Source organism: Miscanthus floridulus, chromosome 7 (genome assembly GCF_019320115.1).
Source record: "Miscanthus floridulus cultivar M001 chromosome 7, ASM1932011v1, whole genome shotgun sequence".
In the NCBI taxonomy this organism is placed as follows: domain Eukaryota; kingdom Viridiplantae; phylum Streptophyta; class Magnoliopsida; order Poales; family Poaceae; genus Miscanthus; species Miscanthus floridulus.
Genome location: NC_089586.1, coordinates 29,610,100 through 29,682,188, shown reverse-complemented (window position 1 = coordinate 29,682,188; position 72,089 = coordinate 29,610,100). Strand labels below are relative to the sequence as shown.

At 43.0% G+C, this 72,089-nt stretch overlaps 2 protein-coding genes across 6 annotated transcripts; one reads left to right on the top strand and one right to left on the bottom strand.

Annotated features, from left to right (window-relative positions):
• The first annotated feature begins 53,353 nt into the window (after positions 1-53,353).
• LOC136466788 (uncharacterized) lies at positions 53,354-58,372 on the top strand. 2 transcript variants are annotated; one of them, XM_066465292.1, is made up of 7 exons: positions 53,354-53,950; positions 55,053-55,504; positions 55,926-56,010; positions 56,086-56,255; positions 56,770-57,083; positions 57,731-57,895; positions 58,005-58,372. In XM_066465292.1, exons 2-6 carry the CDS (start codon positions 55,129-55,131, stop codon positions 57,884-57,886), a joined length of 1,101 nt encoding a protein of 366 aa, XP_066321389.1. In that variant the 5' UTR covers positions 53,354-53,950; positions 55,053-55,128; the 3' UTR covers positions 57,887-57,895; positions 58,005-58,372. The 2 variants fall into 2 exon arrangements, with proteins under 2 accessions (XP_066321389.1, XP_066321388.1); XM_066465291.1 differs by having other exon boundaries at positions 57,731-58,372.
• A 46-nt stretch (positions 58,373-58,418) lies between these two features.
• LOC136466787 (transcription factor TGAL9-like) lies at positions 58,419-67,252 on the bottom strand. 4 transcript variants are annotated; one of them, XM_066465287.1, is made up of 10 exons: positions 66,893-67,252; positions 65,933-66,036; positions 64,842-64,891; positions 64,239-64,382; positions 63,992-64,141; positions 63,693-63,770; positions 63,065-63,122; positions 62,586-62,890; positions 58,765-59,013; positions 58,419-58,655 (listed from the first exon to the last, which is right to left on the bottom strand). In XM_066465287.1, exons 1-10 carry the CDS (start codon positions 66,991-66,993, stop codon positions 58,437-58,439), a joined length of 1,458 nt encoding a protein of 485 aa, XP_066321384.1. In that variant the 5' UTR covers positions 66,994-67,252; the 3' UTR covers positions 58,419-58,436. The 4 variants fall into 4 exon arrangements, with proteins under 4 accessions (XP_066321384.1, XP_066321385.1, XP_066321387.1 ...); XM_066465288.1 differs by having other exon boundaries at positions 65,933-66,041; positions 66,893-67,015; XM_066465290.1 differs by lacking the exon at positions 64,842-64,891 and having other exon boundaries at positions 65,933-66,033.
• Between the last annotated feature and the right edge of the window lie 4,837 nt (positions 67,253-72,089).

Genomic DNA, 72,089 nt, shown 5'->3' with positions numbered 1-72,089 from the left:
CTGATATGATGCAAAATCAGTTCGGCTTGAAGCCAAGAATCAATTCCTATTCATACAAGTCTCCTTATCTAGAATGGTATAACAGAGTGGCGTTGCCTCCAAGGGTGAAGCCTCCAACAGATTTGACCAAGTTTTCTGGTCAAGATGATACTAGTACCATAGAGCACGTCAGTCGATACTTAATGCAGCTTGGAGAAGCTGCTTCAGATGAAGCTTGGAGAATTCGATATTTTCCTTTGTCTCTTATAGGACCAGCTTTCACATGGTTCACGTCTCTACCAGCTCATTCCATTGGTACGTGGGCAGAACTAGAGCAGAAGTTTCATTCATATTTCTATACGGGTACTAATGAGAAGAAGTTGGTTGATCTCATGAGTCTGAGGATGAGAACAAATGAGACACCATTGGAGTATCTTCGCAGATTTAGGGAGACCAAGAATATGTGTTATTCTCTAAATTTACCAGATGATCAACTTACCTGGAATAGCTATAGCAGGAATGTTGCCGAATATCAGGGAGAAGTTGTTCGGTTTAGAGTTTGATGATCTTGGCCAACTTGCACAGCGTTTAGCAGCTATGAGTAATCAAGCCCAAGGATTTAGGAGAGATAATCGCTTTCAGAAGAACAATGCCACTAATGAGGTGTATCAAGGCTTTTTGGATGAAGCGACTGAGTATATTGATGAAGATGAGATAGCTGCAGCTGAGTTAAATTGGGCAAAGGAACCCACCCAAGTTAGTCAACGCTGGTTGAAACAACAAAAGGGAACCTATGATTTTGATGTTACTAAAGCAGACAGACTTTTTGCATTGTTGATAAAGGAAGGACGCATCAAGTTGCCAGAAGGACATCCTATGTTACGTCCTGAAGGAGTGAAAGACAAAAAGTATTGTGGCTTTCATAACACTAATTCTCACTCTATCAATGATTGCCGAGTGTTCAGAATACGAATCCAGAAAGCTATCCAAGAGGGACACTTGAGGTTTGATGGCAAGATGAAAATTGATGATCAGCCTTTTCCACAAAATATGATTTCTTTCTCTGTGAATATGGTCTCTGCCAATGATCTCAAAGGTAAAGGCAAGGTGAAAGTGTTGACTTCTGATAGAGCAAAGGAGAGTGGTGCTGTTGACCCAGATCGGCAAGTCACCAGTAAAGAGTTGCAGCAACGAGTTCGGTTTCAGAGTAGCCGAACCGAGAAAAGTCAAACTTCCAAACCCAGAGTTACATCACGTATTTTGCTAAACAAGTGGCAGAGGGAACAAGAGAAGGAATACTGTAAGAAACAATGGTTTATGGAAGAATGCCGGAGGTATGAGGAAGAAGTATACCTGAAGGAGCAAGAAGAATACATGACAGAACAGGAGCAGTCTCATTGGGGTTGTTCGTTCTTTAGGCATTGTTGGAATGAAGGTTTGAGGTTGCCTGCAAGAAATAATTGTCCGGAGTGTAGTGCTCAGTACTCCGAGTATAGGCAATCTCGAGTCAACCGCCATTCCCGTCTATGAAAGACTTGGAACTGAAGGTTCCTGAAGATGATCGGCGCTTAAAAATAGGTGACTTTGAGAATCAGCAAAGGAAAAGAGTTGCAGGTTCATGTTGGATTCAGTGATAGAGTGCATGATGAAGAAGCTGACTTCTATAAATACGTATGGCAAAAAGGACAGTGGTGTCCTCCAGGCCTGAGGAAAAGTCAGAAAAGAAGAGTGCAACGGTTGAGGAATAGGGAGTTGGAACTGGAAGTTACCGAAACAAAGCAAATATGGCGTCCTAAAAAGAAGCCTGATGGATGTGGTCCTTCGGCTAATGCTTGCATGGCTTTCTTCCTCCCATCAGAGTTTATAGCTCCCGAAAGCCAAGATGTCCAAGAAGAGGTGTACTCTGATTTTGATGAAAGTGAATGTCAGGATTTGATGGCTCAGCTTGTATTAACACAGCAAGCTGTTTTTGACAAACCAATCAAGAATCGTCACTTGAGACCACTCTATTTAGAAGGATATGTCAATGGCAAGCCTTTGACCAAGATGTTTGTTGATGGAGGGGCTGCTATCAATATCATGCCTTATACTACCTTCAGGAAACTTGGGATGACTAATGAAGAATTGTTGAAAACTGACATGGTGCTTAGGGATTTTGCTGGCAATCCTTCTGATACCCGAGGTGCTATCCATGTTCGAGTTGACTATTGGGTCAAAAACTCTGATTACCACCTTTTTTGTCATTGATGGCAAGGGGGCATATAGTCTACTCTTGGGCAGAGATTGGATCCATGCTAATTGTTGCATTCCTTCAACTATGCATCAAATTCTCATTCAATGGATTGGAGATGATGTTGAAGTTGTACATGCTGATAATTCGGTGAGTGTTGCTGCCACAGAATCTACCTATTGGGAGTATGAGGGCATCGATTGTTTCTCTGGAAAAGTGTGGAAAGAAGGTCCTGTAAATGTTTTCAGCGAAGGCCAACAGCCGATCCAAGCAGTCGGCTCTCATAGCAATTTTTAATGGGAAATCCCGTCGATGGCAACAAAGGAAAGTTGGGACGTGGTTTTATGTCGGCTGATAAATTGGAAGAAATTAATGTTGGTGATGGATCTAAGCCGAGGCCGATGTATATTAGTGCAAAGTTAGACCTAGAATATAAATCAAAGTTGATAGATTTGTTGAAAGAGTTTAAAGATTGTTTTGCTTGGGATTACACGGAAATGCCTGGATTGGATCGTTCCATTGTTGAGCATCGATTACCCATTAAACCTGGATTTCGTCCTTATAAACAACCTCCAAGGAAGATATACAAAGAGGAAGTATTGGCCGATGTGAAGAGGGAGGTTGAAAGGTTAATAGAAGCAAACTTCATTCGGCCATGCAAGTATGCAGAGTGGATTTCAAATATAGTACCGGTATACAAGAAAAATGGAAAAATGAGAGTTTGCATAGATTTCAGAAATCTTAATAAGGCTACTCCCATGGATGGTTACCCAATGCCAGTTGCCGATTTGCTGGTAGATGCAGCAGCAGGTTATGAAGTCATTAGTTTTATGGATGGTAATGCTGGCTATAACCAAATTTTTATGGCAATAGAAGATATTTCGAAAACAGCTTTCAGATGTCCTGGTCATATTGGTTTGTTCGAATGGATAGTCATGACGTTTGGGTTAAAGAATGCTGGTGCAACTTATCAAAGAGCTATGAATTATATTTTTCACGAGCTGATCGGCAAGATTGTAGAAATCTACATCGATGATGTAGTAGTCAAATCTAGAGATCATGAAAGACATTTAGCCTGATTTAAGAAAGACTCTAGGAGTGCACAAGAAAGCATGGCTTGAAGATGAATCCAAACAAATGTGCCTTTGGAGTTTCGGCTGGTGAATTTTTGGGATTTTTAGTTCATAAAGGAGGAATTGAAGTTGGGAAAAAGAGCATGGAAGCAATAGACAAAGTTGTGCCGCCAACTAATCTCACGGAATTACAATCATTGTTAGGCAAAATCAACTTTGTAAGAAGATTCATATTCAATCTATCAGAGAGAGTTTTACCCTTTTCTCCTTTATTGAAGCTCAAGAAGGATCAAAAATTTGTATGGGGTGACATACAACAAAAGGCTTTCGATGAGATCAAGCAATATATGAAGGCACCACCTGTGTTGGTACCTCCACAACTTGACAAGCCTTTTAAGTTGTATGTGGCGGCCGATAGCCTAACGATAGGATCGGCCCTTATGCAAGAGTTTGAAGGAAAAGAAAGAGTCATAGCTTATCTTAGCCGAAAGCTGTTAGACCCGGAAACAAGGTATTCGGCTGTAGAAAAACTTTGCTTATGTGTATATTACTCATGTACCAAATCTCGGCACTATTTGTTGAATTCCGAATGCGTGGTGGTTTCTAGTTTTGATGTAATCAAACATATGCTATCAATGCCGATTTTGAATGGAAGAATTGGAAAATGGATTTTAGCGTTGTCGGAATTTAATTTAAGATATGAATCGGCAAAGGCGGTAAAGGGTCGAATTATTGCCGATTTTATTACCCAACATCGGGATCTTTCTGTTGAGGCGATAAGCATTGTGCCTTGGGCCTTGTTCTTCGATGGATCATCTTGTAGCAAAGGTGGTGGTGCTGGTATTCTTTTGATTTCCCCACAAGGAAAAGCTTTTGAGTATGCAGTTCCTATTGAATTTCATGTTACTAACAACCAGGCAGAGTATGAAGCATTGCTTAGAGGGCTTCAGCTTCTTATAGAAGTAAAGGCCGTTGCTGTTGAAATCTTTGGGGATTCTGAGTTGGTGATTAATCAACTGAATGATCAGTATGAATGCAAGAACAATGTGTTAAGAGATATTATGAAGAGTGCAGAGAACTTTTGAAGAATTTTCTAATGGTGACCTTGCATCATATCCCTAGAGAGTACAATGAAGAAGCAAATAAGTTAGCTCAAGCTGCTTCTGGATATCGAGAAAGTCGGGAAGTTTTTGCTATGGATGAAGATGTTTTAAATACTGATCCAGTAGATGGTGATTGGAGATGCGAAGTTACCAATTATCTGAAAAATCCATCTCAAAAGGTTTCCCGAAAACTCAGGTACAAAGCTCTCAAATTTGTGTTTCTTGATGATCAGTTATATTACAAGTCCATCGATGGAGTATTGCTCAAATGTTTAAGTCAAGAAGAGGCTAAGAAAGTGATGTATGAAGGTTCACGAGGGATTGTGTGGTGCACATCAGTCAGCTTATCGGATGAAGTGGATAATTAGGAGAACTGGTTATTTTTGGCCAACTATGTTGGAAGATTGTTTTGAATATTACAAAGGGTGTCACAATTGTCAAAAATTCGGCAATATTCAAAAAGTTCCAGCGTCCTGCTATGAATCCTATAATCAAGCCTTGGCCGTTCAGAGGATGGGGTATAGATTTAATTGGTCAGATCAATCCTCCTTCTAATAAGGGACACAAGTTTGTACTCTTGGCCACGGATTATTTCACCAAGTGGGTTGAAGCTATCCCGTTAAAGAAGGTAACATCAGAGAATATGATCAGTTTTGTTAAGGAACATATAATTCATAGATTCGGGATTCCTCAAACTGTAACAACTGATCAAGGAACTTAGTTTACTTCTTCAGAATTCTGTGATTTTGCCAAGGATATGGGGATTAAGTTGTATAATTCTTCTCCTTATTATGCACAAGCTAATGGACAGGTGGAAGCATCAAATAAGATTATGATTAAAATCATTCAGAAAAAGATTGATGAAAAACCAAGGAGATGGCACTTGGTTCTTAGTGAAGCACTGTGGGCTTACCGAATGGCTTGTCATGGATCCACTCAAACGTCTCCCTATGAACTGGTTTATGGGCATCATGCCGTACTACCATGGGAATTACGGTCAGATTCAAGGCGAGTTGTGTTACAGAAAGAATTGGCAGAAGAAGACTATAAGAATCTGATAATGGATGAATTGGAAGATTTACATTTGATTCGTCTCAAGGCATTAGAAAATATTGAGAAAAATAAAATGCGCGTTGCCAAGTATTATAACAAAAGGGTTAGGCTGAAGCAATTCGCAGAAGGAGATTTGGTTTGGAAAACTATATTGCCAGTTGGGACAAAGGATAGAGCGTTCGGCAAATGGTCTCCAAATTGGGAAGGTCCTTTCCGAATTGTAGAATGTGTGCCTGGCAATGCATACATATTAAAGACTTTATTTGGAGAAGAGTTTACCAGAGCTATTAATGGAAGATTTCTTAAGAAATACTACCCCAGTGTTGAGGTCGGTTCATGAATGTAGATCGGAAAAACCGACAGAGAGAAAATCGCCTTTGGCCTAAAAATCGGATACAAGACTGAGAACAGCCGATATTGTTCATATCGCCTTTAGCCTAAAAATCAGATACAAGATTGAGAATAGCCGATATCGTTCATATCGCCTTTAGCGCAAAATAGCCGATGCAGTTTGCATCGCCTCTAGCACAAGAATGTTTATTCAAAACTGGGTTGTTTTCAGCATTTTTCTGACAGTCGCAAGTGGAATTTTACCGAAAAGAATCAAAGAAGTAAATATTATTCCAAAGGACGAGATTATTTATAAAAGTCCATCCTAATACAAACTACTCCTCAAATAACTTGTTGAGGACAGACTGGGGGTTTGTGATTTCAGCAAGGGCAGTGGCATGATCATCGTAGGCCTCCAGACGTTCATCAATGTCGTCGATCTCGTCCGGGCGTCCTCCAACGAAGCCAACTGGCTGGGAAGAGTAGTCCTCGTTGGTTTGGGAGGTCATTGCCGCCAGCCTGAGAGAAGCGCCGAGGTGCACACCTTAGATGACGGCCTGATCAATGCGGCCATCCACAGCATCAAGGCGTGCTTCGGATGTCTCCCCCTGGGCATTCACCTTGTCGGCAATCTTGTTCGCCGCCGCCTTCAAGCGGTCATTCTCTGCGGAAAGAGCTGGGCAGAAAAGAAGAAATGGGTCGGCAAGCAAAGGAAGCAAGGATGATAAAACTAAATGAAGATATGAGCATGCCATTCTTGCCACCAAGAAACGAAGAAGGGATGAGCAACATCTATTAGCCCAAATGGAGATGGTTCGTATATTAGCAATTCCCATCCTAATTCAAAGACCTTCTTGGCTTCCATTCCTTCTGTTATTACTTCCCTTGACTTTATGATTGTTGAGAAGAGGAATTGTGGAGGCAGTTGGCCACATCCTAATTGTCTGGCCACCATGTTTGGATAATAGAATTCATAGGTGGATTGTACTAATCTCCCATGATGAAATTCGGCTGGCAAAGTGCAAGGTTTGATAAAGGAGTTGAAAATCTCCGTGGATTCTTGGCCTAAACAACCAATTTCATAGCTAAACTTGCAGGGCAAAGTCAGATTTTCATTTTCTCTGTAAGGAAACCAGAGCACATTGCCGAATCCTTTGAAAAATAGCTTGAAGAAATGACCAATGTCTATATCAATGCTTATAGATGATGCTGCTTCCCCATAAGTCTGACAAGCCTTAACCTTTGCTGTGCTGCCTTCAGCATAGTTAACTGAGGGAAAACTTAGGTTGAAGAGGCTCACAGGGGTTATCTGATGCATATATAGCTGGAGCCACATTTGAATCAGCCACCAGGGACCATTCACACAAGAAATTTCTCCACCTTGGCGCATTTGAAGGGTGATCTGATGCATCATATGATAAGCAGACCCTAAGAGATATTTGCCTAGTGGGATCTGAGTGCCTGCAGCTAAGTCTTCGGCCATTACCATGTGATTCAGGGTTGGTTCATTGGATTTTCCACAGAAGATGAATCTGCATAGCCACATATTCATGAAGGCTTTCAACTCTTTGTCAGAGACGGCGCCAGATGCATTCATGTAGTTCTGAATATGTTTGACCCATCCACATCCAGAGCTGACGGCTCTTTGATTACTTTTGCTCTTGTACTTGTAGGGATATACTGGCAATGACACATTCAAGCCAGTCATCATGAATACGTCAGCTAGAGTGATCGTCATAATACCATGACCAAAGATAAAGGCATTGATAGCGTCAGACCAAAAATGAGAAGCTGCTATCAGAAGGGAATCATTCCTGGGTGTCTCTGCTAAAGATAACTCCAGACAATGACTGATGTCCTGACTTTCCCAGTGGCTGCTGCTTTTCTCCAGCATTCTCCTGTACCAGTTACGCCATCCGGTGATTGGGGGAAATGGCCAATTCTTGAACGTGTTTGGCCATCGGTTTGGCGAGGTAATCCCAGACTTGAAAGGAATTCTTTGGGTTTCCTTCTTAATAATTTCAGAAGGGTCAGGATTTCCCATTGGGCCGAGGAAATAGGAGTCGGGGTTGGCAGCATAAGGGATCAAAATCTGGCTCTTGTATTCCTTTAGAAGATGATTGAAATTAGAGGGGAGTAAATCAAAAGAGGAACGGGAGGATAAGATGAAAGTTGCCGAATATAAGTAAAGTTTACCTCTGGGATTTCATCCTAGGTCGCCATTGAAGATTTGAAGGAGCTCCGAGGTTGCGCTGAAAGCTTGAATTTTTGGGTAGCGGCTGCGGTTTTGAACGGTGATGACCTAGGAGGATGAAAGAGCTTGTGGTCAATTTCAGAATAAAACAATTTTTATCCCGAAATTGAGGGGGCATGTGTTAACACTGGATTTTGGTCGATTCTGGAAGATGACAGGTAGACCCACATGCAGGAAGAAGGGTGTTCGGCAAACAAAACAAGCGGTCGGCTAAATGCTTGTGCGGTCGGTTACTCTAGAAGGCGGTAACTCCATTCGGGAAAACAAAAGATGACAGGCAAGACCGATCGGAAAGATGAGAGTTGTAATAATAAAGGAATTTATAAGTTTAGGGTAAGGAATCGTAAGTTTCCAGGTTTGTTTAGAAGTTCCTTTGTAAATCGTAGTCCTCTAGGACTCACATTTTGTCTAGGGTATAAATATTGACCCTCGACCATTGTAAAAGGGGTTCACAACCAAATCAATACAACCGGCCCCGTGCCAATTTCGAGTCCTCTTGTCATGTCGTCGAGTTCTTCGAGAGGAATCATCGATCCGTCGACCTCCATAAGTTCCGACAACCTTGTTATCATGTTTAGTATCATGCGGTGGATTTAGACGTGATGCAAGTAGTCTTGTTTGTTTCAATGGTCGTGCGGCGGATCTTTGCTTGACAATCAAGAAGTCTTTGCTTATGCTTTGTGTATGAGTAGATACCGTGCGGCAGGCGTTTACTCAATATGCTTAGTGAAAGCAAGATAGTTATCGGCTCTTTTAGATATGGCAAATCTAAATAGATTCATTAAGTTATCCAGTGTTGCATGTTACGGAACATTTTATATATATATTTGTAAAACACTTCTGCCCAATCTAGATTGATATTGTTCGGCCTTCTCTCTCATGTGGTTTTATTCGTGTTTCAACGATCATTGCTTTTTTCATAATATCTTTGCAACTAGATAGTGTGCTCATAATGGCCGAATTATTTTAATCTAGGTTGTCACATGTCACGGGTTCATGCATATTAATCATGTTTAAGCTTTAACAAAATCAGGTGTCGTGCGGCAGATGCAGGTTTTGGATTAGTTTAATCATTTTTATTTGCACGTTCCTTCTTCATGGACCCCAATTCGGCTGGACTGCCGAGTTTGGTTATGCGTTAACTCATAATTAATTTTACTTGTTCAAATATGTCTTCCCATGCATGTGTATTCGGCGTTCAGATTTCCACGTGCATTCATCTTACAATTAGCCGAAACGGTTTATGAACTCATTGGCAGACAGCTCTCTATAGCTGTATGTCGTTGTAAGTGGCTTCAGGGCCGTATATGTGGAACTGTCTGGTATTACCCGACATGTTCCGGTTTGACATTTAATTGTTTTATCCCTTGTTAGTTTTCAGGTCAAACTGACTGGCACGCTTTCGGATAATGAAACACCCGGGAATCCAATTGAAGCTACGCTTTTCGGCTTGCTGTGTGTGAGGCACAGTGCGTCACATTTTGTGTCAACACACTCCTCACTAGAATAGTGACCAATGTGCCAAATCTTGAAGGTAAGCATCTCAAGAACTTGTGGGAGAAGTCCTTGTCCTTCACCTCTTCTTCAAGTGCTTTGAGATCATTGACAAGCACTTGAAGCCTATGAAACATCTCTGGCACACTCTCATCCTCCTTCATCTTAAAGCTTGTAAACTTCTCTTTGAGAATGTATGCCTTTGCACCCTTCATGGCTTGAGTGCCCTCAAATAATTCCTCCAATTTCTTCCATGCCTCATGAGCTCTCTCAATGTTCTTGATTTGCTCAAATGTTCTCTCATCCAAAGCATCATGGATGGCACTAAGAGCAATGTCATTATTTTCGAGTACCATTTCTTTGGCGGTGATGGGAGCCTCTTCATCATCAATCTCAATCTTGATCTCCACCACCTTCCAAACCTTCCTATTGATTGACTTGATATAGGTTGTCATCTTAGCCTTCCAATAGGGATAGTTTGAGCCATCAAATTGGGATGGCCTTTTGGTATTGTAGATTTGAGCCATTTTTACACTGAAGGTTGTTAAGCCTCAAATCATGATGACCTCGGCTCTGATACCACTTGAAAGGTCCTAATGGCTAGAGGGTGGTGAATAGCCTATTAAAATTTTCTACAACAACACTTTAACAAACCGGTTAGACAATTATGAGGCGAAGCAAGTGTTGAGCAAGCCTACTAAAAATGCAAGCCACCTACTACAATTCTAGTTTCTATTATTTCTAACCAAACAATGTCTATGGCACTACACTAAGTTAGTGTGCTCTCAAAGGCTAACTAAAGAGCCACACTAACCAAACTAACAAGCTCTCATAACTAGCTACACTAAAGAGCTTGATAACTAGTTTGAAGTAATGTAAAGGAGAGAGCAAGATAGTTATACCATCATGTCGAGGAGTGAACCAATCAATCACAAGAATAAAAAACAATGAAGACCAATCACCTCAGAGTCAAATGATGACACAATGATTTTTTACCGAGGTTCACTTGCTTGGAGGTTCACGCATTAATTGGCATCACATGCCAAACCCTCAATAGGGTGCAGCACAACCAACACAAGATGAGGATCACACAAGCCATGAGTAATTCACTAGAGTACCTTTTGGCTCTCCGCCGGGGAAAGGTCAAGAACCCCTCACAATCACCACGATCGGAGCTGAAGACAATCACCAACCTCCGCTCGATGATCCTCGCTGCTCCAAGCTGTCTAGGTGGTGGCAACCACCAAGACTAACAAGCGAATCCCATAGCGAAACATGAACACCAAGTGCCTCTAGATGCAAACACTCAAGCAATGCATTTGGATTCACTCCCAATCTCACAAAAGATGTTGAATCAATGATGGAGATGAGTAGGAGGGCTTTGGCAAAGCTCACAAGATTGTTATGTCAATGTAAATGGCCAAGAGGGTGAGCTTGAGCCGGCCAAATGGTATTTATAGACACCCCCAATCAATAGAGCCATTGGCTCAATTATTGGGCTGACTGCGCATCGACCGGATGTGTAGCTTATGTGCACCGTCCCTGACCACCACGTGTCCAATTCAAACTATATTAGCCATTGCTGCCACACATTCACCTATGACCGAACGCTTTGTAAGAAATGATCGGACATAGAGCCACAGCGTAGAGCCACAGTGTCTGGTCGAGTCCAGAGAGTTCCTAGGGCCGACCGGACGTGCTGTTAGAAAATGATCAGACACTGAGCCTCAACGTCTGGTCGAGTCCTATAAGTACCTAGGCCCAACCGAACGCGTTCGATCACTCTAGACCGGACGCTCCCAATGTCCGATCAGCTGTTACACTAAACATTGACTTCGTTGATTCACACCGGACATGTCCGATGTGGCGACCCGACGTGTCCAGTCGCTTTCCTCAATTCAGTATCGAGCCACATAATGGATGCATCTAGTAGCCATGCCAGACACGTCTGGTCACTCTGTGACCAGTGTGACTAACTCCTTTCATCTCTATCTTCTTTACCCTTGCTCAAATGTGTCAACCACCAAGTGTATCACCTTGTGCACATGTGTTAGCATATTTTCACAAACATTTTCAAGGGTGTTAGCACTCCATTATATCCTAAATGCATATGCAATGAGTTAGAGCATCTAGTGGCACTTTGATAACCGCATTTCAATATGAGTTTCACCCCTCTTAATAGTACGGCTATCGAACCTAAATGTGATCACACTCGCTAAGTGTCTTGATCACTGAAACAAAATGGCTCCTACCATTTATATCTTTGCCTTGAGCCTTTTGTTTTTCTTTCTTCTTTTCCAAGTCCAAGCACTTGATCATCACCATGGCAACACCATCATCATGTCATGATCTTCATTTGCTTCACCACTTGGAGTAGTGCCACCTATCTCATAATCACTTTGATAAACTATGTTAGCACTTAGGGTTTCATCAATTCACCAAAACCAAACTAGAGCTTTCAAGGATCAAATATCTTGGATGAATTGATAAGAAGTGACATGATACATTTGGCGTTAACTCATATTTATTGGATGAAATCAAGTCTCATGCTCAAGATGGCTATGCTTAAAGGGAAAATCAAAATTGACATGTTGACACTCTCTCTTGGTGAATTTTGAGAACTATGGCATTCGATTCCAAGGATTTCAACTCAAGCGGTTCAACTTCTATTTTCATTTAATCTTGAGTACATAGGTATGTCATACTATTAAGAGGGATGCATCATGTTGATAGATAATTATTCATAAGTGCTCAAGCCAACCCATGTGAGGATTGAGTGAAAGAGAGAGCCAAGTGCTAACTCGCTGTGTTGCAGGTCCAAATACCAGACATGTCTAGTATGATACTAGATGTGTCCGGTATTGGCCTGACTACAGCAGCCTTCTTCGTGTTCTCGGTTTAGTTCATCAGGAGTTCCGACTATTGTTGGGAGTTCCAGGGGTCAGGAGTTCCAGCAATCATAGGGAGTTCCGACGCCTCACACGTGCCACTAACTTAGTGACCATTGGTGATGTGCAGGCTGATATTGATACTGGACATGTCCAGTATTCCAATGGCTATAAAATGACTAGTTTTTGAGTGGGGTCTATAAATACTCCAAAGCCTCCACCTTTGAAGGTTGCTGATTCTGCTGACACTCCCACACATTTTTTAGCCTTGAGAACACTCTCCAACCATCTCTTAGTGATTGATTGATTCAAACTTGCAAAATCCATCTTGTGGGTTAAGTGAGATTCAAATTTAGAGCAAGCCACCCTTAAGCACTTGTGTATATTTGTCGATCTTGTGATTTGTATTTGTTACTCTTGGACTCTTCGGTCCTAGATGGCTATGCATCGCCAGAGAGGACCCAACAACTTGTGGTGTGCCTCAGGAAGTTTGTACCAGTTCAATTCTGCCTCCGCAAGGGAAGGAATCAACTAGTGGAAGGAGGAAAAGGAGTTAGAAAAGACTCCGACTAGAGTGGTTTCGTGGTCCTCTAGAGCTAACCTTTGTTGGGTCACTCGCATCCCCCTCAATAGAGAGTAGGATGATGTGGCCTTGAATACCACACTTTTCTTCTTGTCATCCTTCTTCTCATCGTTCTTCTCCTTCTTTTCTTCCTTCTCATCATCATCTCTATATGTATCATCGATCATTATATCTCCCAACACTTGGTTTGGTGTCATGGTGTACAAACCACTCTGTTAACACTGGATTTTGGTCGATTCTGGAAGATGACAGGTAGACCCACATGCAGGAAGAAGGGTGTTCGGCAAACAAAACAAGCGGTCGGCTAAATGCTTGTGCGGTCGGTTACTCTAGAAGGCGGTAACTCCATTCGGGAAAACAAAAGATGGCAGGCAAGACCGATCGGAAAGATGAGAGTTGTAATAATAAAGGAATTTATAAGTTTAGGGTAAGGAATCGTAAGTTTCCAGGTTTGTTTAGAAGTTCCTTTGTAAATCGTAGTCCTCTAGGACTCACATTTTGTCTAGGGTATAAATATTGACCCTCGACCATTGTAAAAGGGGTTCACAACCAAATCAATACAACCGGCCCCGTGCCAACTTTCGAGTCCTCTTGTCGTGTCGTCGAGTTCTTCGAGAGGAATCATCGATCCGTTGACCTCCGTAAGTTCCGACAACCTTGTTATCATGTTTAGTATCATGCGGTGGATTTAGACGTGATGCAAGTAGTCTTGTTTGTTTCAATGGTCGTGCGGTGGATCTTTGCTTGACAATCAAGAAGTCTTTGCTTATGCTTTGTGTATGAGTAGATACCGTGCGGCAGGCATTTACTCAATATGCTTAGTGAAAGCAAGATAGTTATCGGCTCTTTTAGATATGGCAAATCTAAATAGATTCATTAAGTTATCCAGTGTTGCATGTTACGGAACATTTTATATATATATTTGTAAAACACTTCTGCCCAATCTAGATTGATATTGTTCGGCCTTCTCTCTCTTGTGGTTTTATTCGTGTTTCAACGATCATTGCTTTTTTCATAATATCTTTGCAACTAGATAGTGTGCTCATAATGGCCGAATTATTTTAATCTAGGTTGTCACATGTCGCGGGTTCATGCATGTTAATCATGTTTAAGCTTTAACAAAATCAGGTGTCGTGCGGCAGATGTAGGTTTTGGATTAGTTTAATCATTTTTATTTGCACGTTCCTTCTTCATGGACCCCAATTCAGCTGGACTGCCGAGTTTGGTTATGCGTTAACTCATAATTAATTTTACTTGTTCAAATATGTCTTCCCATGCATGTGTATTCGGCGTTCAGATTTCCACGTGCATTCATCTTACGATTAGCCGAAACGGTTTATGAACTCATTGGCAGACAGCTCTCTATAGCTGTATGTCGTTGTAAGTGGCTTCAGGGCCGTATATGTGGAACTGTCTGGTATTACCCGACATGTTCTGGTTTGACATTTAATTGTTTTATCCCTTGTTAGTTTTTAGGTCAAACTGACTGGCACGCTTCCGGATAACGAAACACCCGGGAATCCAATTGAAGCTACGCTTTTCGGCTTGCTGTGTGTGAGGCACAGTGCGTCACATTTTGTGTCAACACACTTTTTGGCACGCTCAGTGGGACCATCTGCTAGTTCAAGATGGCATCTGAGATCAACAATGATCATGTTCTGGATGTAAGCAAGGCAGAATTGCCAGATAATTACAAGGATTTAGTGCTACAAGCATGTGAGCAATACCAACGGAAATGCTTGATGTCTTTTTCCAAAAACAAGAGCAATAAAGTATTTCAAAAGCAATCAATGCCAAGGGTTCTTCTTCCGCATCAAACAGATTACACTGAAGAGGAGGATGCTCAGAAGATGGCAGCCCTGGTTTATAAAGCTATGGGAGAAACCATGACAAATCATCACACAGCTTTTCTGAATACCTTTCGGGCAATCATGATCAGTACTTTTGGTCCAATGGTTGATAAATATTTCGAAGAAAATGTTGGACCACTCAGTGGGCCGACGCTTTTCAATGTTCCAAAGCATCAAGAGAAGCCTGTTGGAAAAGAAGTAGCGTCGCCTTCAAATATAGGTGGATTGACTCACACTGAAAAGCAATCACATCCCACCTATGGCCAAGTAACATTTGGTACCACGGGAGAAGTGCCACCTTCAGCTTATAGAGTTTCTCCAGCATCAAACAGATTGCAGAAGAATATGTATGGAGATGGGTATCAAGAATTTACTGATTACAGTGCTATCAATGCTGTGCCAAATCCAGGGTATAGAAGTGTTTCAGGATTGCCTTCTGGAGTGCAAGTTCAAGGAAATCAGGATCCAGGCATTGATGTTTTGATGCATAGGATGGCTGATATGATGCAAAATCAGTTCGGCTTGAAGCCGAAGAATCAATCCTATTCATACAAGTCTCCTTATCTAGAATGGTATAACAGAGTGGCGTTGCCTCCAAGGGTGAAGCCTCCAACAGATTTGACCAAGTTTTCTGGTCAAGATGATACTAGTACCATAGAGCACGTCAGTCGATACTTAATGCAGCTTGGAGAAGCTGCTTCAGATGAAGCTTGGAGAATTCGATATTTTCCTTTGTCTCTTACAGGACCAGCTTTCACATGGTTCATGTCTCTACCAGCTCATTCCATTGGTACGTGGGCAGAACTAGAGCAGAAGTTTCATTCATATTTCTATACGGGTACTAATGAGAAGAAGTTGGTTGATCTCATGAGTCTGAGGATGAGAACAAATGAGACACCATTGGAGTATCTTCGCAGATTTAGGGAGACCAAGAATATGTGTTATTCTCTAAATTTACCAGATGATCAATTACCTGGAATAGCTATAGCAGGAATGTTGCCGAATATCAGGGAGAAGTTGTTTGGTTTAGAGTTTGATGATCTTGGCCAACTTGCACAGCGTTTAGCAGCTATGAGTAATCAAGCCCAAGGATTTAGGAGAGATAATCGCTTTCAGAAGAACAATGCCACTAATGAGGTGTATCAAGGCTTTTTGGATGAAGCGACTGAGTATATTGATGAAGATGAGATAGCTGCAGCTGAGTTAAATTGGGCAAAGGAACCCACCCAAGTTAGTCAACGCTGGTTGAAACAACAAAAGGGAACCTATGATTTTGATGTTACTAAAGCAGACAGACTTTTTGCATTGTTGATAAAGGAAGGACGCATCAAGTTGCCAGAAGGACATCCTATGTTACGTCCTGAAGGAGTGAAAGACAAAAAGTATTGTGGCTTTCATAACACTAATTCTCACTCTATCAATGATTGCCGAGTGTTCAGAATACGAATCCAGAAAGCTATCCAAGAGGGACACTTGAGGTTTGATGGCAAGATGAAAATTGATGATCAGCCTTTTCCACAAAATATGATTTCTTTCTCTGTGAATATGGTCTCTGCCAATGATCTCAAAGGTAAAGGCAAGGTGAAAGTGTTGACTTCTGATAGAGCAAAGGAGAGTGGTGCTGTTGACCCAGATCGGCAAGTTACCAGGAAAGAGTTGCAGCAACGAGTTCGGTTTCAGAGTAGCCGAACCGAGAAAAGTCAAACTTCCAAACCTAGAGTTACATCACGTATTCTGCTAAACAAGTGGCAGAGGGAACAAGAGAAGGAATACTGTAAGAAACAATGGTTTATGGAAGAATGCCGGAGGTATGAGGAAGAAGTATACCGAAAGGAGCAAGAAGAATACATGACAGAACAGGAGCAGTCTCATTGGGGTTGTTCGTTCTTTAGGCATTGTTGGAATGAAGGTTTGAGGTTGCCTGCAAGAAATAATTGTCCGGAGTGTAGTGTTTAGTACTCCGAGTATAGGCAATCTCGAGTCAACCGTCGTTCCGTCTATGAAAGACTTGGAGCGAAGGTTCCTAAAGATGATCGGCGCTTAAAAATAGGTGACTTTGAGAATCAGCAAAGGAAAAGAGTTGCAGGTTCATGTTGGATTCGTGATAGAGTGCATGATGAAGAAGCTGACTTCTATAAATACGTATGGCAAAAAGGACAGTGGTGTCCTCCAGGCCTGAGGAAAAGTCAGAAAAGAAGAGTGCAACGGTTGAGGAATAGGGAGTTGGAACTGGAAGTTACCGAAACAAAGCAAATATGGCGTCCTAAAAAGAAGCCTGATGGATGTGGTCCTTCGGCTAATGCTTGCATGGCTTTCTTCCTCCCATCAGAGTTTATAGCTCCCGAAAGCCAAGATGTCCAAGAAGAGGTGTACTCTGATTTTGATGAAAGTGAATGTCAGGATTTGATGGCTCAGCTTGTATTAACACAGCAAGCTGTTTTTGACAAACCAATCAAGAATCGGCACTTGAGACCACTCTATTTAGAAGGATATGTCAATGGCAAGCCTTTGACCAAGATGTTTGTTGATGGAGGGGCTGCTATCAATATCATGCCTTATACTACCTTCAGGAAACTTGGGATGACTAATGAAGAGTTGTTGAAAACTGACATGGTGCTTAGGGATTTTGCTAGCAATCCTTCTGATACCCGAGGTGCTATCCATGTTGAGTTGACTATTGGGTCAAAAACTCTGATTACCACCTTTTTTGTCATTGATGGCAAGGGGGCATATAGTCTACTCTTGGGCAGAGATTGGATCCATGCTAATTGTTGCATTCCTTCAACTATGCATCAAATTCTCATTCAATGGATTGGAGATGATGTTGAAGTTGTACATGCTGATAATTCGGTGAGTGTTGCTGCCACAGAATCTACCTATTGGGAGTATGAGGGCATCGATTGTTTCTCTGGAAAAGTGTGGAAAGAAGGTCCTATAAATGTTTTCAGCGAAGGCCAACAGCCGATCCAAGCAGTCGGCTCTCATAGCAATTTTTAATGGGAAATCCCATCGATGGCAACAAAGGAAAGTTGGGACGTGGTTTTATGTCGGCTGATAAATTGGAAGAAATTAATGTTGGTGATGGATCTAAGCCGAGGCCGATGTATATTAGTGCAAAGTTAGACTCGGAATATAAATCAAAGTTGATAGATTTGTTGAAAGAGTTTAAAGATTGTTTTGCTTGAGATTACACGGAAATGCCTGGATTGGATCGTTCCATTGTTGAGCATCGATTACCCATTAAACCTGGATTTTGTCCTTATAAGCAACCTCCAAGGAAGATATACAAAGAGGAAGTATTGGCCGATGTGAAGAGGGAGGTTGAAAGGTTAATAGAAGCAAACTTCATTCGGCCATGCAAGTATGCAGAGTGGATTTCAAATATAGTACCGGTATACAAGAAAAATGGAAAAATGAGAGTTTCATAGATTTCAGAAATCTTAATAAGGCTACTCCCATGGATGGTTACCCAATGCCAGTTGCTGATTTGCTGGTAGATGCAGCAGCAGGTTATGAAGTCATTAGTTTTATGGATGGTAATGCTGGCTATAACCAAATTTTTATGGCAATAGAAGATATTTCGAAAACAGCTTTTAGATGTCCTGGTCATATTGGTTTGTTCGAATGGATAGTCATGACGTTTGGGTTAAAGAATGCTGGTGCAACTTATCAAAGAGCTATGAATTATATTTTTCACGAGCTGATCGGCAAGATTGTAGAAATCTACATCGATGATGTAGTAGTCAAATCTAGAGATCATGAAAGACATTTAGCCGATTTAAGAAAGACTCTGGAGTGCACAAGAAAGCATGGCTTGAAGATGAATCCAAACAAATGTGCCTTTGGAGTTTTGGCTGGTGAATTTTTGGGATTTTTAGTTCATAAAGGAGGAATTGAAGTTGGGAAAAAGAGCATGGAAGCAATAGACAAAGTTGTGCCGCCAACTAATCTCATGGAATTACAATCATTGTTAGACAAAATCAACTTTGTAAGAAGATTCATATTCAATCTATCAGAGAGAGTTTTACCCTTTTCTCCTTTATTGAAGCTCAAGAAGGATCAAAAATTTGTATGGGGTGACATACAACAAAAGGCTTTCGATGAGATCAAGCAATATATGAAGGCACCACCTGTGCTGGTACCTCCACAACTTGACAAACCTTTTAAGTTGTATGTGGCGGCCGATAGCCTAACGATAGGATCGTTCCTTATGCAAGAGTTTGAAGGAAAAGAAAGAGTCATAGCTTATCTTAGCCGAAAGCTGTTAGACCCGGAAACAAGGTATTCGGCTGCAGAAAAACTTTGCTTATGTGTATATTACTCATGTACCAAATCTCAGCACTATTTGTTGAATTCCGAATGCGTGGTGGTTTCTAGTTTTGATGTAATCAAACATATGCTATCAATGCTGATTTTGAATGGAAGAATTGGAAAATGGATTTTAGCGTTGTCGGAATTTAATTTAAGATATGAATCGGCAAAGGCGGTAAAGGGTCGAATTATTGCCGATTTTATTACCCAACATCGGGATCTTTCTGTTGAGGCGATAAGCATTGTGCCTTGGGCCTTGTTCTTCGATGGATCATCTTGTAGCAAAGGTGGTGGTGCTGGTATTCTTTGATTTCCCACAAGGAAAAGCTTTTGAGTATGCAGTTCCTATTGAATTTCATGTTACTAACAACCAGGCAGAGTATGAAGCATTGCTTAGAGGGCTTCAGCATCTTATAGAAGTAAAGGCCGTTGCTGTTGAAATCTTTGGGATTCTGAGTTGGTGATTAATCAACTGAATGATCAGTATGAATGCAAGAACAATGTGTTAAGAGGATATTATGAAGAGTGCAGAGAACTTTTGAAGAATTTTCTAATGGTGACCTTGCATCATATCCCTAGAGAGTACAATGAAGAAGCAAATAAGTTAGCTCAAGCTACTTCTGGATATCGAGAAAGTCGGGAAGTTTTTGCTATGGAGGAAGATGTTTTAAATACTGATCCAGTAGATGGTGATTGGAGGTGCGAAATTACCAATTATCTGAAAAATCCATCTCAAAAGGTTTCCCGAAAACTCAGGTACAAAGCTCTCAAATTTGTGTTTCTTGATGATCAGTTATATTACAAGTCCATCGATGGAATATTGCTCAAATGTTTAAGTCAAGAAGAGGCTAAGAAAGTGATGTATGAAGTTCACGAGGGATTGTGTGGTGCACATCAGTCAGCTTATCGGATGAAGTGGATAATTAGGAGAACTGGTTATTTTTGGCCAACTATGTTAGAAGATTGTTTTGAATATTACAAAGGGTGTCACAATTGTCAAAAATTCGGCAATATTCAAAAAGTTCCAGCGTCCGCTATGAATCCTATAATCAAGCCTTGGCCATTCAGAGGATGGGGTATAGATTTAATTGGTCAGATCAATCCTCCTTCTAATAAGGGACACAAGTTTGTACTCTTGGCCACGGATTATTTCACCAAGTGGGTTGAAGCTATCCCGTTAAAGAAGGTAACGTCAGAGAATATGATCAGTTTTATTAAGGAACATATAATTCATAGATTCGGGATTCCTCAAACTGTAACAACTGATCAAGGAACTCAGTTTACTTCTTCAGAATTCTGTGATTTTGCCAAGGATATGGGGATTAAGTTGTATAATTCTTCTCCTTATTATGCACAAGCTAATGGACAGGTGGAAGCATCAAATAAGATTATGATTAAAATCATTCAGAAAAAGATTGATGAAAAACCAAGGAGATGGCACTTGGTTCTTAGTGAAGCACTGTGGGCTTACCGAATGGCTTGTCATGGATCCACTCAAACGTCTCCCTATGAACTGGTTTATGGGCATCATGCCGTACTACCATGGGAATTACGGTCAGATTCAAGGCGAGTTGTGTTACACAAAGAATTGACAGAAGAAGACTATAAGAATCTGATGATGGATGAATTGGAAGATTTACATTTGATTCGTCTCAAGGCATTAGAAAATATTGAGAAAAATAAAATGCGCGTTGCCAAGTATTATAACAAAAGGGTTAGGCTGAAGCAATTCGCAAAAGGAGATTTGGTTTGGAAAACTATATTGCCAGTTGGGACAAAGGATAGAGCGTTCGGCAAATGGTCTCCAAATTGGGAAGGTCCTTTCCGAATTGTAGAATGTGTGCCTGGCAATGCATACATATTAAAGACTTTATTTGGAGAAGAGTTTACCAGAGCTATTAATGGAAGATTTCTTAAGAAATACTACCCCAGTGTTGAGGTCGGTTCATGAATGTAGATCGGAAAAACCGACAGAGAGAAAATCGCCTTTGGCCTAAAAATCGGATACAAGACTGAGAACAGCCGATATTGTTCATATCGCCTTTAGCCTAAAAATCAGATACAAGATTGAGAATAGCCGATATCGTTCATATCGCCTTTAGCGCAAAATAGCCGATGCTGTTTGCACCGCCTCTAGCACAAGAATGTTTATTCAAAACTGGGTTGTTTTCAGCATTTTTCTGACAGTCACAAGTGGAATTTTACCGAAAAGAATCAAAGAAGTAAATATTATTCCAAAGGACGAGATTATTTATAAAAGTCCATCCTAATATAAACTACTCCTCAAATAACTTGTTGAGGACGGACTGGGGGTTTGTGATTTCAGCAAGGGCAGCGGCATGATCATCGTAGGCCTCCAGGCGTTCATCAATGTCGTCGATCTCGTCCGGGCGTCCTCCAACGAAGCCAACTGGCTGGGAAGAGTAGTCCTCGTTGGTTTGGGAGGTCATTGCCGCCAGCCCGAGAGAAGCGCCGAGGTGCACACATTAGATGACGGCCTGATCAATGCGGCCGTCCACAGCATCAAGGCGTGCTTCGGATGTCTCCCCCTAGGCATTCACCTTGTCGGCAATCTTGTTCGCCGCCGCCTTCAAGCGGTCATTCTCCGCGGAAACAGCTAGGCAGAAAAGAAGAAATGGGTTGGCAAGCAAAGGAAGCAAGGATGATAAAACTAAATGAAGATATGAGCATGCCATTCTTGCCACCAAGAAACGAAGAAGGGATGAGCAACATCTATTAGCCCAAATGGAGATGGTTCGTATATTGGCAATTCCCATCCTAATTCAAAGACCTTCTTGGCTTCCATTCCTTCTATTATTACTTCCCTTGACTTTATGATTGTTGAGAAGAGGAATTGTGGAGGCAGTTGGCCACATCCTAATTGTCTGGCCACCATGTTTGGATAATAGAATTCATAGGTGGATTGTACTAATCTCCCATGATGAAATTCGGCTGGCAAAGTGCAAGGTTTGATAAAGGAGTTGAAAATCTCCATGGATTCTTGGCCTGAACAACCAATTTCATAGCTAAACTTGCAGGGCAAAGTCAGATTTTCATTTTCTCTATAAGGAAACCAGAGCACATTGCCGAATCCTTTGAAAAATAGCTTGAAGAAATGACCAATGTCTATATCAATGCTTATAGATGATGCTGCTTCCCCATAAGTCTGACAAGCCTTAACCTTTGCTGTGCTGCCTTCAACATAGTTAACTGAGGGAAAACTTAGGTTGAAGAGGCTCATAGGGGTTATCTGATGCATATATAGCTGGAGCCACATTTGAATCAGCCACCAGGGACCATTCACACAAGAAATTTCTCCACCTTGGCGCATTTGAAGGGTGATCTGATGCATCATATGATAAGCAGACCCTAAGAGATATTTGCCTAGTGGGATCTGAGTGCCTGCAGCTAAGTCTTCGGCCATTACCATGTGATTCAGGGTTGGTTCATTGGATTTTCCACAGAAGATGAATCTGCATAGCCACATATTCATGAAGGCTTTCAACTCTTTGTCAGAGACGGCGCCAGATGCATTCATGTAGTTCTGAATATGTTTGACCCATCCACATCCAGAGCTGACGGCTCTTTGATTACTTTTGCTCTTGTACTTATAGGGATATACTAGCAATGACACATTCAAGCCAGTCATCATGAATACGTCAGCTAGAGTGATGGTCATAATACCATGACCAAAGATAAAGGCATTGATAGCGTCAGACCAAAAATGAGAAGCTGCTATCAGAAGGGAATCATTCCTGGGTGTCTCTGCTAAAGATAACTCCAGACAATGACTGATGTCCTGACTTTCCCAGTGGCTGCTGCTTTTCTCTAGCATTCTCCTGTACCAGTTACGCCATCCGGTGATTGGGGGAAATGGCCAATTCTTGAACGTGTTTGGCCATCGGTTTGGCGAGGTAATCCCAGACTTGAAAGGAATTCTTTGGGTTTCCTTCTCAATAATTTCAGAAGGGTCAGGATTTCCCATTGGGCCGAGGAAATAGGAGTCGGGGTTGGCAGCATAAGGGATCAAAATCTGGCTCTTGTATTCCTTTAGAAGATGATTGAAATCAGAGGGGAGTAAATCAAAAGAGGAACGGGAGGATAAGATGAAAGTTGCCGAATATAAGTAAAGTTTACCTCTGGGATTTCATCCTGGGTCACCATTGAAGATTTGAAGGAGGTCCGAGGTTGCACTGAAAGCTTGAATTTTTGGGCAGCGGCTGCAGTTTTGAACGGTGATGACCTAGGAGGATGAAAGAGCTTGTGGTCAATTTCAGAATAAAACAATTTTTATCCCGAAATTGAGGGGGCATGTGTTAACACTGGATTTTGGTCGATTCTGGAAGATGACAGGTAGACCCACATGCAGGAAGAAGGGTGTTCGGCAAACAAAACAAGCGGTCGGCTAAATGCTTGTGCGGTCGGTTACTCTAGAAGGCGGTAACTCCATTCGGGAAAACAAAAGATGGCAGGCAAGACCGATCGGAAAGATGAGAGTTGTAATAATAAAGGAATTTATAAGTTTAGGGTAAGGAATCGTAAGTTTCTAGGTTTGTTTAGAAGTTCCTTTGTAAATCGTAGTCCTCTAGGACTCACATTTTGTCTAGGGTATAAATATTGACCCTCGACCATTGTAAAAGGGGTTCACAACCAAATCAATACAACCGGCCCCGTGCCAACTTTCGAGTCCTCTTGTCGTGTCGTCGAGTTCTTCGAGAGGAATCATCGATCCGTCGACCTCCGTAAGTTCCGACAACCTTGTTATCATGTTTAGTATCATGCGGTGGATTTAGACGTGATGCAAGTAGTCTTGTTTGTTTCAATGGTCGTGCGGCGGATCTTTGCATGACAATCAAGAAGTCTTTGCTTATGCTTTGTGTATGAGTAGATACCGTGCGGCAGGCGTTTACTCAATATGCTTAGTGAAAGCAAGATAGTTATCGGCTCTTTTAGATATGGCAAATCTAAATAGATTCATTAAGTTATCCAGTGTTGCATGTTACGGAACATTTTATATATATATTTGTGAAACACTTCTGCCCAATCTAGATTGATATTGTTCGGCCTTCTCTCTCTTGTGGTTTTATTCGTGTTTCAACGATCATTGCTTTTTTCATAATATCTTTGCAACTAGATAGTGTGCTCATAATGGCCGAATTATTTTAATCTAGGTTGTCACATGTCGCGGGTTCATGCATGTTAATCATGTTTAAGCTTTAACAAAATCAGGTGTCGTGCGGCAGATGCAGGTTTTGGATTAGTTTAATCATTTTTATTTGCACGTTCCTTCTTCATGGACCCCAATTCGGCTGGACTGCCGAATTTGGTTATGCGTTAACTCATAATTAATTTTACTTGTTCAAATATGTCTTCCCATGCATGTGTATTCGGCGTTCAGATTTCCACGTGCATTCATCTTACGATTAGCCGAAACGGTTTATGAACTCATTGGCAGACAGCTCTCTATAGCTGTATGTCGTTGTAAGTGGCTTTAGGGCCGTATATGTGGAACTGTCTGGTATTACCCGACATGTTCCGGTTTGACATTTAATTGTTTTATCCCTTGTTAGTTTTCAGGTCAAACTGACTGGCACGCTTCCGGATAACGAAACACCCGGGAATCCAATTGAAGCTACGCTTTTTGGCTTGCTGTGTGTGAGGCACAGTGCGTCACATTTTGTGTCAACACACTCCTCACTAGAATAGTGACCAATGTGCCAAATCTTGAAGGTAAGCATCTCAAGAACTTGTGGGAGAAGTCCTTGTCCTTCACCTCTTCTTCAAGTGCTTTGAGATCATTGACAAGCACTTGAAGCCTATGAAACATCTCTGGCACACTCTCATCCTCCTTCATCTTAAAGCTTGCAAACTTCTCTTTGAGAATGTATGCCTTTGCACCCTTCATGGCTTGAGTGCCCTCAAATAATTCCTCCAATTTCTTCCATGCCTCATGAGCTCTCTCAATGTTCTTGATTTGCTCAAATGTTCTCTCATCCAAAGCATCATGGATGGCACTAAGAGCAATGTCATTATTTTCGAGTACCATTTCTTTGGCGGTGATGGGAGCCTCTTCATCATCAATCTCAATCTTGATCTCCACCACCTTCCAAACCTTCCTATTGATTGACTTGATATAGGTTGTCATCTTAGCCTTCCAATAGGGATAGTTTGAGCCATCAAATTGGGATGGCCTTTTGGTATTGTAGATTTGAGCCATTTTTACACCGAAGGTTGTTAAGCCTCAAATCATGATGACCTCGGCTCTGATACCACTTGAAAGGTCCTAATGGCTAGAGGGTGGTGAATAGCCTATTAAAATTTTCTACAACAACACTTTAACAAACCGGTTAGACAATTATGAGGCGAAGCAAGTGTTGAGCAAGCCTACTAAAAATGTAAGCCACCTACCACAATTCTAGTTTCTATTATTTCTAACCAAACAATGTCTATGGCACTACACTAAGTTAGTGTGCTCTCAAAGGCTAACTAAAGAGCCACACTAACCAAACTAACAAGCTCTCATAACTAGCTACACTAAAGAGCTTGATAACTAGTTTGAAGTAATGTAAAGGAGAGAGCAAGATAGTTATACCATCATGTCGAGGAGTGAACCAATCAATCACAAGAATAAAAAACAATGAAGACCAATCACCTCAGAGTCAAATGATGACACAATGATTTTTTACCGAGGTTCACTTGCTTGGAGGTTCACGCATTAATTGGCATCACACGCCAAACCCTCAATAGGGTGCAGCACAACCAACACAAGATGAGGATCACATAAGCCACGAGTAATTCACTAGAGTACCTTTTGGCTCTCCGCCGGGGAAAGGTCAAGAACCCCTCACAATCACCACGATCGGAGCCGAAGACAATCACCAACCTCCGCTCGATGATCCTCACTGCTCCAAGCTATCTAGGTGGTGGCAACCACCAAGACTAACAAGCGAATCCCATAGCGAAACATGAACACCAAGTGCCTCTAGATGCAAACACTCAAGCAATGCATTTGGATTCACTCCCAATCTCACAAAAGATGTTGAATCAATGATGGAGATGAGTAGGAGGGCTTTGGCAAAGCTCACAAGATTGTTATGTCAATGTAAATGGCCAAGAGGGTGAGCTTGAGCCGGCCAAATGGTATTTATAGACACCCCCAATCAATAGAGCCATTGGCTCAATTATTGGGCTGACTGCGCATCGACCGGATGCGCAGCTTATGTGCACCGTCCCTGACCACCACGTGTCCAATTCAAACTATATTAGCCATTGCTGCCACACATTCACCTACGACCGAACGCTTTGTAAGAAATGATCGGACATAGAGCCACAGCGTCTGGTTGAGTCTAGAGAGTTCCTAGGGCCGACCGGATGTGCTGTTAGAAAATGATCAGACACTAAGCCTCAGCGTCTGGTCGAGTCCTATAAGTACCCAGGCTCGACCGAACGCGTTCGATCACTCTAGACCGGACGCTCCCAATGTCCGATCAGCTGTTACACTAAACATTGACTTCGTTGATTCACACCGGACACGTCCGATGTGGCGACCCGACGTGTCCAGTTGCTTTCCTCAATTCAGTATCGAGCCACATAACGGATGCGTCTAGTAGCCATGCCAGACACGTCTGGTCACTCTGTGACCAGCGCGACTAACTCCTTTCATCTCTATCTTCTTTACCCTTGCTCAAATGTGTCAACCACCAAGTGTATCACCTTGTGCACATGTGTTAGCATATTTTCACAAACATTTTCAAGGGTGTTAGCACTCCATTATATCCTAAATGCATATGCAATGAGTTAGAGCATCTAGTGGCACTTTGATAACCGCATTTCAATATGAGTTTCACCCCTCTTAATAGTACGGCTATCGAACCTAAATGTGATCACACTCGCTAAGTGTCTTGATCACTGAAACAAAATGGCTCCTACCATTTATATCTTTGCCTTGAGCCTTTTGTTTTTCTTTCTTCTTTTCCAAGTCCAAGCACTTGATCATCACCATGGCAACACCATCATCATGTCATGATCTTCATTTGCTTCACCACTTGGAGTAGTGCCACCTATCTCATAATCACTTTGATAAACTATGTTAGCACTTAGGGTTTCATCAATTCACCAAAACCAAACTAGAGCTTTCAAGGATCAAATATCTTGGATGAATTGATAAGAAGTGACATGATACATTTGGCGTTAACTCATATTTATTGGATGAAATCAAGTCTCATGCTCAAGATGGCTATGCTTAAAGGGAAAATCAAAATTGACATGTTGACACTCTCTCTTGGTGAATTTTGAGAACTACGGCATTCGATTCCAAGGATTTCAACTCAAGCGGTTCAACTTCTATTTTCATTTAATCTTGAGTACATAGGTATGTCATACTATTAAGAGGGATGCATCATGTTGATAGATAATTATTCATAAGTGCTCAAGCCAACCCATGTGAGGATTGAGTGAAAGAGAGAGCCAAGTGCTAACTCACTGTGTTGCAGGTCCAAATACCAGACATGTCTAGTATGATACTAGATGTGTCCGGTATTGGCCTGACTACAGCAGCCTTCTTCGTGTTCTTGGTTTAGTTCATCAGGAGTTCCGACTATTGTTGGGAGTTCCAGGGGTCAGGAGTTCCAGCAATCATAGGGAGTTCCGACACCTCACACGTGCCACTAACTTAGTGACCATTGGTGATGTGCAGGCCGATATTGATACTGGACATGTCTAGTATTCCAATGGCTATAAAATGACTAGTTTTTGAGTGGGGTCTATAAATACCCCAAAGCCTCCACCTTTGAAGGTTGCTGATTCTGCTGACACTCCCACACATTTTTTAGCCTTGAGAACACTCTCCAACCCTCTCTTAGTGATTGATTGATTCAAACTTGCAAAATCCATCTTGTGGGTTAAGTGAGATTCAAATTTAGAGCAAGCCACCCTTGAGCACTTGTGTATATTTGTCGATCTTGTGATTTGTATTTGTTACTCTTGGACTCTTCGGTCCTAGATGGCTATGCATCGCCAGAGAGGACCCAACAACTTGTGGTGTGCCTCAGGAAGTTTGTACCAGTTCAATTCTGCCTCCGCAAGGGAAGGAATCAACTAGTGGAAGGAGGAAAAGGAGTTAGAAAAGACTCCGACTAGAGTGGTTTCGTGGTCCTCTAGAGCTAACCTTTGTTGGGTCACTCGCATCCCCCTCAACAGAGAGTAGGACTCGACAAAGTTTGAACTTTGGTAAAACAAATATCATGTCTCGATATCTCTTTTCTTTTGGCATTGGTGATCTACTTGTGTTGCTTGAGCTTGTTGACAGGTATCTAGTAGGTGCCAGCAACTTGGATTGAAAAGAGAAGTCGATCGGAGCAAATTGAGGGTTGATCCAGCAAGCCCATGAATACCAGACATGTTTGGTACTTAGTGGTTTGGTGGCTAAGAGGTGTTGCATAAACCTTGTCCACATGTTGGACACCACAAGAACCTCACAAGCCAAGTGAGGATAGCTCAATGACATGCTTGACTAGAGTTGCTCTTCGTGATCCCCACGGGGTGAGCACAATTCCCCTCACAAATCCTCCTCTAGAGCACCACACAATCTTCTCGCGTGCTTCAATGGAGTCACAAGCCACCAAGCCATCTAGGACATGGCAACCTCTAAGAGTAACAAACACCACCGGCTTGCAACTCAATCACCTAGTGCCACTCGATGCAACCTCATGATGCAATGCACTAGAATCACAGTCACTCACAATTGGATCACACTCTTGCAAGCACAAGTGAGTTGAAGGGCTCCCAAGCATACCTACACAAGCCACCAAGGCTTAAGGGTGCTCAACAACTAGCCCAAGGCTGGCCAAGGGGGTATTTATAAGCCCCCACACAAAATAGAACCATTGCTCTAAAGATTCCCTTTTCTATGAGGGCACCGGACAGGTCAGTTCCTAGCACCAGATAGGGGGGTAGTGATGCCCCTCCAATGGTCATCCAACGGCTAGTGTCGTTGGCACACTGGATAGGTGGCGGTGGCAATGGATAGGGGGTGGTGGTGCCACCTTAGCTAACACCCCAAAATCCATGCTCTCTAAAAAATGGGGCGGTGCACTGGACAGGGGTGGCAGTGACCACTAGACAAGCCCCTAAAACATTCACTCTCTAGAAGTTTAGGGCTGTGCACCACGTCACCATGGCGGTGACCAGCCCTGCTCCCTCGCTCTCTACCGAAAAGAGGTGGTGGCACCGAACCGCACCTGGCAGTGCACCACCCTCACCATGGCGGTGTGCACCGCCACTTCCTAGTGACCACCCCGACTGCTGCTGTGCTCAGCCAAGTCTAGGTGGGCACCACCTTAGGGGTGGCGGTGCCATTGGAAAAGGCATGGCGGTGCCAGCCCCAACACACCTTCTTGCCCAAGGCTAGGTGGGCACCTGCCCCGGTGCCACAGGACATGGGGTGGCGGTGCCACCCAGGCAGCACCCCAAGTCCGGTTTCGCCTCTTTTTCTTCACCAACTTCTTCTCCTTTTGCAAATGTGCCAACACCACCAAGTGTTCACCAACTTGTGCATGTGTGTTACCTTTTCACAAATATTTTTCTAAATGATTATCACTTTTTTCACCATGCCACTCGATCCTCACACGTACGCAAAGTTAGATCGCTCAAGCGGCACTAGATGACTGATATGCAAACAAGTTTGCCCCTCTTAATAGTACAACCATCTATCCTAAACCCGGTCATCAACTTCTCCACACACCTATGACTGGTGAAATGAAATGCCCTAGGTTATACCTTTGCCTTGCGCTATTCCATTCCATCTCCTCCAATGTCGAATGCAACACATGCACCAACATGATCAACAATGATATGATCACACTTCATATCAGCACTGTGATCATATTGGTTCATTGATCTTGACTTCACTTGCTCTTTACCAGTTGCATAGGTCCATCGGTGCCAAGTCATCACTCAACTTGCCCTTCACACTTGCAACCTGGTCTATCGAGCCAAGTCTTGTCTTGATCTTCTCCACCTTGATCACATTACTTCAATGTCATGTCTCATGCAATGAGCTCCTTCATCACATGTGTGAGCTTTACAACATCTCCAAGCAATTTTCACCCCCATGGCATATGTTGCTCACACATATGTACCTATGGACTAATCACCTATGTATCTCACATTTAAACACATTAGTTCACCTAGGTTGTCACTCAATTACCAAAACTAAACAAGGACCTTTCACTCATGAGGGGTTTATTTCTCTAATTTGGAGTTTCCGAGTAATTGGAAAACTCCAACACTAATCGTTTCCGCATTTTAAAGTGTCGCATTTTTAGAAATGCCTATTTGCCCCCCTCTAGATGGCATCCTTGGTCATTTCAGTATCTATAGGGTAAGTTCAATGGCATCTCACCTTTCTTCTTTTTTCTTCGAGTTGCACAAACACTTTCCTCTCCTTGCTTTCGCGCGAGCATGAAGCCCTACCTAGATCGGGTTATGCGGATTCAACTTCGCAGTGGTCCTTTGTTGTGCATGAGCTCATGATACGTTGTGCTGTGGCCTTTGTGAGCGAGCCACATTGGCTAGTTTGCGTCAATTGATGCTAGTCATCCGGGTGTGGACGCGCTGACAGAGTCATTTTTGGCATGCTTATTCTGACGTGCCACATCCCTTGTCGGATCGGCTGACATAGTCATTCATTGTTTGGCCGCCCTAGCGTTGGAGGGCCCATGCTATGGTGGCACCGACCTCAACGTCATCGTCTGAGGTCGTGCGCTAGGGAGGTCAGACGGCGACATCCTTGCGATGAGTCATGCCGCCGGTCGTGGAGCAAGAGTCCTTGTTGGTGAAGTGTCAGTTACCTACATATGCCACCAGTTCCAAGCTTCTAGTGTGTGATGATCCTTGTGTAAGGATTCTGTGTTACATGGGTGTTCTTGTTGTGGTGAACATGTTATGGGTTTTGTGTATGTATGGCATGTGGTCGGCGTATTCGCTTTGTCACCTTGCCATTTCCTCGCTCTCTTCTAGTTCAAGCTAGGAATGTATGCCATCCTCCTTAGTCCTATGCATGTGGGTGTGTGTTTTAGCCTAATGGCTAGCCCATGGGGCAGCAAAGGCACGCGACCTGATCACGCAACAAGACGTCGAGGAAAGGTCGTAGATCCGATGCGATGCGAGAAGAAAATCGAGCGAGCGGCTAGAATTCTCTTTCCTTTCATTTCTTCTTGAACGAACGAGTTTCCCATTTCCTTTCAGTCTCATGTGCGAGTGCCTAGCCTTACCCGGGAGCTGGCCCATGCGGCTTAGCTAGGGTGACCCTAGTGCAAATGAGAAATCAAGGTTCGGGTCACCAGTTCATCATGATTTGAGGCATGATTAGAAAGAGCTCGAAATGATCGAGTCACCGAGACAATGACAAGCAGTGCTATGCCGTGGATCACGTATATGTGACTATGTGTACTACCCCCATGAGTGAATCATGTTCGGCTACAAACATGAGCTGGATTGAGTCACTCGGAAGTATGGACGTTGCTAGGGTGAAGTGTACTGACATCATGTTCCCTGGTTGGCTCTATGGGTCGGCTCTAAGTTTTTCAGAACTACAGGTGATCCTACATATGTATGTGAACGTGCTTGGGTATAAAGGCTAAAGTTAAGGTCGATGTGACTTACCGATGTATTGGAACCTATCGCGAACCTAGCTATCGTTGCTCAAGGACAAGGCGAGCCCCCAAACGCCTATTTGTGGTGGTGTTGTTGTGGTCCCTAGGCCACGAGCTAATGAGGGCGCTTCTTTATTGCATGGAGTGGTCGTAGCTGATGTGGGCCAACCTCTTGGGTGGCTCTGGGTCAACTTTTGCCTACTTGACGTCCTTGGTGGGCTGGTGAGCCCCTGAGGATGATTCCTTCATGTCTGGCCTATTGTAGCTTCTGGCCAGGAAGGCTCGCACATTCTGGTGCTTGAGCCTTCGTTGTGCGATGATGTCATGGTCACCGCATCTCCCCTTTTGGGCGTGGTTGCTACTCTTGGCGAAGAGCTGGCACGACCTATCGCTATGGAAGCAGGTTCTAAGGGCAACATGGTTTGGTCCACTCAGCGTGGCACGTGGTGCACTCTAGGAGCCCGCTTCCTCGTATGCACGTGCCTCCAAGTGAAGGCTGACAGTTCACTGAGACATGACAAATGGTTTGTCCATCATGTGGGACTGGGCCCTGGTTCCAAGTTTGGCCTTCGAGGTGTGGCATCGGGTAGCCACTTGATCACCAATGATGATGCCATGTGGTGGCAGGTGATTTTGTCGCTCGTGTAAGCCCTGACGTGCTACGTTCCGCTGGTGGTGAAGACACCGATCGGGGCGTGGTTCTACTGCCGGTCCAAGGCCTCCCTCACGGTTAGCTTAGATGGGGTAGAAGCTAGTGATAGGCATTGACCCATTAGTGCAGATGACCCTATGGTTCCCCAAAAGGATGTGGCCGATTGGTGCCATTCCCTAGGCAAGTTTGCCATGAGCTGTGGGCCTCTGGTTCCCTGGGTGGAAGACTTGGCCATGGCCGGTGGTGAGAGAGGGTACTAGACCCCCTATGTAGGTGAACTCTAGGATGCTGCCACTAAGGTCAATTCCAAGAGTGTGTCCGCCATAGACCATGGGGTCTAAATATCCAAAGCGGAGGTCTAGGATGCATCTGAAGGCGAACGCGGGTGCTGGCCCTCTGATGCCGGTGACCACATAGTTTTCATAGCACTGGCCCTCCATGGGCCATTTCGCGAGTGAGTCCACCAATGGTGCGAGGAGCCATCAGCTTCCTTCTCAACAATCGAGAGTGCACGACTGTGCCCCTACCTGGCGCACCAACTGTCGGTGTTTTGTAAAGCAGACTAATAAATTTATATGATTGTCGTGCTACTATAGGAAGATGATGGTAGCATTCAAAAGACACGAGGATTTATACAGGTTTCAGGCCAGAGCCCTACTGTCTAGTCTCATATATGATTCGAGTGCGTGTTCCTCTCTTGAATGCTCTGAAGTTCTTACAATAGGGGGTGCAAGAATGGTGGAAGAGGTGGGAGAGCTAGAGCTAGGAGATGGACTACCTGAAGGGAAGCTTCAGGAGTCAAGAGATCTGTAGAATGAGAGAATGTCCCCAAATCAGGATGCCCAAGGCCAGGACATGTACAACAAAGAAGGTTCTCCCGACCGAGGGGTCATGAGCCTGAGGGAGAGGCCTAGCTAACTTGGCTTGCAAGCTATGCCATCATGTGAAGTACGCCTAGGGTGTGGTTTATCAGTCATGGTATTGTGCCCATGTCGCGGTAAAGCATGGCATGGTCTATGCTGGCCATGGTGGCACTATAAACACGGTGGTGGTACGCTAGCCGTCCTTTTGTGATGTGTTCTCCATTATGGACTCTGGCATCGCCTCCTGTCTCCTAGGGGCATTGTACCGGAGTTGGTAGTCACTCTCCGGGCCACCGATCGCTTGGTTGTCTTGAGGAGCAGGTGGCCACAATCCTAAGCTCTGGGGTCATGGCTCCCGCTAGCTAGATGGCCTCTAAGTCAAGACCTCCATCGCAGATCCCATCCCACAGTGGGTAGAATCATACATGCGTCTTGTCGCATCGTGTCACACCTGATTTTAAGGACAAAATCAAATGCACAACATATGTATGCTAGGATCAATTTATTTGTACATATGTTGACTTCATTATAGTATCATAGTAGGTTTGCTTACATAACGAAAACATTATTACAAAAATGACCCATGGGACTGAAAGAAAATCTACTAGGCTTCCAACGGAAATGGACGCCATCTACATAGGAGGTTGACCAGGGGTAGCACCAGCCTAGTACATGTCATCGGGCTCGAAGGCAACATCTTCAATGTACTCCTCGTCGTCTCTAGTGTCTAGGTGGGGTAGTAGGGGGGAAAGAGGAAGGGTGAGTACATCGAAATGTAGGGAAAGTATGACATGAGGCTTAAAACAAGGATAGGCTAACTTGGTTTGACACCAGCACCTAAGAGACCCACATATTACCTTAATTTCCTTAGCACCTAATTACTAAGTGAGATTGTGCCTTCTCCTTAGAAGACCAAACCACACTTGGATTCCATCCAAGCTCCCAACTAAACCACCCATTCCCTTACCAAGGGAACCACACAACTGAACCAGAGCCATCTAATCCAGAAGAAGTCCAAGCCCACTCTTGACCGTGAGCACGGCTAATATACCAGTTTTACACTATGCTGAGGTTGCACACTTTCACCATGAGTCGTGTTTCCTATTTGTGAGGTGATCAGCCTCTTGACCCACTTCCAAGGTAGATCAACAGGGTTTCCAAAAGTGCATCTAGCCCTTTAGTGGGTTTTGGATGATTGAATGACAACGTGATTAAAGGTCTAACCTGTTTGCTAAGTGTGGACAGGAAATAGGTTATCTCACATATATTTAATGAAAGCCAAAATGATGTATTGTTGGAAACAATCTAGTTCAAACGCAAGACAACAATGCAAATGTAATTCATGTAAGGCTTATTCATTATGAAATTTTAATAACTCGTATGAAAGCAGGCATGTTGAAAAATAATTAATAAGACAAGAAGGATTGCATATGGAATGGTCTCACACTTGCTATATGAAAGACAAGTATACAAATGAACTTAATGAATGATTCAACACTAAGTGTGACTAGATGACTTGAGATGGTGAAGATAGCAAGGAAAAGACTTTGAGGTACTAAGCAAAGGTGAAGGGCAAGCAATGGCTTGGGGGCCAAGGAACCTAGCTAAGGTGAAGAAGAAAGTACTTGCATTTAGTTGAGGTACTAATCAAGCTTGATGGTCATATCGATGTGGAGAATTAAATCCTTGTTGAAGAATGTTGTTTGAAGTGACTTGATACATTTGGAATAATTAACATTTGTTGAATGAAGTCAAGTCACGTGCTCAAGATGGAAATCAAAATAGATCATGTTGACACTCTCTAGTGGACAAAGATTGAAGATATCGGTAGTGGTTTGAAGAAGATCAACTCGAAAGGTCTAAATTTGTTTTTCATTTGAATTTGAGTTAACAGGAATGCCATACTATTAAGAGGGGTGCAACATGATGATAGATGATGTTTCATAAGTGCTCAAGCCTACTCACGAGAGTTTGAGAGAGAGACATCCAAAAATGCTAACTAGTGGTGCTGCATAGGGCATTCCGGATGTGTTCGGTATTTGTGTGAAGCACAAAATCCTCTCTGTGGTTTGGGTGTTTGAGTTTGTCAGAAGTCTCGACATATGTCGAGAGTTCTAGGAGTCTGAAGTCTTGGTAAGCGCCGAAAGTTCTGACCCTTTGTGCTAACTAGAGCTAACTGACCAAGTCATACCGAATGTGTCCGGTATTTGCCCAGTCATAGCAATTCCTTTGTTGTCTCAGCTTGGCTCGTTAGGAGTTCCGATGTGAGTCGGGAGTTCTGAGGATCGAGAGTTTCGGTGATCATTGGGAGTTCTGACGTCTCACGTGTCACTAACAAAGTGACTGTTGGGGCTATACAGCCAATACTACAAGTGTCCATAATTGATATCGGACGTGTCCGGTATTGCCTAACGATCACATAACGGTTAGTTTTTCAAAGGGGCTATAAATACCCCTTGGCCTCCACCTTTGGAGGCTACTGATTCTACTAACTCTCTCACACATTTTTTAGCCTTGAGAACACTCTTCAACCCCCTCTTAGTGAGTGATTAATTCAATCTTACAAAATCCATATTATGGGTTAAGAGAGATTCAAATTTAAGAGCAAGACACCCTTCAGCACTTGTGCATATTGTTGATCTAGTGATTTTGCATTTGTTACTCTTGGACTCTTTAGTCCTAGATAGCTAGGCGTCGCTAGAGAGCACCCAAGACATTGTGGTGTGCCTCGAAAAGTTTGTAACGGTTCGATTCCACCGCCGCAAGGGAAGGAATCAAGCTAGTGGAAGGAGGAAAAAGGAGTTGGAAAATACTGGCTAGAGTGGCCTTTGTGGTCCTCTAGAGCTGACCTTTGCTAGGTCGATCATAGCCCCCTCAACAGAGAGTAGGTCTCGACGGAGGCTGAACTTTGGTAAAACACATTGTGCGTCTCGATCTCTCTTTTCATTAAGTATTTGTGATCCACTTGTGTTGCTTGAGCTTGTGAATAGGTTACTACTAAGTGCTAGCAACTTGGTGTGAAAGGAGAAATCAGAAGGATCAAGTTGAGAGCTGATCGAGCAGAACCCGTGCATACCGAACACATTCGGTATTTGTGGACTCTGTTGTTTTTATTCAATCTCATTTCTAACCTTTGTGGTGCAGTTTTAGCTCCTAGATACCTTACACATACCTTGTTTACTCTATTAGCTAACTCGTGAGGGGTTTATTTCTCTAATTAGGAGTTTCCAATCCTAATTATTTCCGCATTTTGAAGGGTTGAATTTTTAGAAACGCCTATTCACCCCACCTCTAGGCAGCATCCTCGATCCTTTCACTTGATATCAGAGCCAGGACTCACTAAAAGCTTCACCGCCGTAAGAAAAGTATGTCGACGCCTAACGAGTCAGAGTCAGTGCTTCTCCAAAATGATGGTTCAAACTTTCTACCTTGGTCAATTCATGTACTCAATGCTTTTAGGGCTATTAGTCCTCTTGTTAAGCATATTGTGGATGCAAGCATACCTCTTCTGATAGTCGATTGGAGCAACTACAAAAATATTCCAAAAGAGGAAGAGATATGTGTGCAACTCAATGCTTAAGCAATCAATGTCATGTTGAGTACATTGAGTGTAGAGGTTCTAGATGAGGCTATTTTCAATGGACAACCACCTCCAGAGAGTGCTCATCTCATTTGGACTAGACTTGTTTAGTCATATGGAAAATCCAAATGCGGTGATGCATATGAGCTCGAGTCTATGGAAAACATGTCCATTGAATCCTCATGCGGTGAAGAAGCCTCAAGGAACCAGCAAAGCATTGAGCTAGAGCAAGAAGTGCAAGCCACAGATGTCATGTTGTCAGGTCGCAAATATCAGACGTGTCTAGTATTGATGAGATAATAAGGCAGCAAGCTGACCTCTATGACGTTGATCAAGCTCGTTGGCAGCCAAGTGATGAGTCAACCTTAGTATCTTATGATTCTCATCACTTGTGTCTCATGGCCAAGAAAAGCAAGAAGAAACCTCCAAGAAAGATCAAGTGAAGGAGAAAGCACAAGTAGATGATCAAGATGAAAGTGATGTTGAAGTTGAAGACAACTACAATCTTAATCATCTCACCCACAAGGACAAGCTCATCATCATGAAGATAGTTGAAAAGAATGATGAGCTATAATTAGAGAATGAGAAGCAAGAGCAATCACTTCAAAATCAAGAAATGTTTCTCATCTCCAAGTTGAAAGAACTAAAGGCTTTAAATGAGAGGTATGAAAAATTATCAATTGAGCATGCTTTGGTTACTAACTCCTCTTCTAGTGTGTCACAACTAGAAAAGGACAACATTGAGCTCAAGGCAAGACTAGATAAACTATCAAGCAAATGCAATGCTCTCCAAGCCAACCATGTTCGTCTCAAGTGCTCACATGAAAAGTTAGTGGAATCACATTTCATGCTTGAGGTAGCTCATGAGGTTGTGATCACATCAGTAAAATCATCTCAACCACTCACTCACACACTCACTTGAATTAAATATCTCTTGTACTAATGAGTGTGCTTCTCAAGCCAGCCAATCTTTGATTGAGCAAAATCTCTTAGAAAATCATGAGCTCAAAGAAGAAACTAAAAGGCTAAGAAAGGATGTGATTCAGTTGAAGGGTAAAAAGGAAGCACAACCTTCTCAAAATAACTATGAATGCATGGTGAAGAAGTTTGAGAAGGGTTCAAACCTTGATCTCTCTAAAACCCAACAAAAGAATCACAACTCAAGCAAAATCAAAGCAACCAAGAGCAAGAAATATGGAAAAAGATTGTGTTATGGTTGTGGATTGTATGGACATAAGTGGGCTATATGTCCACACAAGAGTTGGGCCGACAAGGTTGAAGCCGTCGATCAAAAGGTTTCTATCAAGGTGGCCAAGCAAGTGAAGTGTGATGAGCCAAGTGCTTGTCTCACATGCTACAAGTTGGGCCATCTTACCAAGAATTGCCCCTTGTACAAAGAGGCAAGAAAGAAAGCCCAAATTACATCAAGAAGATGCTATGGATACAATGAGAGGGGGCACATGATTGGTGTCCCAACAAGCAAAACAAGCATAGAGCAAATCAAGGCCGCATATGCTATGCTTGTAGAAGAAAGGGGCATTTAAGCTATGATTGTCCAAATGGTAACATCCCTAAGCATCGTGTCTCAATCTCTCTTTTCATTGAATATTTGTGATCCACTTGTGTTGCTTGAGCTTGTGAACAGGTTACTACTAAGTGCCAGCAACTTGGTGTGAAAGGAGAAATCAGAAGGATCAAGTTGAGAGCTGATCGGACAGAACCCGTGTATACCGGATGCATTCGGTATTTGTGGACTCTGTTGTGTTTATTTAATCTCATTTCTAACCTTTGTGATGTAGAGTTTTAACTCCTAGATACCTTACACATACCTTGTTTACTCTGTTAGCTAACTCATAAGGGGTTTATTTCTCTGATTAGGAGTTTCCAAGTTGGAAACTCCAACACTAACCGTTTCCGCATTTTGAAGGGTTGAATTTTTAGAAACGCCTATTCACCCCCCCCCCTTTTGGTGCCATCTTCGGTCCTTTCAGTTTCACTACAAGGCCTTTACAAAGAGTCCTCCCATATGTATTAGTTCTCACAGGGCACACATGGAAGTCATCTCCCGTAACCTAGGACTAGGCAAGCCTAGGGCCAACTCCCGTACCAAGCGGTATCCTGCATAGAAGCCTTCTTCTATACCTATGTCACTATGAGACTAATATCCACATAGGGATTCCCTAATTAATTAGCCAAGTCTAGCCCATCCAGACCTCATGGTTGCGCTATTAAGTCGGGTTACATGCTCTGAGAATAGGTCCTTAGGGATCCTGAGCAGAATCAAACACAACCAATGATCCTGCTTAGATTTCCTATTCACCATGTTGCTAAAAACATTACCGTTAACCATTGCATAGATCATTAATCAAGTTTAAATTACAACCTTTCCCATCCCAAGACTGCAAAGCTAAGCATGACATCTACCCATCCAAACCGGGTTTCAAGGATGATGTAACAAGTTCTAGTAAACCCTAACATGGGATTCAAATTTAGACTATGCATGCAACTAATGGTCTAACTACACTAACTCACAATAAAACAAAAGTAGGAGCAAGTATGGTCAAGGACACTTGCCTTCAAACTGGGTTTGTTCTGGGATATCAATCTGCTGGTCCTGGAAGTTCTCGTATTCAACACCGTCTATAATCAATACACCAAACATGGCCCACAAAACATGATAAGAACAATACACCAAACAATGGAAAACATATTATAAAGTTTACTAACGCGTAGTACTCGTAAATAAGAACTCGTGAGCAGAAGAACCACCTAAAACAGAGCTTCGGTTTGAAAGTTATGGGCTTTTGAAGTTGGATGGCAAAACTATAAATAAATTAAACTCGTTTTCGGATTTTTAAATAAATAAAACTAAAAAAGAAAAAAAAGCTCTCGGCTGTGGGTATGAAAACTAGATAAGATAGGGGCTAAAATGGAAGAATAGCATAACTCATGAAACTGTGATTTAATTTGACATAATTGAAAGGGCTAGATTGTAAAGGGGTGTTTGGATCCAGTGACTAAAGTTTAGAAAGTGTCACATAGGGTCATCGTATGGGGTGTTCGGATACTAATAAAAAAACAAATTATAGAATATGTAAGTAATCCGCGAGATGAATTTATTAAGCTTAATTAATCTATCATTAGCACATGTACTGTAGCACCACATTGTTAAATCATGGCTGGACTAATTAGGCTTAAAAAATTTATCTCACAAAACAGTCTTAATCTGTGCATTTAGTTTCGTAATTAGTCTATTTTTAATACTTCGTGCATGTGTCCAAACATCCGATGAAATAGTGACTAAAGTTTAGAAGACAAATCTATGATGCGCACTCGGTCCACGGTTCGTGGACCGGGAAAGTAGCCCTGGGCAAATTTAACCGAGAACCGAACCGAAAGAACCGGAACCGAAAAATTCGGTTCCTTATTCGGTTCCTGATATTGAGGAACCGAAATAACCGAAGAAAATTCGGATTACATGAATTATACTTCACTTACTTATATTTTATAGGATTATATTTGGTTTATGTGTAGTGTTTTATATTTGAACTTGTGTTACTATATTGCTATTGTTTTCTTATATATTATTATTATTAAAAATAAATATAGTGTTGCATAAATTTGCCTTAGAACAAGTATATTTATTATTGTCTTGAGGTCTTTTGAAAATTTCGGTTAGTTCGGTTAGAACCGAAACCGAACCAAAATGACTGAGAACCGAAATGCTCGGTTCCTAAAATTTGTTGAAACCGATCGGTTTCTGTTTTCTATGAACCGAATTTTATCAATAATCGAGGGAGAACCGAACGCCCACCCTGACGGGGAAGGGTCCACGGTTCGTGGACAGGGGAAGGGCTGTGAGAGCAGCGCACCATGGACCATGTCCACGATGATGTATTTGAGGTTGCATTCTTAGATTTATTTTTCTAAAGAAAAATGGCCATAAATTATGTATGACGTCGGAGTGACATCATCAAGCTAACAAAGAGAAGGCACGCACGGCCAACCTGCTAGTGTGAGGTACGTATATGTATATTCCTCATGTATTTCCAGAATTGTTTCCGTGAAGAAAAACGGCCGTAATGCGAATGTGATGTCAGTCAACAAGCTAACAAGAGGCAGGGCGTCGGAGGGGAGGAGCTCACGGTGCATGGTACCCGCGGCGGAACTTCGCCGGCGACACCCACGAGATACAGAGCACCGGAGACGACGAGATCAGGTGCGTTGGATTCGGGAGCTCACCGCGAATCTGATGGAGGAGTTCGTGGTGTCAGGTTCCGATCGGAGACAGACAGGCCCGGCTCTAGAGGAGGGGCAAACAGTGCGACCAGTCAGAGGCGAACAAGCCCCAAGCGGTGGCGGCAGTGATACACGGGTCCTCAGGACCTGTTCTTACGGGGTGGAGAGGGGAAGGAGGGGCACTCGCCGACCGATGTTGCAGCAGGCCAATCCTTCTCCACCTCCCGCAACGAAGAAGACACAGAATGAAGTTCATGGCCGAATTCCCGATCGATGAAGAATCTTCATTAAAGTTTAAGGAGCCCATAAAAAACACGCCCAAAGCGTGCGGTTGATTCGTTGAACGCACCGGCCAAAGGCAAGCTGCCATCTCCTCGTCGTTGCGGGGATCTGACGCCAGTTGCCTCACCATCCAACCCCGGACGACGACCAGCAAACCCACGAGGGGATCTGAGTACACCAACCCAAACACACAGGAAGGTGGATAGCTAACCTCACAAGGAAACTTCTGACGCGTCCACCAGAATTTCCTTGAGGGACAAAAGATAGATGGATGACACCCCATCCCCATCGATACGTCTACCAAAACTCCTCCACGTACCAGCCGCCATACAATGGCTTACGAGGCCAGCATCGACGATGAAGGCATGAGCATCGACGACACAGAAAAGAACACAGAGGAATTGAACACCAACGCAAATGAATATATCGATGGCATACCCGTCACTGTCAAATCCCATGCAAAAGATGCTGTCGCCGAGCACCACGCACCCACCAGCCACAACAGAGCCTCGCTCACCATGGAAGGAGACGAAAGCAGAGAAACTGAGGAAGAACCAAAAGAGACCCGACGATTTTCTCACCTAGACAAAATCAACCCTAAACTACCTAAAACTACCCTAATAGGAGAGGATATGTACACTACCCACCGGATCCGCAGCCCCCTCAGCTGACCAGTGCCACAGAGGCCGCCGGAGGCAAGGGAAAGCCAGCGGATCCGGCGGCAGAACCGCAACCGCCTCGGAGTCGCCCTTGCGAAGAGTCAGGAAGAGACGAGAGATAACTCCGAATAGAGGAGAGGCGCTAGTGCGGGCCAGCCTGGCTACGCGGAAAGAAGGGCTGAGGCTCAGGAAGGAAAGATGTATTTCAGCCCTTTTCTTTTCCACATGTAAACTCCTTTTAAGATCAAATTCAAAAGCTTTTTGGATAGAGCAAAATCGATTTGACCCTAAATCAGATTTAATAAATTATTTTCCATTCAATAAAATTAATGCAAACGGTATAAATGCAACAAATATATCCAATTAAATTATAAAAAATATTTAAAATTTCACATTTTGTAGATTTCAATTACTAAAAGCCTAACTAAATCTTGGAATTTTTTAATAAATTCATAAAATTATTTATTTTATTTAGTGTTTTCTATTCACAACCCAAAATATAATTTTTGGGGTGTGACGGGCCGTATCTGGCCGGTGGACACCGTACCGGCCGTCACCACGTGGGCAGTGCTGTCTTGTGTGAGCTGCGTGGCACAGGGATGGCATCTGACCAGACCGAGGTGACCGTTGTCCCCTCGGTCCTTGCGGGCTTAGTGCAGCGTGCCTATTCTTATCAGAGCGGGCACGTTTGGCTAGGCTTGATCTCTCCCCGTTCCTCTCAGGGGTCAGGGCGATGGAGAGGTCATGAGTCCTTTGTGCGTTGTGCGGCTAAGGCAGAAGGGAGAGGTCGTGGCTGACCTTGGCCTTGGCGTCCAGCCTAGTTCACTTGGCTCCACCGGGCCTCGGTCGTTCGGGCTTTCACTAGCTGGTGTATCGTGGGCCGTTCGGCCTGCTAACTAATCGATACCTTAAGACACCCGGGAATTATAACTCTGACAATCCTCATGCTGGATACGACCAATAATTATAGGTGGCCATCAGGCCATGCCGGCCCGGCCCGGCGGCACGTCGGGCCGTGCCGGCCCAGAACGGTGTCGTGCCTCAACGGGCCGCTGTGCCTGTCGGGCCGTGCCTGCACCGTGCTCGTGCCTGCCCTTTGGCCCAAGGCACGGCCCGTGGGCCGTTTGGCCGTGCCATGCCGCCCATTGGGCACGGCCATTTTCATCGTGCCGGGCCGGCCTACAGCCCGACAGGCAAAAAACACCTCCAAAAAACCACCAAGTGCTGAAACACTTCATTTTCAAATTTCAACAAACAAAAGATCATATTTTCATTCACATTCACACACAGTTATCAACATTCACATTCATACACAGTTATGAACTGATCTGATCAATATTCAACATTCACATAATCACATTCACATTCACACAACTGTTAACCGATCAAGTTACCATTTTCATTCACAGTCAGTGACAGACTGATAGTTCACATCATAGATCATAGCACAAAGACAAAAGGAGACTAGATTATATGAAAATGATGATCAAAGGAGTTGTTTTGTGCAATGCCACCTCATTAAAAACCTTTCTAGGTAAAACTCACTCTTGTGAGAAACCCTAAAAAAGAAAAAAGAGTGTAGCCAGCTCAAAGTCTTAGTCTTAATGTGTTATTACAAAAGCCAACAGCTGTGGCAAAGTTCACAGAATGACTGTGGCAAAGTTCACAGAAACATAATGACAGAATCAGAGTCCACACTCAGTCACTCACACAGCTTCACAGCACAGCACAGCAGACCAGCAGTCCAGCACAGCACTAGCCACCAGCAAAAGACCAAAACTCCAAAAGTACCTACAAAAATAGAAGAATCCAATCAGTCCAAAAGTATTGAGTTGATTGAGTCATAGTATTTAGTTAAGATAGACAGTCAGTACCTCTCAAGCTCTCCTCTCTCCAGTTCTTCTTCACTTGTTGTATCCAGCACAGCAAAAGAAGTCCAAAAATACCTGCAAAATTGTACATAATTCATGTTATTGTTTTGCTATTAATGTAAACAGGCTGGTACTTATAGTTATAGATTTGAGTTGAGTACCTGAGAGCAAGAGGAGAGGTTCTTCACTTCTTCTATCCAGCACCAGCAGCACCGCCGCTGCCGCTGGCTTCGTCTTCACCATCAAGGAAGAGGTTCTTGAATGCCTCCTCTAGGTCCACATCCTTAGGTGCATGTTGTTCTTTTCTTACTGCTTGCTCCCAGTCTTTCATACAGGTGAGCATCTCCACATGCTCCGGCAACAAGCGCTGCCATCGGTCTTTGAGTATCCTAGCTATACAGCTGAAACAAGACTCGGAAGAGACACTAGATACAGGAACAAACATGATATCTCGAGCCATAATAGATAGGATTGGATATGTTAGCTTGCGGTCACGCCACCAGAGCAGTATGTCAAAGGATTCCTCATAACATGTGACAGGGTCACTGTCCAAGTAAGCTGAGAGCTCACTAGTGACACCAGAACCAGATGGAGTAGATGAAGATGAGGGGGAACAGCCAGAGCCAGGGGAAGCACTAGGACCTCCAAAGATCCTTCCCCATGCCTCCTTTCTCTTACCACAATGAGCTGAAGGCTGTGAAACCCTTTGAGTCCTAGCTGCCCCACCAAATTTCTGCTCATACTTATAAAACAATCTGTACAATTCAGCTTTGACATCACCATAGTATAAACTATAACTGGATCCAGTATGTTGAGCAAGCAATTTAAGCACATTAAAGAATCCTTTGATCTTAGCTCTAGGATCAAGAATGAATGCATATGAATAGAGCAGTGGAATTTTCTCCCAATATTTAAGAAATTTAAGCTTCATAGGATAAGCAATCATTCTAAAATTCTGATCTGTTTCAGCTTTATGCAGATGCTCAGCAATGTCAAGGATATGATGCAAAACAAGTGGAGCTATGGAATAGTAAACACCAGACAGAACAACAGTAGAATCATAAAAGAGTTCTAGGAACACCATTATCTGTTCAGCAACATACCAATGCTGTGCAGTCAACAATTCTGAACCATAATTAGAGTTAAGCCACACAGAAAATACTTCTTTGTATGGTAGCAAATGCTTAAGCATTAAATAGGTGGAATTCCATCTAACATCCATATCCAATCCAAACTTTCTAGGCCTTATATCCTGAGCAATACAGTATTTTTTGAATAATGCAATTCTTTGATTAGAGGAATTCAAAAAGTTTATTGCAATTCTGAAATCTTCAGTAAAAGGTTTCAACCTCTTCAAGCCAGATTTGACAATGAGATTAATGATATGACAAGCACAACGCTGATGCACAAGCAAATACTTGACCTTGTGAGGATCATCATGTGTAGGTGCAGGATAAGAACCCAAGTAACCAAACAAGACAGGTTGCAAGATGAGGAGGAGAGAATTACTTATTTGACACTGGAAAAATAAGTCGTTCCTTTCTTGGCCCTGAAATTTTCTTCGTTCCCTATTTGACACTCACTTCAACTTTCATTCCTAATTTGATACTACCGTCAAATCCGTTAGCTAACGGTGTTAACTGGCTGTTAAAAAGACATTTTTGCCCCTAGAAAAAAAGCGGCGAAGCAAATTTGAGAGGAAAAAAACCTACGCCTTTTTTTGCAGCTGGGTGCATGCATCAGAGGCGAGCGCAGGTTTTTTTCCTCTCAAATTTGCTTCACCGCTTTTTTTCTAGGGGCAAAAACGTCTTTTTAATAGCCAGTTAACACCGTTAGCTAACGGAATTGACGGTAGTGTCAAATTAGGGATAAAAATTGAAGTGAGTGTCAAATAGGGAACGAAAAAAATTTCAGGACCAAGAAAGGAACGACTTATTTTCCTAGTGTCAAATAAGGAATTCTCTCTTGCAAGATATCATAAGCCTTAGAATTAGCTGAAGCATTGTCTAAAGTGACAGCAAAGATCTTGTCAATCAACCCAAACTCCTCAACCACAACAGATATCTTCTCAGCAATGTTTTCACCAGAATGTGACACCTCAATTAGCCTAAAACCTATAACCTTTTTCTGCAACTCCCAATCAGCACTAACATAATGAGCAACAACAAAAATATAGTCCTCCTTAGCATTACCAGACCAAATGTCAGATGTCAATGACATAGATGAGCAAAGAACACAGAGGAATTGAACACCAACGCAAATGAATATATCGATGGCATACCCGTCACTGTCAAATCCCATGCAAAAGATGCTGTCGCCGAGCACCACGCACCCACCAGCCACAACAGAGCCTCGCTCACCATGGAAGGAGACGAAAGCAGAGAAACTGAGGAAGAACCAAAAGAGACCCGACGATTTTCTCACCTAGACAAAATCAACCCTAAACTACCTAAAACTACCCTAATAGGAGAGGATATGTACACTACCCACCGGATCCGCAGCCCCCTCAGCTGACCAGTGCCACAGAGGCCGCCGGAGGCAAGGGAAAGCCAGCGGATCCGGCGGCAGAACCGCAACCGCCTCGGAGTCGCCCTTGCGAAGAGTCAGGAAGAGACGAGAGATAACTCCGAATAGAGGAGAGGCGCTAGTGCGGGCCAGCCTGGCTACGCGGAAAGAAGGGCTGAGGCTCAGGAAGGAAAGATGTATTTCAGCCCTTTTCTTTTCCACATGTAAACTCCTTTTAAGATCAAATTCAAAAGCTTTTTGGATAGAGCAAAATCGATTTGACCCTAAATCAGATTTAATAAATTATTTTCCATTCAATAAAATTAATGCAAACGGTATAAATGCAACAAATATATCCAATTAAATTATAAAAAATATTTAAAATTTCACATTTTGTAGATTTCAATTACTAAAAGCCTAACTAAATCTTGGAATTTTTTAATAAATTCATAAAATTATTTATTTTATTTAGTGTTTTCTATTCACAACCCAAAATATAATTTTTGGGGTGTGACGGGCCGTATCTGGCCGGTGGACACCGTACCGGCCGTCACCACGTGGGCAGTGCTGTCTTGTGTGAGCTGCGTGGCACAGGGATGGCATCTGACCAGACCGAGGTGACCGTTGTCCCCTCGGTCCTTGCGGGCTTAGTGCAGCGTGCCTATTCTTATCAGAGCGGGCACGTTTGGCTAGGCTTGATCTCTCCCCGTTCCTCTCAGGGGTCAGGGCGATGGAGAGGTCATGAGTCCTTTGTGCGTTGTGCGGCTAAGGCAGAAGGGAGAGGTCGTGGCTGACCTTGGCCTTGGCGTCCAGCCTAGTTCACTTGGCTCCACCGGGCCTCGGTCGTTCGGGCTTTCACTAGCTGGTGTATCGTGGGCCGTTCGGCCTGCTAACTAATCGATACCTTAAGACACCCGGGAATTATAACTCTGACAATCCTCATGCTGGATACGACCAATAATTATAGGTGGCCATCAGGCCATGCCGGCCCGGCCCGGCGGCACGTCGGGCCGTGCCGGCCCAGAACGGTGTCGTGCCTCAACGGGCCGCTGTGCCTGTCGGGCCGTGCCTGCACCGTGCTCGTGCCTGCCCTTTGGCCCAAGGCACGGCCCGTGGGCCGTTTGGCCGTGCCATGCCGCCCATTGGGCACGGCCATTTTCATCGTGCCGGGCCGGCCTACAGCCCGACAGGCAAAAAACACCTCCAAAAAAACCACCAAGTGCTGAAACACTTCATTTTCAAATTTCAACAAACAAAAGATCATATTTTCATTCACATTCACACACAGTTATCAACATTCACATTCATACACAGTTATGAACTGATCTGATCAATATTCAACATTCACATAATCACATTCACATTCACACAACTGTTAACCGATCAAGTTACCATTTTCATTCACAGTCAGTGACAGACTGATAGTTCACATCATAGATCATAGCACAAAGACAAAAGGAGACTAGATTATATGAAAATGATGATCAAAAGGAGTTGTTTTGTGCAATGCCACCTCATTAAAAACCTTTCTAGGTAAAACTCACTCTTGTGAGAAACCCTAAAAAAGAAAAAAGAGTGTAGCCAGCTCAAAGTCTTAGTCTTAATGTGTTATTACAAAAGCCAACAGCTGTGGCAAAGTTCACAGAATGACTGTGGCAAAGTTCACAGAAACATAATGACAGAATCAGAGTCCACACTCAGTCACTCACACAGCTTCACAGCACAGCACAGCAGACCAGCAGTCCAGCACAGCACTAGCCACCAGCAAAAGACCAAAACTCCAAAAGTACCTACAAAAATAGAAGAATCCAATCAGTCCAAAAGTATTGAGTTGATTGAGTCATAGTATTTAGTTAAGATAGACAGTCAGTACCTCTCAAGCTCTCCTCTCTCCAGTTCTTCTTCACTTGTTGTATCCAGCACAGCAAAAGAAGTCCAAAAATACCTGCAAAATTGTACATAATTCATGTTATTGTTTTGCTATTAATGTAAACAGGCTGGTACTTATAGTTATAGATTTGAGTTGAGTACCTGAGAGCAAGAGGAGAGGTTCTTCACTTCTTCTATCCAGCACCAGCAGCACCGCCGCTGCCGCTGGCTTCGTCTTCACCATCAAGGAAGAGGTTCTTGAATGCCTCCTCTAGGTCCACATCCTTAGGTGCATGTTGTTCTTTTCTTACTGCTTGCTCCCAGTCTTTCATACAGGTGAGCATCTCCACATGCTCCGGCAACAAGCGCTGCCATCGGTCTTTGAGTATCCTAGCTATACAGCTGAAACAAGACTCGGAAGAGACACTAGATACAGGAACAAACATGATATCTCGAGCCATAATAGATAGGATTGGATATGTTAGCTTGCGGTCACGCCACCAGAGCAGTATGTCAAAGGATTCCTCATAACATGTGACAGGGTCACTGTCCAAGTAAGCTGAGAGCTCACTAGTGACACCAGAACCAGATGGAGTAGATGAAGATGAGGGGGAACAGCCAGAGCCAGGGGAAGCACTAGGACCTCCAAAGATCCTTCCCCATGCCTCCTTTCTCTTACCACAATGAGCTGAAGGCTGTGAAACCCTTTGAGTCCTAGCTGCCCCACCAAATTTCTGCTCATACTTATAAAACAATCTGTACAATTCAGCTTTGACATCACCATAGTATAAACTATAACTGGATCCAGTATGTTGAGCAAGCAATTTAAGCACATTAAAGAATCCTTTGATCTTAGCTCTAGGATCAAGAATGAATGCATATGAATAGAGCAGTGGAATTTTCTCCCAATATTTAAGAAATTTAAGCTTCATAGGATAAGCAATCATTCTAAAATTCTGATCTGTTTCAGCTTTATGCAGATGCTCAGCAATGTCAAGGATATGATGCAAAACAAGTGGAGCTATGGAATAGTAAACACCAGACAGAACAACAGTAGAATCATAAAAGAGTTCTAGGAACACCATTATCTGTTCAGCAACATACCAATGCTGTGCAGTCAACAATTCTGAACCATAATTAGAGTTAAGCCACACAGAAAATACTTCTTTGTATGGTAGCAAATGCTTAAGCATTAAATAGGTGGAATTCCATCTAACATCCATATCCAATCCAAACTTTCTAGGCCTTATATCCTGAGCAATACAGTATTTTTTGAATAATGCAATTCTTTGATTAGAGGAATTCAAAAAGTTTATTGCAATTCTGAAATCTTCAGTAAAAGGTTTCAACCTCTTCAAGCCAGATTTGACAATGAGATTAATGATATGACAAGCACAACGCTGATGCACAAGCAAATACTTGACCTTGTGAGGATCATCATGTGTAGGTGCAGGATAAGAACCCAAGTAACCAAACAAGACAGGTTGCAAGATGAGGAGGAGAGAATTACTTATTTGACACTGGAAAAATAAGTCGTTCCTTTCTTGGCCCTGAAATTTTCTTCGTTCCCTATTTGACACTCACTTCAACTTTCATTCCTAATTTGATACTACCGTCAAATCCGTTAGCTAACGGTGTTAACTGGCTGTTAAAAAGACATTTTTGCCCCTAGAAAAAAAGCGGCGAAGCAAATTTGAGAGGAAAAAAACCTACGCCTTTTTTTGCAGCTGGGTGCATGCATCAGAGGCGAGCGCAGGTTTTTTTCCTCTCAAATTTGCTTCACCGCTTTTTTTCTAGGGGCAAAAACGTCTTTTTAATAGCCAGTTAACACCGTTAGCTAACGGAATTGACGGTAGTGTCAAATTAGGGATAAAAATTGAAGTGAGTGTCAAATAGGGAACGAAAAAAATTTCAGGACCAAGAAAGGAACGACTTATTTTCCTAGTGTCAAATAAGGAATTCTCTCTTGCAAGATATCATAAGCCTTAGAATTAGCTGAAGCATTGTCTAAAGTGACAGCAAAGATCTTGTCAATCAACCCAAACTCCTCAACCACAACAGATATCTTCTCAGCAATGTTTTCACCAGAATGTGACACCTCAATTAGCCTAAAACCTATAACCTTTTTCTGCAACTCCCAATCAGCACTAACATAATGAGCAACAACAAAAATATAGTCCTCCTTAGCATTACCAGACCAAATGTCAGATGTCAATGACATAGATGAGCAAGCAAGAAACAAAGAATTCATAAGCATAGAACGTTGCTCAGCAAACAATTTACCCATATCTCTAGTAGTGGCCTGTCTAGAAACCTTCTCAAATCTAGGGTTATGAGCACGCTTAATGTAATCCTCCTAGGCCTGTGTCTCACCTATGCCTAATGGAAGGTCCAGCCTAGCAATCAACCGACACAACTCAATATGAGCAATAGCAGGGTCATACACCCAGTTATGCAAACCATCAGCATTCAGAGCAAGCCTAGACTGGACCCTCTTATCGTTATCATGTTTAGCCTTGCAAGATTTTTTGTGCCTTTTCAAATGACCAGTGCTAGCAGCAGATCTAGCAGTATATCTCTTGCCACACATTTTACAGATAGCAGCTACTCGTATGTTATTTTCCTTAATCTCAGTGAAATCCTCCCAAACAGTAGATATGAGCTTACCACCACCACCAGTCGATGAGGTACCATGAGTGTCAGTGGAGGCTGCCACCCCACCGTCGTCGTCGCTGGCATCGAGATCAATCAGATGGGTGCCATCACCGTCACCGAGATCGATGCCGAATAGCCCGGCTACATCCTCACGGATGTCGTCGTCGTTCTTCACTTCTAGAACCTCCCAATCTGAGGCTGAGGGAGGGGGGGAGGGGGACGGCCGGCCGGCCTAGCCTCGGCCCTTGGCTCTAGCTCCAGCACCACCCCTCGACGGTGGACAGGGGCGCTTTGACACTGGTGGGCTTGCCATGGCGCCTCCAGAGGAGGATGACACGGCGTCAGGCACCAACCTGCGAAGAAGATGAAGAAGAAGATTACAAATTTATAACTTACAAGAACAGAGACAAGAGAGTGACAGTGAGTGAAAGAGAGAGACAGATCTAGGGTTAGGGTTTTGACTCACCTACACCACCAGAGCCCAGTGCCGGAGAAGAGGCCAGGGGCAGGGAGCCAGCTAAGAGCCCAAGACCGAACCAGAGATGAGAGACATCGGTTAGAACGACGGCGAGCGGCAGCGGAACGACTGACAGGCACAAGCCACTCACATGGTAGTATGGTACACCGGAGGAGGAGAGGAGGGAAAGGAGGGAGGAGAAGGAGAAGAGGGAAAGGAGGGAGGGAGGCGAGGTGTAGGACCGACAGCGAGGTCACCGGAGTAGGGCCGGCGAGCACCAGGCGAACGGCGATGACAGATCAAGGACGAGGTGTCGAGGCACCAGACGCGAGGCGAGAGCGGAGAGCGGTCAGCGACTCAGCGGCGAGGCGATTTGGAATGTGAAGCTAGGGTTAGGGTTAGGGCCGTATGGTACACCGGAGGAGGAGAGGAGGGAAAGGAGGGAGGAGAAGGAGAAGAGGGAAAGGAGGGAGGGAGGCGAGGTGCAGGACCGACGGCGAGGTCACCGGAGAAGGGCCGGCGAGCACCAGGCAAACGGCGGCGACAGATCGAGGACGAGGCGTCGAGGCACCAGACGTGAGGCGAGAGCGGAGAGCGGTCAGCGACTCAGCGGCGAGGCGTTTGGAATGTGAAGCTAGGGTTAGGGTTAGGGGCAGCGGCGCCTGCATTTTATATCAAGAGGGGGACTGGGGGAGCCGAGGGAGGGGGCTTGTTGGGCTAGGCCAGCCAATGGGCCGTGGGGGCACCGGGCCGCCTCTTTGCACCGGGCCGTGCCCGTGCCGTGCCACGGGCCAGGGTGGCGGCCCAAGCCCGTCCTGGTCACTCGGGCCGAGCCGGCCTGGGCCCGGTGGGCACCGTGCCGTGCCATTCTCGGGACGGGCCAAAACGCCAAGCCATGGGCCGGGCCGCGAGCCCGCGGGCTGCATGGCCATCTATACCAATAATCAAGCCCAACACAATGTAAATTTAGTGAAAAAACTTCATTTCTCGCATATATACTAGTACTCTATTAGTTCCAAACTATAAGCCGTTTTGTTGACTTTTTTAATTACATAGCCGTAGCTACGTATTTAGAAATACATTATGTCTAGATACATAATAAAATTTATAAATAAAATAATCAAAAATATTTATAATTTGGAACGGAGAGAGTACTAATTATTAGCTTATGATGAATGAGATAGTAAACTAGCAATGGATCAACTATAAACCAAGGCCTTGCTTAGATTGCAAGTTTTTTCACTCTCTCTCCATCACATCAAATCTTTAGACACATGCATGAGTATTAAATGTAAATAAAAAAATAACTAATTACACAGTTTGATTGTAAATTACGAGATGAATCTTTTGAGCCTAGTTAGGCCATGATTGGACAATAATTGCCAAATACAAACGAAAGTGCTACAGTACCAAATATTGATTCCTAACTGCAATCTAAACAAGGCCCAAGTAAAAAATAAAGAGCGAGAAAAAGATGGACCACGTCACTATCATATTAAATAAATGTTTTTCTAGAATTCGAATGGGCTTGTTTGGATCGTGTCCTTTCACACAGCGTGACCATCGTGCAGCAATAAGTGTCTGAGAAAAAAATCATATCTCTAACCCAACCTCCGTGTGGAACTAGCATGGCACCAGGCTAAAATTACTGGTTTTTTTTTTGTCACATTTTAGCAAGCACCGCTAAAATTACTGGTTTTCCAAACCACTGGTTTATGTATCCATAACGTTCAAGTACCTAATTTCAAGCACTACTACAATTACTGGTTCTCGGCTTCAGAGTAGCAAACACGACTCGAAAATTGGGTTTTATCTGAACTCTGACTGAAGAGCAAAAACAAGAAACCTGCTAGTCCGGGCCAAATCCAGACCCGTTCAGCTCCGACTTGCACCGCCACCTCCGCATCGGGCCACCTTATCCGACCGCCACGTACCCGCCGGCCGGCCGCCGTTGGCCCAAGACAACGGCCGCGGACACCGCGCGTCCGCACCGCGGCGCTCTCCGCCTGTCCCTGCTCCTCGGGCCCCTCGGTGGCCCACACGGCAGAATCGAGTATTTGCCCCCGAATCAGATCCGAGAGAGCGAAAGCAAGCCACGGCGCCGTCCCTCCCCATCCCCGCGGTCGTCGCCCACCGGTTTCTTCCTCTTCTTCTTCGGGCTAGTTGACGGGTTGAGCCGTGCACAAGGAATCCGTGGAGCTGCTGTACCAGACAGAGAGAAAGCGAATCGTGCAGCCAGGCTCGTGCGATCCAGTTCCCACCCGTGGCCGCGCACGCCGTCTTCTTGGTTTCTTGGTGAGGTCCTTCTGCTCGTGTCGCGCCGCCCAGCCACCACCCGCGTTCTGTCGCTCGATTGTCCCTATACCACGCAGAAAAAGGTGGTCTTTTCCCCTTCGCGCGCGGGTTTGGTACTGAGTGTGTCGGACTGGTATTCGTGTTCCGCCGGGTGCCGAGGTGGGCTCGCGGTCTTCTGCCGCCTCCTCCTCGTCGCCGGCTCCCCGTCGCGTTCATCGCAAGGTGCGACCTTCTGGACTCCACATAATTCGAAATCAATATGTTGATTTGATGTTATGTGCGTGCTGGGGAGAGCACATCTGAGCACCTGCATTGCATCTTCCGGACGTTTGCTAGTGTGCTTAATGGGATATTTTCTGGATCTAGCTCATTAGATGCGTTCCTCTGTGCAAAAGCTGTTGTTTTCGATGTCCCGGATGCCTAGGCTGTGGTTGTAGTACTTGTATGAGATGAAATGATGCTACATTATCCTGAATTGCCCTCAAGTGATCTGTAATTCTCGTCTCCTGGAAGTGGTACACTAGCTGACTAGTTCACCAGTTCTGATATTTCTTCAAAGCAGCTGTGTTGTGTAGTTGAAATGGGTCAACACGAGCAAAGCATGTTTCAAATAAAGAAATGTTTTCCTTTTTCTATATCTGCGACATTGAGCTACCACATGTATCAAAACCATGTCATCTGCCTTTTAAGAAATGTTCGGAATATTTGGTGGTTGGTTCAGTAGTTTGTATTTCACTAAGCTTGGTTGGTCATTCCAATTTCAGAACCGACCACTCTAGTTTGGCTTTGTCCCTTAGCAGTTCTCTACTCTTATTATGGTTTCTGGTTGTGTCCAAATCTGGACAGCTTTTGTAGCTCACTGCTCTATATATCGTTGATTGCTTAATTCGTGTTGCTATGCCCTATCTTCTTTAGATAATGGAAATAAATCTGGCTTCATCTCCTGTCTCCAAGATAATTAGACCACTTATTACAGTATTGTGGAACCACACAAATGTCACACTCAAAACACAATTCTAAAATTATAAGGCCATCCAAAGGACACAGAAAAATCCATTGACATTGCCTCTAGCATTTGACAGACTTGGATAATGTGCTGTTTATTGGCTTCATCCCGCTCTAATTGCACCCATTGGCGTAGCCAATGTGTTCTCTGAATATAACCTGCAAAAAAGTTTTGGGTCGACACTTGTCAAAAACAACTGTGTGAGCCTCCACTGTGTGACTGTGATATGCTGCAGACTGTCCTTCTGTTAAGTGTTCCTGCTGCATTGAATTTCCTAAAGTATGTTAAACCTTGATTCTTGTTGATTTTGTGTTGCAGGCATATCGTGGCCTTGTAATTATAATTTATAAAAAGAAGGTTTGGAGAACCAGGTTTATTTAACCAGTGGTTGGACATGGTATCAGTTAATCTTGGGTTAGTGCATTATGTACTGGACCACATATATGGAACTCTTCTTCATCGCACCAAACTAGGAACACCATTTTTCTCAAAAGGATGGGGAGGTACCAAACTTGATTTGCTAGAAAAGATGGTGAAGCAGCTGTTTCCGGAGGCACGTTGCCAAAACTGGCCACCAACTGCTGTGCAGCCTATGTGGAAAACAGTATGGGAGACAAACAGTTCTTGTCTGCGAGAAGGTGTTTTCAGGACTACATGTGATGAGCGACTAATTGACGCATTGCCCCTTGAGAGTCACAATGCAAGAGTTGCTTTTCTTACCCCTAAAAATGTTACACCTGAGAAGATGTCCTGTGTGGTCCATCTTGCAGGTACATGATTTTGTAGTTTCTTTATTTGTTCCCTAATGCTGCATAGGTTATGAAAACCTTTTCTGATATGACTGTTTGGCTTGTATGCATTTCACTTTTTAAAAGGTTTTTGCTAGTGGAATGCTATATGGATGTATTGTCTGCTGGCTTTCTAGCACTGCCAACTTTAACATTCCTCTTTGACAACTTTAACATCTTCAAGATATTTTTTTTCTTGCTTCCAAGTGCCAAACAAGAACAATTACTAGTCCTTTTTATTGTAAGTATCATTGATTCACGAACGCCTAAGCAACATCATAAACTTGTTCTTGCCTAAAAATGTATACTTCCATTTTATCAAAATCTGCGCCTCTTTTTTTATATAAAAATATTCCTTTACTCGCATGTAATGAATTAATCTACATTTTCTGAAATATTATAGGCACTGGTGATCACACGTTTGAGCGCAGGCTTCGGCTCGGTGGGCCTCTTCTTAAGAACAATATTGCAACTATGGTTCTTGAGAGGTGAGATTTGCTTGCATTCTTTTGTATGATTTTTTATCCACTGTTTGCCAAGATCTGATATCTCATGAACCACAGCCCCTATTATGGACAGCGACGTCCTAGCATGCAGCGTGGTGCAAAGCTCCAGTGTGTCAGTGACCTGTTACTTTTAGGGAAAGCCACAATTGATGAAGCTCGCAGTCTCCTTTACTGGCTGCAGACTGAGGCTGGTTACAGCAAGATGGGCGTATGTGGGCTCAGCATGGGTATGTAATACTGGTTTTCCTTTTTTTTTCCCGAACACGCAGGAGATCTGCGTATCTTTGTATGAAAGAGAGAGAGAGAGAGAGAAAGAACGGTCCCATACAATACAACACAACCCCCTTATTTCACAAGGGAATATGAAGGGGTGACCTTAAAAGACTAGGGGTAAAAATAACAGTACACTTGAAGCAAAATAGAACAAGGAACAACCCTAGCCTGGACTAATCATGTTAGTCCTAGCCCCTGACCTGTGCCCAATTCCTGAAGCTCTCTAGCTCCAGCTAGGCCCCATAATCTCATGTCCTCTTTGAAATACTGATAAGCCATCAAGAGTGAGGGGGAGGCACCATCAAAGATACTTGTTTCTGTGAATCCATGACATCCAAGTACCTAAATTTAAGCACTGCTAAAATTACTGGTTTTCCTGATGACTGATTAAGTGCGTCTTAGAAATCATGTAGTAGATTTTACAAGATATCACATTCTTCTCAAATGGTTTCTTTGCTGATGTCACAGGTGGAGTACATGCTGCAATGGTGGGATCCCTGCATCCTACACCAATTGCCACACTGCCATTTCTCGCTCCACACTCTGCTGTGGTACCTTTCTGTGAAGGGGTCTACAAATACGCCACAGCTTGGGATGTTTTGAGAGAAGATGCTGCAGCATTAACTCAAGATGTAACATCTTTGGCAGAAGATGCTGCACAGAAAACTGGGATTACTATCGAACAAGTCAGAGATAGGTTGCGGTCAGTGTTGTCTTTGACTGATGTCACTCGATTCCCAGTCCCAAAGAACCCACAGGCGGTCATCTTTGTTGGTGCAACGGTTAGTGATGCTCTCCGAACTTTATGGCCTTTTAACATCAGTTTATTATCTCAAAAAACATAATTGTTTCCCCGCTCGTCTTTTTACTTGGTTTCATGATTTTGGCAGAGTAACCACTAACCACGATCAGATTATGTCACTAGTTGACTGCCTACTTTACTATTCCTTCCATTTCAAAATGCAGGGTGTATTAGTTTTCGTAAAAAGTCAAACACTATAAACTTGGATCATCAGTTAGTCAATATATGTGTGTTTAGTGCACAATGATATATCAATAGATTTGTGTTTATGCCTTTTAGTAGGATGTTTATTTGTAGTAATTGCTTATACACTGAGAAATTAATGGTCAAAGATTATCTTGAAAAACTATCAAATCCTGTTACAGCTTATAAAAGGAAATGGTGTGAGTACTCAAAATATGACTTTTACCTGCACTGTGTACAGCAAACAGCAGGTTACCTTAGCTTGCTTGAGCAATGTTGAGAAATTGAAACATACATTGATAGCAGATAGTTTACTCGAGGACTCTTTTTTTTAAAAAAAAGATTGGTTAAATTACCTCCTTATTTCAGAGGATTCGATTTCTTACTCGGTAGTCTTATTTGTCTGGAGCATTCTTCTAATCTGGAGCTATGTTCTGTTTACAGGATGACGGTTATATTCCCAGACATTCAGTCATGGAGCTCCAGAAGGCATGGCCAGGTTCAGAAGTCCGGTGGGTAACAGGTGGCCATGTTTCCTCTTTTTTCCTCCACAATGACGCATTTCGCAAGGCCATCATCGACGCCCTTGATAGATTGTAACACCAGAAGGTGAGAGAGAAGTCGTCCTTGTCATGGCACTTTATGTTGTGTGACTGTTCTGAACTTGGGGTTGCGACATCTGCTGAACCCTGTAACCACATTTGACATTTCATACTAGGTACACCCTGTACTGAAGTTACAATTTGTCAACCTAACTGCTCTTTTTCACGCTGAGATTGGAGGGAGGCTGGCTGTACATGACACTTGTACCATGTAGCACCCCATTATTTGGCAATAGTTATGCAATAATTTGTTTTCTCACCATGTATCAATCTGAATGCTACATCTTCTGAGTGTCTGACATGTCAATCAGCTTGGCAATTGGGCAGTTTCAGTTATTATTCCTGTCTACTATTTCATATTCATACTGCTGAATCAGCTACTGCTTACTATTACCCTTTATATATACTCCACAGTTACATGTGTATAAACACTCCTAGAGGCTAGAGCTGATGTCAAATAAGCGAGAAATGGGTCATCTGAATTCCTGATCAGTGATCACCTCTATTATCTCTGAAACTATCCCACGCTGAGCAGGCTCTTATAGTGTCTATAGTAAACCGTCTCTACTTTGGTAGGGCGGTCTCTGGCTGGGGCCGGCCGCCGGGTTGCTCGCCGCTGGAACTTGGCCTGGCCGGGTGCGCCAGAGTTCGCTGAGGGCGCGGAAGCGGTGGGAGTAGTCAGCGATGGCGAGGAAGCACCGTGCAGACTGCCGCGCCGTCAGGATCTGCGGCAGCCGGTGCAGCGCCTGCAGCCTAAGCGCGTCGGCCTGCAATGCAATGCAACCAAGCACGCGTTCACCATTGTTGCTGTTACCATTTCATCATGGGAAACACAAAATGCTTGCAGGAAGGCAGGCATGTGCTAGATTTGCTTACTTGTCTGACGAAGGCTTCGAGGGAGGCGAGCTTGCTGATGGCGAGGGACATGGTGGCCATGAAGTTGGGCACGTCGGAGTAGGGGAAGAGCAGCGCCGCCGCGTCGGAGGAGACGGCCTCCGAGACGGAGCGGTGCATCGCCTGGAGCTCGTGGTCCAGCGCCGCCTCCGCGTCCCTCGCCCACTGCTGCACGCCGCAGACGCCCATCGCCTGCTGCTCCGTCAGGGGCTCCGCGTGCCGGGCCGCTATCTGCGTGGGGATGCATACTGCATGGTTAATTCATTGATATCTTCAAATTATTCTTTTTGAGAAAAAAATGGCGGCACTAATAAATAATCAAAGTTGAAAGTGCTTACCTGGCTGATAAGAATTGGAATTTGGACAACTTAACCATGAAAAAAAGCACGCACGAAATTAGTTTTATTAGTATTAGTATATTATACATATGAATATACTCCATTATGATGTTCAGCATTAGAGGAATGAACTACCGATAGGTAAATGAATATGAGCTTTTAATACCCGGAGATAGACTGATGTGGTGATGAACAGTGGAGCAGTGAAGCCCTTGGCTCAGACACAAGAGATCTTGATATGATATGATATCTATATAGAAAATAAAAAAAATCACCTCTAAATTTTCATTGTCACTCTATGCCCCAGTCCTCACCATTCATGAGTTAGAACAGCGCATGTTCTATCACGATATAGAGTCTGATTTTAAGAGATGACACAAGTTGCACGTGAGCATGCTTGCTAGTCTAATATTAGAGACAACAAATTTCTTCTGTTTGTTACTCTTTCTTACACCTCTTAGTTCATCACTCTCTCAGCCGTTTGTCATCCCTCACCCACATACCTCTTCTCCCATCCTTTGATCCGTCGTTTCTCACTACAACTCTTCTTGTCTTCACAAGTACAAGTGGCAAACATAGACTCTCTAACTCTTCTTGCCTTTACAAGTGGCAAACATAAACCCAGAGTCCGAGGCTTGGGTGACAAACATACGCCCATGGCAAAGAGTTCGAGGGCCGATAGATAGTACCCTCCTTTAACACGACATTACCTATAGTTTGGAACTACAAATAGATCGTATCCTCTCGGATACGACGTTGGTTACAGTGTAGAACTGCAAAACCTTTATTGATGCTGGACACTCTTATCGTAGCCTCGCTTCCTGTCCCCATGCCACATGCGTGTGTGTGGCTCACATTTCATATTTCTTAACCTCATGATAGGTGCACATAATATAGCCATCCCTTCAAACCGAGTCAATATCTAGTCAATTTTCTATATGGGATCAATCCCTTCACTGTAAGAGATGCTACCTTCTATGACGGTTCAGATAATGATGTTCACTGGTTTTTTTAATCATAGTTTATATTTTATGACTCTCTAGTGATGAAACTGTTGTCATCGTAAAAGAGAGGAGAGGGGCGCGCGTGGGAAGAGAGATGCGGGACAGAGAGTAGCCATAGCGCATGACGTGCATTGCTCATCCTTGTATCTTCGCTGCGCAAGGACGACTATAAGGGAGGAGGAGATAGAGTGTGAGACAATGTGGCAGCCTAGCCATTGTCAGGCCAGTAGAAGGAGGGAAGGAGCAGTCCACACCTCAGTTGGCCTAAAAAAGAGATAAGATGGGAAATAAATGGTCCAAAAGGTCAAGGTAGGTTTGGGTGAGAGAAAAAAAAGTTTGGCTAAGAGCAAGCCTAATAGTATAGCCTGCTGCTGGCTGAATGGATCTTTACAGCATTATCTCTTAGCCTATTTATATAGTAGTTAACTCTTTATTATTAATACATGACTTACTTGTCTCTCTCATAAAGTTTCTTTCTTGGTTCTTCTGTCTAAGCCGGCTAGCCCGCTTCTCCTCTTACTCCTTCACCTTAGCATACAACCCACTCACAACACTTTACTGTACTTGCTCTAAGAACCTAGAGCAAGTAAGGAAGAGAAAAGGATTTAGCTATTATTTTAATTCCATGGAATTCAAAGTTTAGTCAAATTCTATAAAAAGGTGACCTGAAAATTCTATAAAATTTTAGAAAAACACATTGATGCTTGAGAAACTTGGATACGAGGTTTGGTGACCTATTTTCTCTCTCTTTTTTGCCACATTTTCTGATTTAGTCGAAACAAGGTCCGGTCAAGCCTAATTAAATCCAATAAAGATAGTTAGCTAATACAATGAAATGCAGCTCTCCTGTGTTTAAAAAAAAGATAGTTAACTAATTACCATTATCATGAATTGGTCTAAGTGACTATATATACAATAAAATGATCGATACACCCTATTGTAACGTACACATACAATAAGCAGAGCTTGATGGTTTAAGAAAAAGTTCGCCTTGCAAGTTTGACAGTTTAAGAAAAAAAAGTTCACATTGTATTGGGAGAATATAATAGAGACATCTACCTATACTTAGAGCTGTAACAGGGACTTTTTCTTGTACTATTGTGAAACTCAGGGTTGTTGGTCGTTCCCAAGTTGCAAGTTCCAACCAATCCATCTAGAAGCCGAAAGGCATACACATGTGTCAAGGCCAAGCAGGTCCTTGGCATTGTTGTAGGTAAGTAAACCAAACCCGTCTCCATCTCCCATCTAACCTACTACCCTGTTGCAGTTGCAGTAAGTACCCAGTCACATAGTAGTAGTAGATGGCTGCTGGTACTATATAGCTAGAATAAAAGTCCGAAGACAATTCCAAAGGCCTAAAACTGTTCCCATCAACGTAACTAGGACCTCTTACCTACCTAATCAGCTAGCTAATCCACCATATATACATTTCTCCATTGATGCTGCTTTTACCTAATGCAGTGTGTCATTGTGTGGGTCAAAGTTTAGACACGCAATGCACTACTTCTATGTACTAATAATTTCGTGGACTTGATTTGGGAACACCAATTAAAGAAAGGAGCTAGTAGCATGCAATTGGTTTATCATACGTGAGTGTGTAGCCGTGAGCTCATGCTTACAGAAACTTGAGCTCATCGTTTAAATGGTGTGGTTACTACTTTGTACTTCCGTCCCCCCGAATAAATCAATTTCTAGAGTTGTCTTAAATCAATTTTTTTTCCAATTTGACCGAATTTATGGAAAAGAGGCTAAGATTTATGACATTAAATTATTATCATTAGATACACCATAAACAAATTGTTGATAATATGCTCGTTTTGTGTCATAAATATTTGTAATTTTTCCTATAAATTTGGTCAAACTTAAAAAAATTAACTTAACAGCTTTAGGAATTGATATATTCAAGGACGGAGGGAGAACATGTTAAGTGCCTACTGGGCCGTAGTAAGCTAATTTTTATCCCAACCAAAATATTGGTAAGTTCAAAAGATTTGACATTGGTTTGAGACAAAATTTTGGCAAGGCAATATCATCCTTTTTTTCTTTCTTGTAGCAAACTAAGTCCCAACGTTGATTGCCTTACAAAAACAGTGGCTCGCCATAAAATTAGGTGCCAACATTTTGGTTTGCCCTAAAAATGGCACGGCAAATATTGGCTTTCAACCAAGTAGTCTCTATAACACTTTATTTCCTTTGTCCATTGTGTAAGAAGATGAATTTCATACACTTGGATAGAGTGATCATAATTAAATAAAATATATCACACACATTATATTTTTATTTTATCATATCAAAATGCATGCATCATGTCTCTCAATCAGTTTATTATTTTGTAAAAAGAAAGGGTCGATCCGGTTTTCAATTTTTCTATCACCAGTCTTCAGGTAGCAAGGTGTGGCACGAATTTAACGAAACTAGTACCAATCAATCAGTTGTTTGTGTTAAAAAAGTTAAAACTAACCTTGATGAGCTCTGAAGGGCGGAAGCCGCCCATCCAGAGGAAGCAGCGCTCGGCGGCGGACACCCACGCCCCGGACACAAGGTGGAACGAGTCGGCCCTCGCCGCCACGGCCTTCAGCTCCGCCAGCACGCCGTGGTGCGCCACGGCCGCGTCCACCAGCTGCCGGAGGAGCTGCGCGTCCGCCGGCGCCGGCGTCGACGTCGCCGCCGCGTGCTCCTCCGCCTCCAGCGCCGCCCGCAGGTGGCGCATCATCTTGCCGTGCTCCTCCTGCCACCTCGCGTGCTCCAGGTCGAACCATGCCGCCTCTGCTCGATCATGCATGGTTGCAATGTTCATCAACTTGTAATAAACGTGTAAAATGTGCAATGCATGCAAGAGAGATGGTATAAAAAAGGAGCTAGCATGTAGGACTTAGGAGTACGTAATGTAAGAGATGCATGCATGCGAGCATGCAGTTTAGCTAGGGTTTGAATGCATGCCTGGGCTTAGTCCGCTACTACAACCAGAAAGAGCTCCTCCACCACCAAACACCGCTCCCTGGTTGATTTGTTTGGCGAAATGCATGCACACGGAACAAACTCAGTCAGTACGTTTATGAAAGTATATGGAACTACATTATCTTCACTTTTATAATAAGCTTATTATGCATTTGTTTTTTTCTAAAAAAAATGTTGATTCTACCTAGAACTACTACTCTGCAGCGGGCTATATGTAGAATAACTTATTCTGTAGCCACTTTGAGTTACGATAATTACTATACTAATTTATGTGATTATAGTAATTCCTTACTAAGTGGTTTACTATAATGTTACGGTAAATATCCCCATATGTTATAGTAATATAACTATCGTAAATATGTATTCACTTTATGGTAAACTAAGTATATAAAAGTTATCGTACATGGAGATGGCTACAAAATAACTTATTGTATAGCTAGGTACTGAATATACTCTAGTAATAATAATAATAATATAACTAGATTAAATTAGTAGGTTCTTTTTTGGCAGGCCTCCCTACTTCATGTTAATTCCAAATCTCTTCAGTAATAAAGTTGGAAATACATTGTTATTAATTTAGCATATATATTTCTTTTCAGTTCGTTCATACCTGAGCTCTGGATCTGTGTAAGTCTTGCTCCAGCTGGGCCAGCCTAATCCTGCTTGTCTCTAGGTTCTGAATGTAAGCCTACGATAGTCGATTATATTTTAGAGAGAAGAGACGACAAATGAAAACGAACATTAATCAATCCACGGCCACATGAAGAAATGGTATGGGAAACATACAGGAAATGGGAATCCCATGACAAATTATCCAAAGTTAATTTCACCATTTTCTTGGTTTTGTTAGGACTCTCTTTATTGGTTAGGCGCAGGATGAAATTGAAACACACATATATACCATTATACCTTCTTTCTAAGCCTGCTTTTCCTTGCGGCCTCCCTGTTCTGCGCGAGCCTTCTCAGCGTCTTGGCGTCCGAAGCTCTGGGCCCCTCCTGTGGATTATTCGACGTCGACGGCGTCCCGCTTCCCATGGCGCCACCGCTGCTTCCTTCTCTCTGAGGACGACGACAGTATGGCATGGGCATGTCAGCTTGGTGTGTTGTGTGTATATACGGATCCGGACGGACGGTCAGGTGCAGTGAGTGAACTAACCTTGCCGCCGTCCTTATTTGGCGGTGGCGGCCCTGCCGCCAGAGTCGTCGTCGTCCTCGACGGATGGTAAGATGGCGGCTGCTGCTGCTTGGACGGGCCAGCGCCGGCGGCGTTCGACGCCGTGTTGTTAGTCCCCATGGATCCCTGCTAGAAATTTGATCGATTAGAATATTTGAAACCAAAAATAATATTCCAAAAGAAAACGCATGCATCCCAATTAAACACCATATATATATATATATATATATATATATATATATATATATATATATATATATATATATATATATATATATATATATATATATATATATATATATATATATATATTCAGTCAGCTATAAAATAAGTTATTCTGTAGCCACCTCTATTTACGATAATTTTATATACTAATTTATGATAATATCAATATATATATACGATAGTTGGGTTACTATAACACATGGAATATTTACTATAACGTTATAGTAAACCACTTAGTAAGGAGTTACTATAATTTTATAAATTAACATAGTAATTATCGTAACTACCACGGACTGATGTATATATATGCATCGGGTGTATTCAAGCTGATGAATATTTAATGCATATATACGTACGTACCACGGGCTCGACGACGTGCATTGGCTGAGAAGGGAAGATGTTGAGAGTTTCTGCATGCACAGCGTGCCAAAACATGCATGAACACCATATACACATGACGTTTACAACAAAGCTAATTAGTCCATTGAACTAATTTATCCTTTAGAAAACGGCAATTAAGAGAGTTATTATATTATTATTAGGAGGAAAACACAGTGACCAAACTAAACTAAGAACAACACACAAAAAAACAAGAGGAAAAAAATACAAGCAGCCATGCAACTGCTCTGGGATCTAACAGCACAGCCCCTACAACTACTACTAGTACTAGAATATATGAGCTAAAAGTACAACAAAAAAGATCAAAACCATAGAGGGCAGCTTGTACAACGGTAAAGAAAAAATGGACTAATGCTTGGAATAACGATCCATGAGTTTGGGGTGCCAAACGAAATTATTGCTTGACATATATAATTAAACTAATTCAACCGGCCGTTTGGAGACCGGCTTTTTGGAAGGATGTTCTTCGATTTCTTTCTTCCCACAAATTCTACCAAAAGTTGATCATGACACTATTGTGAAATAATTATTAGCTTGTCCTATACATTATATAGTTAAAAGCGAAGAATAAATGTATAGGAGAATATACTCAATACGGGCAAGGGAAAAAAATGCATGCACATATGCGTGTATATGGTTCTTGGAAGTAGATAAGTGGTAAAGGATATTTGGACAATGAGAAATCATATCTCTGCCTAACTGCCTTATTTGAGCAGAAAGACAATGACCTATCCAGAATGAACACACATACATGAGCATGTGTTTGTTACATGTCACTCTCCTTGAACTAGCAGAGATTCTTTTTTTTCCTTTTCTGAAATTGGCTTTTGTCAGACTCAGACAGAACAAGCTTTGCATACAAGAAGGAAAAACGATGGAGAGGTTTGATCACGCCATTGTCTCGCATCTTGGCTCATTTTTGTTTTACCATGTCCAATCAGGGTAGATACTACATGACTAAATGACATGTTTATATTTAATTATTAATTAATCTGCCATGTATGAGATCAACCTATGCAGCTATGTATATGCATAAGCTAAGTGTGGCTTACGAGGTTGATCTTGAATAACTGATGCTTGATCCTGGCTGTTAAGATAGAGGAAGAGCGCTTGATCGAATTCAGCCATGTCATATCCGCCTCCAGGTTCCTTTCTGCTGCACTTGCACAAATTAATACACACAAAATTATAAATTAAGTTGATATCAACCATTCAGCCCCCCCTGAAATATTTCCTGGATCCGCCGCTGTCAACCATCATTTTAGTTCGGTCAGTTACTAAAATGATATACTAGGGAAATGCTACCAATAATAAATAAATAAATTAATGTAAAGACAAAATTTTTGATGCTCAACAATTAAATTAATTAAATCCACTGGAAATGCTACCAATAATAAATAAATTAATGTAAGCTAACATTTCCACTTGTGGGAAAAGTTAAGTAGAAGGGAAATACTGCGGACAACGGTTAACTTTGATAGGATTGAATTGACATCTCGTAATTAAATAAGAAAAAAAATATATAAAAGTTTTGATAGCTTGCATGCGTGGTTATTACAGACTTACAGCATGGCATTCTCTGAACATACGTCATGAGTAGTGCATATTACATATGCAAGTACAGACTAATTAAAGAAAAAATATTTTTAAAAAATAAGACGCCCAAACATCATTCATAATCTCCAGAAGTATAGTAGATAGATGGTTATATATGCTCCCAAACCATGCCTGCGTAGTAGGTAGCTAACAATCATAACCGCGACATGAAAATAACTCTCCAAAACCTTAATTAGCTGAAGCACAGGGCCGAAAAAGATGATGAAAACCAGAGAAGAGACTAAGGGCCATATAAAATATAAGGCACGAGAAAAGATTCATATATGCTTCAGAAATCAGAAGAGAGGAGCCAAAAGCAAGTAAGAAATAGAGCAACAACCTTCAATTCTACATATCTATTCGCAATAAAATAGAACAAGATTCGAATCTAGCTATCTATGTGTGTTAGGGTTTACATGATGCTGCCATGGACGGAGGAGGATGAAGCTTGGACCATCGTCCCTGTGTCTGGATAAGGAGCCTGCTCATGTGGCTGCTGCCATGTCCTATCCCCCATGCATGCAATCACTTAGCTTGCTACCAGTGCGGCGGCCGGCAGCTTACTAAGCTTCTTGATCACTTTGATCCTTCTCTTCTCTCTCGAACCTCTCTCTCAAGTCTCAACTGGATTGATGAAGCAGGAAAGGTATATGATTCAAAAAATCAGCTTCGATTCTTCGCATCTGATGCGCCGCTGTTCTTGTTTAGTTCCCCCCTTAGCTTGTTATGGCTGATCTTCTTCCTGGCTATGGCTTCTTCTGACCGGAAACTAGCAAAAGTAGGACTTGGAGCCTGATTGAGGTGGAGTGCTTGTACAAGAAATATAAGGGAGTGGTTACAAACCATGGAAAAGCTAGGCACAATAATTAGACTTTTTTAAAAAAAAAAGAAAGGCAGAATACGATGTGTCGTTGGATCGAGTCAGGGTCAGGTAGGATGACTGGTTTCGGAGCAGTTAGTTTTATATTGACCTGCCACTTGATCTCTCATGTTTCATCTTAAATTAGAGATCCCAAGTCAATTTTGACAAAAAGAAGCTATATATGAATCATCAATAGGGTTCGGGAGTGAGACATTAATTGCTACTAATGCCAACTGTTCTATATTTGTGCAAAGTTAATAAAATAATAGAAACCACTACTCCAGTAGTACTTTTCAGCGAACAAACAATATTTTTCTCTTACAATAAATCAGCATAAGCATTAGCATAAGCCAAATTTCAGTGAAACGAACAAGAATATCCAGCCATACTATTCAGCTTGTTGCTTTGGGGCGAATTGAGCTCAACTGGCCGGTTAGGTTCATTGTGGTAAAAAATGGTGTTAGTTGTTCTTTTAGTGATAGGGGACGTGCTCGTGATAACAAGACGTCTATGGTGAGTTCGTCAATTTTTAGATCTGTCGACTTAGTCTCAGTCTCTTCGAGGTGGCGTGGTTCGGAAAAAAAACTGGTTACTTTAGGCATTTGGCAGGATTTATATGGGAAATTAATTATTGGGCCCTAGAAAACAAACTTCGTTCTGTTTGAACCATCGTCGTTTAATAGTGGATCAGTTACGGGGTTATGTTAGATGAGTGAGAGGATTTTATATTAATTTCTTGGGAGAATTGTCCATTGGACATCCAAAGTGATGGTCCTTTGCTGGTGGACACCTACTTTGAAGCATTTTATCAGAAGACGCTCTGGTTCGATGAAATTTGGCCACAGGACACCGCGGACCAGTTGTAGCCGGTTGAGGAGAGAGAACAGCGGTGAAATGACATTATTGCCTCTACCGCTTTCTTCTTCCTCTCTCCCTTTCTCCGGCCGACGCTGCTGCTGCTACGCGTGCGGCTCTCACTACGTCACACAGGGTTTGTAGGGGCGGTTTGGCCAACCGCCCCTACCAAACCGTCTCTACAAATCATGCATTTATAGAGGTGATTCCCAGACCGCCCCTATAAATCAATTTGTAGAGGCGGCTGGTATTATCAGCCGCCCCTACAAATCGATTTGTAGGGGCGGCTGTAGTACCAGTCGCCCCTGTAATACTTGTTTGTAGGGACGGTTCAGTCTAGAGACGCCCCTACAGTATATTTTTCCGCAAAAAAATTTTAAATTTATAATTCAAATTCGACCAGAACATACATATGGCCCTGTTTGTTTCCACGTATTCCCGCATTCACGTTGCGAGTGAGCGAGATAATCCCGCCGAACGCCCCGCGACCAACGCGCGACCGGGAATCGCCCGCGGCATGGAACGCTGTGAAACTTAACTACGACCCTGCGATTCGCAAAACGCAGCCTCCAAACCTGCGTTCGCTCAAGAGTATTATATAAACTACAAGCACAAGAGTATTATATAAACTACAATTACAAGTCCAATTCACAAGAATATATATAATCTATCATTAAATAGACATAATTCACAAGGTAAAACCAATAGTCAAGTTCCATACACATTGTTATCAACGGCCTAGAGCTAGCCTTTCAGTCTCACGAAGGTGTTGGTACTGAGGATTTCTACCTAAGTCAGACTCTCGATCATGGTAGGTGCCTTTGACGTGTACAATCTGGTCCAATATGAAGTTGCAAAGGTCACCGACGAGCTCTAAGAGTTGGTCATCCTTGTATGGGTCTCTTTTCATTTATTTCTCTTCTTTCCACTACAAGAGAACAAGTTTTGGTTTAGTATTTCATTCCATGTACGAAGTTTTTATACTACGGGTAAAGAGGTTCAAACTTACCCTTAAGGGGTGTCTCCTGTAGGCACCAGTGTTACTCATCATAGAACATACATAGTATCCACAATGTACACTCCCAGGCTTCTGCTTGGGCACTGTGTGTTTTGCATATGAAAATGTTAAGTAATGCTTTTGACAGCCATGTAATGGAGTACTGAAGAAGTAAGTTACACTTACCGCACATAGTGTTTTTATAGCCAGCTTTTCCTTCCTTACTGGATCATGCCTTCCGTGATGTTTAGTGACATAGAACCTAAATGCCATGTTCGAATTATTTTAGCAAATACAACTTGTTAGTATCCAAAAGTGAACATTACAAGTATGTATACAAACATATAAGCTAATGAGGATTGTCGATATGTATACGTCTTGAGAATTGATATGAAGTCTTTGTATGTCACCGGGTCCCTATCTATTGAATCAAAGACCCATGCCATGCTCCTCCCGACATCGACGCCTATACAAATCCAGTGGTTGCTGCATGGATTTAATCATAGAACTAGATAAGCTCTTTTGCATCGAATAAAATATATCGAACAAAGTTTTAAGTATAGAGTTGAACTTACTCGAAGTTGTATGGTAGCCATATAGTAGAGTGTTGTTGGAGATTTTTAAAAGCCAGGGCAATGTATGCCGAAACCTTAAGGGACTCTTGCCTTAGTTTCTTCGTACGGATGTCCTCTTTCTCTCGAAGGGTCTTTCTAGCAGCTAGCTCTTTGTCATCCAGTTTCCACTATCTAGGGTAATTAAAATTTGTTTGTGCTATAGCTTGAGGGTCTATATACCCGGCTTTCACACTTGGCATTTGTTTTACAATGTGCACTTGCATTCTACAAATCACGGCGTGGGTTAGTTACAACAAAATCCAAAGATTACATTCATATCATATCGAGGAGGACAAGGACTTACAGGCACCACGTGCGAATTAGATTCATTTCTATTACTCCGAGGTGAAAGCATGTCTGCATGTCATTGAAGTCAAAGATAATTTTCTCGACTGGGCTTCCAAATGTGTCGGTGGGGAAGCATGCTTGTATGAGGTCTATGCTCATTAGGAGAACACGCAAGTACCAATCATGGAACCTTCTCATTCCAAGTGGTAGGCGCTGGATGTCCCGGTTTGGTAGGAAGGGCTTGCCTCTTTTATATGTTTTCAGGCAATCCTTTGACCATTTGATGGCATCAACATTTGGATACTGCTTTGCTGTTTGGTGGAGTTTGCTAGTGACGACCTCCTCAGAAGCCCTGTGATGGGACTTTTTTTAACTTGGTTCTCAGGCTTGAACTGGTCATGGGAATACCACTTGTGCACCGACTGAGATGTCTTTCATCGGAACATAAATTGGTCTTATGGTGATTGGATGCTTCTTTCGAAGTTCCCATTCAGGCACAGTCCTCATCTTCTTGTGCATCACCTTCTTTAGGAGACACTCGTTGTTCATGTATCGGCTGTGCTTGTTGAGAAGACTTGTGGCATCTCATTATGCACTTGCTCGGTACAAGCTAGAGAAGGTTGTGGCTTATCAGGCACATGCTCGCTAGGAGGCAGGGAAGAATGTGGCATCTCAGGAATGTGGTAGTCACGAGATGGTGAAAATATCTCCCCATCCTCAACGACTTGCTCCAAATTTGGGAAAGGGGGAGGCGACGAAGAAGTAGTCAATATAATGTCTCGTTTGTGCCAGAGGATGAACTGCCCCATTACGTCTCCGAATAACACCAGCCCCACGGGAGTTGCATAGTCTATCCTCCACTATATGAACTCGGGCTTCATGGTATGCACCTCGACCCTAGTGTAGTCTGGCAGTATCTTATTATTGTGGTGTAAGCCACCGGGAGGATGTGACACACCCGTTGCCACCTCCATCACAATGTTCTATCGGCCGCTGAGAAACACCAAGGTACAACTAGTTGGTTCTCGTATACGATCAACAGGAGTTGTGGCTGCAGTAGAACCTTAGCTGCTAGGAACTTTCGGAGGGCTGCCAACTAATGCTAGTTCTCCTCGGCGGCGTCATTAATGTCTGTGGCTCTGTAGACAGTCCTTGCTCCTCCAGCACCTTCGCAACTAGAGCCTTCACTTGGAGCTCAAGATTAGTCTCCTGGTCTATGCCATGTTTCTTGTACATATGCATGTCCTCTTCGAATCTGTGCTTCTAGGTCATCCTTTTCCCTAGCCCCCTGGTGCGGCCTTGTGCTCCTTGTTTCCCAAGCCAAGGCTAAGCTCGTCCCTCTCTCTAGAAGGATTGAATGAGCCCTTCTCCTTGTCTTTCAGCATATTTCAGTATCCTTGATACTGCCTCTTGGGTCTCCGGCTTATAAAACTTAAGATTACCGCTCGGATGATTCTGTACTCCTCGTATATATCCAATTCCTTGAGCGTACCTTCAAATTCTTCACATCAATATTCCCAACAGCTGCAGCCTCTTCGTCCATCTTCCTAAACTACTCTTCCTTGGCATAGTAGCCACCAGGGCCTAGATGATGGTGGTGTTTGTTCCTCTTTGCCTAGCTCGGTGTTACAGGACACTGAGCTCCAATGCCTCCGGTAAAGTCTTCTGAGCCACGAGCTCCTCCCATTGACTAGGAGTTATGTTGCCGAACTCAGTTCAAGGGAGTTAACCCCTTTTGGATATACTTTTTGTTGAGCTCTGACCTCCAACATTGGAATGACTCTCCCATGATCTTGAAAGTATTTTTTTACCAGTTCGTGCTTACCCTCCGAAAATCTAAAATTGAGCTTTAGCTGCATATCCCATAGTTCATCATTTTTCTTCTCTGGTACCTCTTTCTAGTTAGGGATTGCTGGGTTCAATTTATCTCTTACTAGGGCCCCGATCAGCATTACGGAATCATCCTCTGAATTCCTTTGGCTCAAGGATCTCCCCTG

What these genes read in the sequence shown, in the direction of transcription:
- LOC136466788 (XM_066465292.1), top strand. Translation starts at nt 55,129, where the DNA reads ATGGTATCAGTTAATCTTGGGTTAGTGCATTATGTACTGGACCACATA. An exon ending in GCAACTATGGTTCTTGAGAG is followed by an intron (nt 56,011 to 56,085) that starts GTGAGATTTGCT and finishes CATGAACCACAG; the next exon opens with CCCCTATTATGGACAGCGAC. An exon ending in TCATCTTTGTTGGTGCAACG is followed by an intron (nt 57,084 to 57,730) that starts GTTAGTGATGCT and finishes TTCTGTTTACAG; the next exon opens with GATGACGGTTATATTCCCAG.
- LOC136466787 (XM_066465287.1), bottom strand. Translation starts at nt 66,993, where the DNA reads ATGGGGGATAGGACATGGCAGCAGCCACATGAGCAGGCTCCTTATCCA. An exon ending in TGCACGTCGTCGAGCCCGTG is followed by an intron (nt 64,383 to 64,841) that starts GTACGTACGTAT and finishes AATTTCTAGCAG; the next exon opens with GGATCCATGGGGACTAACAA. An exon ending in TACACAGATCCAGAGCTCAG is followed by an intron (nt 63,123 to 63,692) that starts GTATGAACGAAC and finishes CAAATCAACCAG; the next exon opens with GGAGCGGTGTTTGGTGGTGG.